A 72,089-nucleotide genomic window follows, 5' to 3' on the forward strand; every position below is an offset into this window, starting at 1 on the left:
ATCCCTGGGTAGCAAGTATAAAAAAAAAAAAAAGGACAGACATACATACAGACATACATAAGATGAATGACACCAAAAGACATACATGAAACATTACCATAAAATGACAAACACCCAAGTAAGGAAACAAAGCATACATGTATAACAGAAAATGACATGAACATACACACAGACAAGGTCTTGGAGACTTGTAACCCTGAATAAATATTGCACTGGATTTACACTAATGTAGCTGGTTTACAGTTTCTCAATTGCTAAAACACAATTTTTGAAAATTGCTCCATTTTCTGAAAAACACAAAACCTCATCTTCAAGCACAATTTACAAAACCTCTGACTCCTCTTGCAAAATTAAACTTCCACCTCAAAACAGTTTTACCTGTGTTCAAAATCAAACACTGCTCTCAAATCATAAACAAAGTGATCAAAATGATACACTATCAAGCAGTCAGTAAATACACCAAAAAATAGAAAACACATTGTTCAAAACATAGTTCTCAGGGAGAAGTAGATTTTTAATCTCAAAACAAATTTCATATTTTTCCGTCATTGTCTTTAGATGAACGAAAACATGTTCTATCATAGTAGCTCTAAAATTGATCAGAAATTACTACTCTGCTTTGCTCTTTGCAATTTTTGTTCTTCCTCCTTGCATCCCTATTTTTACAGTACTGTACCCTGCATCTCACAAACTTGTCCTTTGTCTGTGATACTGTAATTCTTTGATATAAATCTGCAACCAGTCAAAATCTATTGAGCAGTCAGTACTGTTACAGTAACAAATGTAAGGCACAATGTTCAGGGCCATACAATTTGTTCATTGTACAGTATACAGCCTACAATGCACTGTACTACAGTATACAATACTAAAAGGAACAAAAATCAAAGGAGTAAACATGTGATCAGTGTGCTTCTTGTCTTTGGGCTGGGTCAGGCCAGAGCACTTTGACATCACAAGCAATATTGTCCCTCCTGAGGCTATCCAGCCCTGACACCTCGCATACACTCATCCTCTCACATTGTTTCTTCTATCCATTCTCAGACTCCTTCCCAACTTCAACCGGTTTGCTCTCTGAACTGGCTTATATTGGTTGTGTCACATCATTTGAAACAAGTGAAATCAATTTTGAGTGGTTGTGTTCAATCAATGACATGTGTTCTCTTTGTATTTGATTGTTGCCACTTGTGTTTACCAGTATGGATGACATGTGCATTAGAGTGCAGAATGTGTTTTGAGAATGAGAATGTTTAGAGTTTTCCTGAAAAGTCTAAGTGAGATCTGCAAATTGTGTTTTACCATGTGAAATGGTTTAAGGTATTGACAACAGACTGCACAATTAGCTAAATAAGTTCAGGCAACTGAGAACTTTGTTCAGCCAATGGGTTTTAGTGTTTTAGCAATTGAGGAAAACTAAGTCTGATGCGATTGAAAGAATGAACTCTAAAGCGTCCGTTTGAAGGCTGAAGCTGATATTCTTTGCAAAACATGTGAGGAGTCATTTGAAATATATCTTTACTATAGTAAAACTGCGTTCTTACCGTTTTCCAGAAAGTAATGGAGGTGAAAGCAATGGAAACTGTTACGCTGGAGGGAATTAAAGGACCCAAATGCAGGGAGAGGCAGGCAGGCAGGAGGAGGTTTGAGCACGAGGATTTATTAATGAAAACACAACGAAGAACCAAGGGAGTCCTGGGGGGAAGCAGGCAAAAAAACAATTCCAAAAAGAAGACAAAAAGAATAAAAAAAAACAAGGAAGTCCAAAAAACCAGGGAAATACAGGAAGCACAGAGACTGACCAGAACGGACGGGGGAAGACACGACCAGCACAGGTAAACACACAAACTGACAGGGCACGAGCACAAATGGACACAAACCGATCTAACAAGAGACAAAGGGAACACAGAGGTTAAATACATGAGGTAATGAGCAAATGAGGGACAGGTGATACAGCAGGTGAAACACATTAGGAGAGACAGGGTAATCAACAAAGGCGGGAAAACACAGAAAGTAAAACTGGACGTAACAAGACAGAAAACCAGACTATCAAATTAAAACAGGAAACAGAAATACACAGAACACAGTCAAAACAGGGTAAACAGAAACCTACACAATGAACCGGGAAATAAGTAACCAGAAATATACACAACAGGATAAGTACAGAAATCTACAAACAAGACAACGGAAATAGAACAAAATACAAGAGTTTTGCAGGAGATGTGAACTGTTTAGCTCAGGTGACTGTTGGTAGTGCAGACTGTAGTTTGAGTTTTGCACATGTGGCTTCAGTTGTGACCACTGTCGTTTAGCAATAGAAAAAAACTGTAAGTACAGATCTAGAGCCAGAAGTGATTAGCTTGGTTTAAGACTGGAAAAAGGGGAAACAGTGTGGTTCTGTCCAAAGTCCAACAACCTTAAATAGTACAAGTACAATAAATAAATAAATCAATAAAACACTGGTTGTGAAACAACAACTTTTCATTTTTACATTTCTCTTTAAGCACAAATTAACCAAAGGAGATTAAACCTGTTAATTATTGAGTTTTAGATATGTGTGTGTGTGTGTGTGTGTGTGTGTGTGTGTGTGTGTGTGTGTGTGTGTGTGTGTGTGTGTGTGTGTGTGTGTGTGAGAGAGATTGAATCAAAATAAACTGCAATGCCTGTATTAGGAATACATTCAATTAAGGCTTTGGCTGCAAAGACAATACTTGTCAGTATGATTAATTGTTTATTAATTAATTGATGTAAGTCACTTCATTGAAATTGCTGACAATAACAAAAATATAGAAATATCCCACCAGCCTTATCTTTTTAGTGGAGAAAAAAAAAGGATTGTAAATACGAGTCTTGTTGACCAAGAACGATAAAACATTAACCAAAGCCACCTTTGGCCAAATATCATATTCTTGTTATGAGTTTGTTTACCCATCAGGGCGGAAGATAACAGCTTTTGGGTTTCTGGTAAATTTAAGGGTATTGCCTTCTTTGTGTGGTATATAAAGCATAGTGGGGAGAGCTGATCAAGACAAACAGAAGTAAGTTAAAAAGATGAAGACCTCCGTGGCTGTGTTGACTTTATCCCTCTTCTACCTTAGTGTGGCTGAGGTGCAGCAGCTGGAATACCAAGCAGAACAGGGCCCCAGCATAGAGATTCCCAACGTCGAGCGAGCATGTCCCTGTGCTGATGACGTAACAGGGAGCCAGAAAAACCGTTGCCACCTTTTTGACATCTTAAGAGACCTGGAGGCCAAACTGAAGAACACTGAAAAACAATTAGAGGAGCTGAAGAGAGAGGTCCGAGGTAAGAACATACAGTAACTAAGATATAGGTTTTTATTCTGTCTTTGTGTGAGTATACCATTTTCATTGTTTTCCAGTTTAGTTGTTTTTAAACAAAATTTACATTACAATAACTCTGCGTTTTTAATGTAACTTTTTTAAGGTAACGGTGTGGCATTTGGAGCATCTCTCGGCCCCGGTGGAGGTGTTGGACCTTATAATGTTGAGATCACACTGACCTACAAGAATGTGTATTCAAACACAGGCGCATACAACCCTGCAACAGGTAAACTTACTATAATGATGTATAGTCATGGTTATATAGATTCATTTGTTAAATAAATATTTTCTTTAGCTCTAAATGAAATGGAGAGACAGATGTTTCTTTCTGTTGATCATCCCCAGGTATTTTCACTGCTCCAGTCAAAGGAGTCTATTACTTCAGCTTCTCTGGCCATAATTTATCATCTAGATCAATGGGGCTGCGCCTGATGAAGAATGGAGTGCAGATGGTTACTGTGTACAACCATCCAGCTGGAAGCCGCCATGAGACCGCAACCAATGGCATGACTCTACAGCTCGAAGTGGGAGACCAGGTGTACATGAGACTGCGGCCAAACACCTGGATTTTTGATAATGATAATAACCACAGCACCTTCATTGGTCATTTGTTATTCCCTCTGTAAGGGAAAGAGGAGAGTAGGTTGCTTTTTAACTTGACGAACGTGAGTCTAAATATCCCTTTCGTTTTAACTCTGGAATGGCCTGCAACAATTCCAGAGAAAAATATCTGGATCTTTAGCAGCTAGATGCTCTTGAGTGTGTTCACCAGCCACTCTGTTATCTTCTCTGTTAGCTGTTTGGTGCTAAGCAGTTAGTGTAGCGTGGCTTTATCAGAGCTTTATTGTTAGAAAAAGATCTCCTATACTGTAAGTGTTGATAATAGCAACTCAGGAAATTTAAATCAATGTAAATATAAAAAAATAACGCAGGTTAAGAAGAATACTTTTCATAATTGTGTACATTGAAAAGTGTGTATTCATTGACATTATGTTTGCCTTCATAAAGTGTTTTTATTAAAGTTACTCTGACTCCAGTCTGAAAAAATGTTGCAATCACTTTGAAACAAATGCAAACTGCCATTTCCTTCTCTTTTTTTATGTAAGCTAAAATCACGACATAACTGTAATTCAAATGCAACACCCTGGTTTGCACTTTCACTTTAAAGTTCACTTAACCTATTTTGAAACTGTACTTCGGAGTACACTGAAAATCTAATTATATTTTTTTTCATACTGTCAGTTCTGTACTTCCACACCTTTAGCAGACATAAGTTTATTTATTGTGAACTATAGCTGGCTTAAAATAAAAAAGCTCTGGTTCTAGGTCTGCATAGCTTAGCTTAAAGACCTGAAACCTGAAAAAATACAAATACGAGAAACAGTTAAAGCACTTCCTTGTAAAACCACAACTTGTCATTTTTACATTTCTTTTTAAATACAAATTAAACAAAGGAGTTACGTGTTACTTAATGAGTTGTTACACAGTTGTTGCACAGACCCAGGCTAGCTGTTTCCCCGTTTCCAGTCTTTGTGCTAAGCTAAGCTAACCGGATGCTGGCTATAGCCTGATATTTACCAGACAGATTTGAGAGTGGCATCTAACTCTCAGAAAGTGAGTATAAACTATGAGAAGTGATAATGGGCTCATAGTAAGCTAACCATAAAAATGGCTGTAGGCCTATATGTCAACTTTAACTCTGTGAAGTAGCAAGCTTTTTGTCTCTGTACAGCTTCTTACTCTCCCCTCCCCCTGCAGTTACTGACTCTATTATTGCAAAACCCAAGTCCAGTACAAGACATATTATGAAATAAGACTTTCTTCTTACTTCCACATTTTCTCACTCACTTGCTGCTGGGGTCAGACTGAGTGTGTGTGTTGTCAGCTGTCACATTGGTTTGAGTTCATGTGGTTTAACAATAATAAAGGCATGAAAGCTCTTCAATAGTCTCCATGAGAGAAAGTGTTTTAGGAAGAAGTGTCTGCAGTGATTGGAAAGGTGGCAGTGTTTTCAAGGAAAAGATGACGGCTTCGCCTCCAAAATGCTCATAAACAGTGTCATATGATCCGGCTGGCTTCTTTGCTCAAATTAAATCACATGGAGCCATTGCATGCACCCCAGCCACACAAGTGAAACCTATTCATCCTTTTCCCACCGTGTCCCTGTCCTTTATTTTCTATCAGTGTAAGATCAAAGGACATACTTCTCGGAGCATTACAGAACTGGGGTCAGGTCCTGTGTTATGGGCGCCCGAGGGAGGACAGCTTGTGACGATGCAAACCATTTATTTCTCAATGCTTAAGAGGAACTGCATGTCTGTTTCAACATTTCATAGATCTGATGTGAAGTTACACACACAGGAAGCACTCTCTCCTCCACCCTTCCTTTCCTCCATGCAATAAAAAAACAAAAACTTATCAGTAAGCTGTAAAAGACTTACATGCAATGAAATGTTAATGAAGCACATGTTACAGGCAATAAAGGCTTTAGACTAAACAGGATACATGTTGCAGGAGATAAGCTGAAACTTTCAGTTTACATGTATTACACATTTTTCTAATCTGCCAGGCAGATTGTGAAATTCAGGATGGACATTAGGGTTTGTGTAATAATGCAGTAAGCAGAGGATTTTAGGCAAATCTTCAGCTCCAAAAGCATAGTAGCAGTTGTAAAACTGCATTTGTAATATTATATGTGTATAATTATATAATTTGAAAAAAGTTATAAAGGTAACGCCAGAAAACGCCTAAAACAAGGCAACGGATATACGGCCTAAATAAGTGAAATCCAACGGAGTAATTCTGAAACTTGACAAGCGGCGCTTACTAAACACTGCCTTTTTGCATTGTATTTGATAAGCTCATGTTTTTTACATAAGATAAGGAGCCTTTATTGTCATTATGTTACCATGAATACAACAAAATTATAAGTGCCCCTCCCAGCAGTGCTTTAATTTAACTGTAAAGTCTTAGTTTGAAAAGTACCTAGTAAGTGCAGCCAGGTGTACAATATTTCCCTGTGAAATGTAATGGTGTAGAAGTATAACATATAAATACACAAGTAAAGAACAACTACCTCAAAACAGTACACATGTACAGTACTTGAGAAAATGTACTTTTCTCTGTGACAGTAGTCCTGCTTTTGCTCATTCTAGTCATTGAGTTACCTAGTATTTTTCATCTGTGAAGCAAAGTGAACACATTTAACCCATTGCTAGGATAAAAAAAAATCTGTAGCTAAGCAACTAGATAATTTAGTTTGACACATTTATCTGACAGCTCTTTTGTGCTGTGTTGCCTTTTTAACCTGAAAAAATTAAAGTGATCTATAGAAATCTCGTCCTCAAATATTGCAAGACTGTTGCTTTTTGTGAAATGCAAATGTCTGCCAAGTTAGTTCGAGCTTGACATGTGATGTTAATCTACAGCCACCTTTACTGTATGTTCATTTCCTGCTGTGTGCGCACACTTCTGCTGATCTGTGTGCATGATAAGTTTCATTCATTTTAAAGTGCTCATATTATGCTTTTTGGCTTTTTCCCTTTCCTTTATTGTGTTATGTATCTTTTTTGTGCACGTTATAGGTTTACAAAGTGAAAAAGCCCAAAGTCCACCCCAAAGGGACTTACCATCTCCAACAGAAAACACTGTTCACAAACTGCTCCAAACAGCTCTATTGTAGTCCAGCCTTTACTTCCGTGACAAACGCGCGTCATTCTGCGTCACTTTGTAACACACGTTTTAGTGCTTGCTTAGCTGCTAGTGTGGCACGCCCTCAAACCAAAATAGTTAGAGCGGAGGCCCGAGGAATTCAGGTAGTTGTATTGCCATGTCCAGGAGACTAATTTGTTAACATTTAAATAACTTACCACTCTGAAACGTTGTTCTGCCTGTGTTTCGGGATCAGACTCGGGTTCGAACACCAGCCAAAGCCATGGTTACCGGCTGAAGCGGGTTTGTTTTGGATCACACTAGCATGCTTGTCAGGACCCGCCCTACTCTACTTCTGACTAGCTAGTAGTCTTTACATAGGTTCTGTGCATGTGCGACTCAGGTGCGACTCCGAACAAAGATAGAAGTGAGATGCCTCACTCTGTAGCTAAAACAGAGCGCTCAACACACAGGGTGAAAAGAGGAGCTGCAGCAATGTGCAGTACAACAAAAATATGGTGTTTTTTTTAAATTAAACCTTGTAAACCTATTCTGGTACAACCTCTAAATACAATTATGAACCTGAAAATGAGCACAATATGAGGTCTTTAAAAGATAATTCCTTTTTTCCACTAAAATAAAGAAATGAAGCCCATCTGTTCATTCAGTAATAATCATTACGATGGCATGTATTGTATGAAATTGGAGTAATTTGCAGTATTAGCTAGGCGATAGTTCTAGTTCTAGTAAATTCCAGTCATCTCTAATGAAAGTGCTCTGGAGTTGTAGCTGCATGCACTGACAGTTACAGCTACTGCAGATGGTCATTAGGAAAACAAAGTAAGCATTGCTAGACTCATTGAAGCAACCCTTTCTTCACATAGGACCTGAATAGTCCTTAGATTGAATTTGGTAATCTGACCTTGCATCTCTGTGGTTGTAGGGACACTTTAGGCTCATTGGCTGGTCTGAGGAACAGCTTACCAAATACCAGCCTACAGTATGTATGGCTGATTCAGCTTGGCTGCAGACACAAAAAGCCCTCTCTGTCCTCCGCCCCACAGCCTAGAAAACATGCGGCGGGAAGAGGGGAAACAGCTCTCCCCAGCAAAACAAACTTACTGGAAACCCTACCCATTACCTAAACAACTGGACTGAGATGTTTTTTATTCACGTGGGCCATCGTTACTTACTTAACACTACTAACCAGGGTGTTTAAGGCTATCCTTATACGAACAGTAAACATTTAAAACCTGCAACTCTTTTTCGTTTCTTGTAAACAAGTGTCTATGTGTCATCTATGATATCTAGGTTGTCTGACACAGTGGAAGGGCTGCAACTAATTATGTTGATTGTCGATTAGTAGGGCTAGGCAATATATATCGATATTATATTGATATTGTGATATGCGACTAGATTTCGTCTTAGATTTTGGATATCGTGATATGACATAAGCGTTGTCTTTTCCTGGTTTTAAAGGCTGCATTACAGTAAAGTGATGTACTTTTCTGAACTTACCAGACTGTTCTAGCTGTTTTATTATTTGCCTTTTCCCCACTTAGACATTATGTCCACATTACTGATGGTTATTTATCTAAAATCTAAGTGTGAAGATATTTTGTTAAAGCACCAATTGTCAACCCTAGAATATCGCCGCAATATCGATATCGAGGTATTTGGTCAAGAATATCGTGATATCTGATTTTCTCCCTATAGCCCAGCCCTATTGATCAGTCTATGTTTTGTTTTTTAATTAATCGATTTGTGTATAAGATGTCCAAAAGCATTGGAAAGTATGCATCACAAGTGCCAAGAGCCCATGGTGACGTGACAAGTCGTTTAAATGACTTTTTTGTGTGCAAAACCCCCCCAAATATAAAACTAAGAAAAGCAGCAAATCGTCACATTAAGAGAAATGTTTTTGTTGTTCCTTCATATAACTACAGAAACGTCAATTCATTTGTTTTGTTGACTAATCAATTAATGGACTTGTTTCAACATCAAAATTGTTTACAGGGACAATCACAATCAAAGTACCCCAAAAATGTAGACACTTTATGTTATCAGCAGAGACAAGCACAGCACACAGCGTTACGTAAAATGCGTTTTGTATTAAGTATTAAGTCTTTCAAACTGACAGGTGGATGGCAGAAGATTTTGTCCAAAGAGAGAATTACAATTACGGTAAGTCCATTTTTTTTTTTTTTTTTTTAGAAAAGGAAAAAAAAATCTAGATAATACAGACACACATGGCTTGCCATTCACTGAACCACAATCCTAGTAGGCTAAAGTTACTCTGTTGTTCTTGTTGGACTAGTACCTCGAGAAACGGCCTGAGTCGGACCCTGAAACAACAGGTCTGATACAAGCTCGGCTTCCTGACAGTAAGATAGGAAGAGGCTCTTCTCACTTCGACACCAAATTAAACTAGATCGTTTACTGAAAACTGCTAAAAAGTTCTGATTGCCATCAAGACGCACTGCAGAGGAAGTAGGGCTCATCAGTTGGCACAGTCACAGGAGTTTTCTTAGGAAGGCACTTGACATGGGGTCGTGGCGTTCCCCATGCAGCGACAGCAATGCACTAAGGTCCTTGTTTGTGCACACTGAGGAGGGACACCGTCAGCTAAGTGCAAGTTCCATGATAAATCCACTTTCACCAGACCGGAGAGGGGGATAAAAACAAAAACATTTAGTCGTAACACAACTCCACCACAGTCCACAGCTTCAAATACAGTATCTTAGTGGGTGGGGGTCTGGGCCTCTTGGATCACACTTGACCTTTTGGGGAAATAAATTGTGGAGATCTGATTTGAGTAACCTGTGCAAGGCTAGAGTGGTGATTGATACGTTTATGAGCGATTTTAAGCGCTTTCAGGCCCTCTGTTCTCAGCCAAAAAAGACCTTAGAAGTGACCAATCCCAGCTCTGCCTGGATTGAGCATAACCCCACCACTCCTAAAACAGATATGGACCAGGCCTAGAAGATGTAACAGTACAACTCAACAAATAAAACCACAAAAAAAATAAAATAAAAAAAAATAACCAGAAAACAGGTGTCTCTTAGGTTTCACAATAAGACATTCCCATTGAGGCACATTTCCAAAGAAGTGTCATATACAAAGCTATATTAAAAAAAATCCCAAAACATTCAAGTACTTTGTCATGTAAACACTTTTCCAGGCTATAATACACAATGGATTATTGTCGTCGTTGATTTGTGTTTGTGCGCAACAATAAGACAACAGTGTGAGGAGAGAGAATAGCTTCGCAAAAAGCCTGCAGGACAAGTTAGAAGCTCAAATTCAGCCCGGATGCACTGTTTTCTGTAGGTTGTTGTTTTTGCTTTGTTTTTTTTTTGTTTTTTTAGAGCAGGACACATGAGCAGCACTGGTCGCCACCACTGGGAACAGTTGAATAGTTCATCTGTCTGACTATTTCCGCAAACAGTTCGTCGACTGATCCTTTATTTTTGGCTGAAGTTTCCATAAACGGGCAGTTCCACTCCTGGGCCAGCGCCTTGCCTTCCCCGGAAGACACCTCTCTCTCCCCCTCCAGGTCCACCTTGTTTCCCACCAGGATCATGGGCACCCTCTCGTATCTCTTCACCCGGATGATCTGGTCTCTCATCGGCTTGATGTCCTGGAAGCTCTGCTGGTTCACCAGGCTGTAAACCAAAATAAAGCCCTGGCCGTTCTTGATGTACAGGTCTCGCATGGAGGCGAACTGCTCGGTCCCCGCCGTGTCCAGGATCTCCAGCACCGACGGGGACGAGTCCACCTCGATCTCCTTCCGGTAGAAATCCTCTATCGTGGGGTCGTACTTCTCGATGAAGGAGCCCGTCACGAACTGGACCGTCAGCGCGGATTTCCCGACTCCACCCGAGCCCAAAACAACCACTTTGTACTCCCTCATGGCAGACACCTCCTTTTTTTTCCGCGACGAAGCCTGCTCTCTCTCCCTCTCTCTCTCTCCCTCTCTCTCTCTCTCTCTCTCTCTCTCGCCCACCCGCTGACCAGCCCCGATGTTTTCAAAGCGAGCAGGCTGGGAAGGCTGCCCTCTCGCTCGGATAGGAGTCAAATCCTCCTCGCCTGCTCTGTGACGGCCGCGGAGTGCAGATCTGAGGAGAATGGCCGCTCCTGGACATTAGCGTGGCAAATTAAAGCACATTTTGATCGCACTGCATTGTGCAACGGGGCTGGGAAGCGTGATCGCTTCTCCGCTCTTGCATGGCGTTTCCTGCCCACATCCTCAGCAGCGCGTCAAAAGCCGAGGCTCAGTTCCGTTTTCTTAAAGGAGCCGTCACCCGAAACCTCAGCCAGAGCCATCAGATGTTCTCATCAGATGACCAGACAGGCAGACACTGCAGGCTGTGCACGTCTGTGGCCTAGTCCGCATGACCTCTGCCCTCTGCCCTCATGTACACACTGGCATTGCTCTCAACAAGAGGCTCTTCAGCTGTCTGTAATTAGGATTATACATACACATGCGTGTGCTAATAAGGTCATTCATTAGCCATTTTACATATGTCATCTTACTTACCCCCCCCCCCCATGGGCCAGTGGTGGAGGAAGTACGCACATCTTTTACTTGTGTAAAAGCAGCAATACTACAGTGTAAACATACTTTGTTACAAATAAAAGTCCTGCATTCAACATTTTTGTCAAGTTAAGTACAAAAGTATCAGCATCACTCAGTAAATAAAAGTAGCCTACTCATTATGCAGAATGTCTAATTTCAGAATCATATATATATATAATATAATAAATATTATATTAAAATAGCCCCACATCATCACATACCCTTCACCATACCTAGAGACTGGCATGGTTTTATTTCAGTTAGCCTAATAGCTAACTGAGATAAGATCCATATCAATGCAAATCAAACCAGCTATTAGGCTAACTGAAATAAAACCATGCCAATCTCTAGGTATGGTGAAGGGTATGTGATGATGTGGGGCTATTTTAATTCCAAAGGCCAAGGGAACTTTATCAGGATGCATAGTATCCTGGATCCATGAAATAACTGGCCTTTAAAAATAAAAATCTGCCTTCCTCTATGGGAATTTAACATAGGGGTATGTATAATTATGGCCCCTGTATTTTAAGGAAGAACATTTATTTATTTACAATACATTATTAATTCACAAAAAAATCGGTAAAAGGTCGGATTTTTCCTAATTTTTTTAATTAAGGCATTAAGATCAATTTCTAAAAGATGATTTTTTTATTCCTCTTTTTAGTCAACTTGAGCATGGGTATGAATACTTATGAGCAGCACTGTATATATATATATATATATATATATATATATAAATATATATATATATATATATATAAATATAACCTTATCTGAATTATTTGGACCGCATTGTCACTGACATTACGTCACAGGGATTTTCTGAAAGGTCATAAGAGAGAGTACTTTGCTGTGTATGTTTTCTTTCTTTATTCATTCATTTTTATTGTATGTGTGTAGCTGAGCCGATGTTGTATTCTGGTGTTGTGTTTTTGGATGTGTGTGTTTGTTCGAAGTATGGTTACGTGCTAAATGTCATGGATCCATTTTGTACTTATTGTAAAAATGAAAACCAATAAACATATTTAAAAAAGAAAAGAAAAAAAAAAGAAAACCTGTCAATCAATTCAGGATTGAAAGCAGATCCCTGTGTTTTAATTTTTGGGGGTGAGACCTTTGTTCACATCTGGATTACAGCAAACACAAGTCACTGTACGAATAAGATAACCATGCCTTCTGAGCCGTATACACTCTCTCCAAAAGATGGAAAAGAGGGAAAAAAGCCCTCTGATGTCATCAACATGTTACATGTTCAAATACAATACAATGGTAGGCATGTTGTGAGTTCATGTGGCCTTCACCTGTTGTATTATCACGTCTGACCCAGATAAAGCACACAATGTCATGAAAATTGCCCTGAGCACGATTCATTTAATTAAAAATAATATCAGTTTCTGTGGAGCTGCTCCAGTCTTGCTGACATTGAACCCCCAAGGTTGAAGTTCAGAAACAATTTTGAATGCACTCTCCTAGATTATCCCATGCACGTATGTTATGCCAAAATATAATGGGAAAACACCTGCATGTTGATCTGCAGTATATAACAGATAGCAGGTATGTTTTTCAGCAACAGGGCATCAATGTTTACGTGTTAATACATATTAGGTTGAATGTGAGAACTTTAAAGCATTCACTGAAATGTGCCTATGTGTTAACTTGACTCACACACCCAGTACACACAGAGTCAGTGAACACACACCTGTTGCATGAGCAAATCAAATATTGTTTTATTCAGATTTCAGATTCAGAGTCAATTATGGCAACAACAAAATGTTCATCAACAGATCTGAAGACAGAATAGTACATTATTGTGTGGCAACTGTTAGCAAATACATAATTGATGGTTGCACTTACAAGTAAAAAGCAGTCAAAGCGTACACGTGCCCCCAGCAGGGAAGAGAAGCCATGGTTCCAGCCAGGAGACTGAACATCTGGTTTTTGGAGGAAAAAATGGTGCTTTGGTTCTGTAGCAACTAAACTCAGCAGCCTCGAGTCAGACACATGTTGACCAGCGACTGTTACATTCATTTCAAAGACTAATTTGCCAAATAAGCATTTGGTATGGTGAGCCTTCACCTGCTGAGTGCACAGCTATGATAGCAGGAGCAACTTCCTGTGAGTCAGTGTCGACTGTAATTATACGGCTATGAGAACGTTCTGCATCTGGGGTGGATGAGTGCTAATATTTATTCATCATTCTTTAAATAACATGTTTGCTTGGAAAATATTTTTTTAAATCACACAAGAGTAAGATGACTTGTTTTTTTTTGAAGTATTATTTCTCCCCACTGTGGATGTTATCTACTTTGAAAAACAAACAAACATATTACTGTGTATTCTGTAATCTGAATGTGTTATCTGTCTTTACATAACTACGCAGTTTATTTTGTTTACATGTTTGTACTTTTACATGCAGTCAAATCAAACTATTATAGAATACAATTTTTTGAAAGTTTTATGTATCAAGTGTACCATGGGAGCAGCAATACTGCATGACCAAGTCTATAACAAATGATATATGGATATTATTGGATATGTCATCCCACAGGAGGGGTGGAGTTAGCATGACATGGGGAAATCTATTCCCCTTCGACATTCCCTGGCAATACTACCGATAAAATAAGACAAAAAGCGCATAGCTTTCTCTGAATGCGTTGGCCAAGAAACTAGTGCCCTTCTTTGCAAGCAATATTTTTTTTTAGCTGGTCTTCTAATTTAAGAATTTAAATTAATCTAACAAAATTCCTTATAATTATAGATCTTTTTTATTCAAAATAATATCTCAATATGATACACATTTTTTCTCTGTTCATTTGACTATATACAGAAGTGCAAAAAGTCAACCTTCGTCCCTTAGGTTAGAACTCATCATCTGCAGCATTTCTGACCTCTCCAGTCTGGAAAAGTCTTTGCTTTCTCGCCCCTAATCTCACTATCCACCAAACTTCCAGAGACCCGTCAATCTCACTGCTCGTTTTGGCCTGACATTCAGGGCAAACTTAAGAAATATTCAAACATAAGTACATATCTTTTTGAAATGGATACAGTAGAAAATAATTTTTACTCTAAAACATGGACAATCTATTTTTCAATACAATATATTTTCAAACATGATCGCGACATGTTACAAGGAAAATTTAAGTTGGTTAAAAGATTAGTCTTCTTTTTTTCTGTCTGCTCAGAGATGCTGCAGTGGCAGCAAACTAATTGATCTCATTCCTTGTATCAAAAAAGTCTTTCATCAACAAAATTAACTGATAATGTAACATCATCTGAAAAAGGCATCCAGCTATATGGATGAAATGGATATTTAAAACTGACTCAACACATTATCATTTATATGGTTTGAAAAAGTTATGAATGTCATACTATCTCAAAATCTACAACGGCTATATCAATGTTGTCAAGTAATATATAGTAAGGCAAAAAAAAGAAAAAAATCTACAACTACATACCTCAAATAGATTCAAATCCTTAAGTAGTACATAACACAGAAGTTCAATGAAATTTAAGAGAGTAATTGTTACTTTTACATCGAGAGAAAGAACAAAAAAAACGATCATAAGCGACATGTGAGAGAACTATAAAACATCATTGGTGTTCTTTACCTGCATGGTGATTGACATGTGATTGGGCTGGGACCCAGTAATTGTAATCTAAGGCTTTGTTAGGTACATTACAATCGGTAAAGACACACTACACACCTCTGTGAAAACAGAAAAGGGATGTGATCTTAACAATTGACAGATGTGTGGAACATGATGAACATGGTTCCTTAACTAAGCCTCTTGAGAGATGCTTCTGTAACCCTTTGTGAATATGATTGAGAGTAAAACTGTGCTTTGGTGTCTGTAGTCAGATCTACAAGTGACTGAGAACCTTCATGTTTTGTTCGGAAATGCAAACCCATAATGTGTTGTATTTCCTCAACAGCCAAAGTTCACTTAGGATGAGTTGTGACAATTAAAACAGGGCGACCAGACAAACAATCAATCAAGTGCACATGTGGTTTAAATGACCTAATAGACCTCTGGGTCCAGTTGTTTTAAAATTCCCATCAGTACGTGGCTCAACAGTGCTCCTTGGAGAAGCTTTAGAGTCGCCCCTCTTTGAAAGAGGGAGAACAAGGTAACGCAATGTCAATTGAAGCTACACCTTCCATGCTTTAGAGTCAACAATAGACTTGAGCAACAACTTAATCCCAACACACAAAAACAACACTAGTCTAAGAAAAGAGGCATGACCAACTTTGGGAAAAAACCCTACATTTTTGATTTTAAAAGAAAAAAAAACATCAAAATTAGAAACACAAATTTGGCGGGAACCCCACTTCTAAAATGAATTAATTAGAGAAATCAAAAGTAAAAAACAAAACAAAAAAAAACAAAAAAAACAAAACAAAACGAAACAATACAAAAAAGAGCCATACAAAACTTTAACCTTTGGTAAACAAATAACACTGCTGAGATAACACTCTGGTTTTAGCTGTATGGCCTTGATGGCACATGACAAGGTGAGGAAAGCTAGCCTGGCTGTGCTTTCAAGGTACACAGGTATGTTGGTTTACCAAGAACATTCATACGTCCAAGACCCTCATTTACAAGTAGCCGTAAAAACACAATACTGTACATATGCCTAATTCTTTTGGCGAATAAAATTCCTGTTTAAATCATTGTGCCTTTCAGATTTCAATTGAAATTCAAGGTGCATGTTTGCATAACACTTGTAAACTATGAAATATGGCTATCAATTATAAAATAAAAAAATAAAGCAGAAGAAATTAAAAAAAAAAAGGGATGAAAAAACTGGATGTTGCTTTTATGCAACCATGCCTTTGACCTTGTGTGCGCACGGTAATGATATTAGGTAGAACAAATTGAGTGCTATGATTTAGTCAGACGCAGGGGTGTAATGTGAACGTTTCCCACAGAGGGAGAGACGCGCTGACCCCGGCACCAAGATATCCTCTTCTCTCGGCTCGACGTTGAATTTGACAACAAATTCTTCTTGACATTGATATGTGGGAAGATGGCACAGATCATGTGTTGCACCGTTGATGTTTACACGTGCGATGAGACCATCGTCGTGGACCGGCTAAGAGATGGCAGACCCTCCGTGTCCCATTGTTTGACATTCTGAAGGCTATGTACATAAAGGCTGAACTCTTTTGGCTTGGACGGTGCCAGCACACATTCATTTGATCTGTAAGACATGACGGATTTCACTTGAGAAAAAAACTACTGAAAGAGTTGCTAGTCTATGTGCACACATATTCAAGTCAATTCTTAAACCAGAGCTACAATGATTCACTCCAAATAAACAAACTTTGTAATGAACAGAAAGAGTATGAGGATTGAAATAGGAACTCACTGTTCTTGAGAGGAACTACATTTGAGTCAAGTACTTGTGACTACTCAGATGATCTGCAGATATTATTGGAATCTGGGGGGGAGAAAACAGACAGGGATCAAATGAAGCATCCCAAACCGAAAAAAAAACAACCACTCAAAGCAGAACACAGATCAACACATTTTAACCACATCCTCTCGCATTGAGACAAGTTCAAATACTGAAAAAAAAGGACAAAGATAACAAAATAGACAAAGCAATTTGGCTCGAGTTTCAGTTGTGACATGTCAATAACAATCCAGACACTTCTGGACAGCAGGGGTTAAGGGAAGGGAGAGATGAGAGGGGCAGAGGGAAACTGTCAGTGAGGTGGCTCCCCCATGCAAATCTAAGTCCTCCATGTTGTTGACCTGCACACCTCAGTAAAATGCAGAACACTGGTCCTGGATCAAGACTGCTAACATGATGATTCATCCTACATTTTCACTGGTATTATAAAATTGTACAATGTAACTGACTGCTTACACAATGCCTTTAACAGAACTGCAAGCAGAATGTTGCAAATCTTCTTACCGACTGGTTTTTAGAACTTTTCTGACTTTAATAATGAATATGCCCATCTTTTAAACACGAGAAACATGGTAGAGCATTGCTTTACAAGCTGGAAGCAGCAGCGAACCCCCCCCAAAAAAAAAAAAAAGCCAAGCACCAAAGGGCACAGATAGCAACTTTTGCACAAGCTGTGCGAAGGTCGCTCTAAAGAGTTTTAATAAAACCACCTTATACATACCAATTGCATGTATTCGTTGGTAGTCAACTTTGATAAGGAAGAGTCCTCAAAATGGGAAAGGACAAAAATCGAGGTTACAATGAGGACAAACATTAAAATACAATACAGTATGTTTTTTTTTCTCCAGAAAGACAGATAGATCTAAGAAATGTATGAATATTGTGGTTAGAGTTTAAACTTGTCACAGTATGATATGTGTACACATGTTGGACTCTAGTGTAGGCCAACAAGAGGGAGTACCGCCTTTTACCCAACCCACCCCTCGCTGTAAGACACAAGCATCCCCAGATCGAGAGAGAGAGAGAGAGACTGATAGAGAAAGAGAGAGAGACTGATAGAGAGACTGATAGAGAGAGAGAGAGAGACTGATAGAGAAAGAGAGAGAGACTGATAGAGAGATAGAGATCGACTGATAGTGATAGAGAGAGACAGAGAGATAGACTAATAGAGAGAGAGAGAGAGACTGATAGAGAGACTGATAGAGAGAGAGACTGATAGAGAGATATAGACTGATAGTGATAGAGAGAGACAGAGAGATAGACTGATAGAGAGATAGAGATAGACTGATAGTGATAGAGAGAGACAGAGAGAGATAGACTGATAGAGAGAGAGAGAGCAAGAGAGAGAGATAGACTGATAGATAGAGAGAGAGAGTGAGAGAGAGAGAGAGAGAGAGACTGATAGTGATAGAGAGAGAGAGAGAGAGAGAGAGATAGACTGAGGTGGTAGAGGTGCAAACCTGATTGGTGGAGGCAGTTGCGAAGGGGTTTGTGGCAGATGTGTTGGCTGCAGTGGCTGGAGTACCACCGTGCATCATGGGAACTTTTTTTGGAGGAAAAATCATGTAAGCAAAAATACATAGAGGAGCAGTGTAGCCACATACACACCAGGCAAATGAGGGTAAGAGAAGGAGAGAGAGGGGGAGTCAGAAGAGAGGGTTTCGATTTAACTGGTTCCCTTTCTTCCCTCTGCCAATGCTGATAAGAGGCCTTGTGATTTGAGAACTTGATGTGACACAGTGTAGCTGCAGCAGCGGTGACTTACTTCTGGATTTGTGTGTATTATTAGTCATAAAATGCTGTACTTTAATAATACTGTACTTTCTTGGTAAACACCAGATGAGAGCACACTTTTAAACAGTTCTACAAGGAAATAACACGAGTCTTTAAGGCAGAGGAGATAAGGGGAAGGTTGTAATTGAACTCCCTCTGTTTTTTTAATTAATTTAAAAAAAAAGAGAATTTCAATATGTGTCAGGTCAGACCAGCCAAAAGCCAAGTTTAGAGCGGGCATGATAACGAGAGTGGCCAAGCAATATATATTGGGTGTACGCATGAAATTAACAAAATAGAGGTCAGTGAAATTGATTATGAACAACAACAGCTGACATAGAGGTAATAAACAACATTCAAATGTCACAATATTTGTCTTTCCTTATGTGGACTCTTGCTTATGCTTCAAATCAACTAAAACAGTGACTCTCAGGTCACCAAAATCTCATCACAAAGTGGCCATAGATTCAATACAGTAGATTTCACAGGATGGTTTCATTTTGATGACGTGCGAGTCACAGACTGACATGAGGTTACAGACAACTGAAGAAGGAAAGCTGGAACCTACCAACGCCGCCTGTAGGTGTCATGCACAATATTGAGCCTGCCCATCATGCAGTGCAACAGGAAGTGGATTGGATAGGGAAGAGAAATCAAAACAGCCCATCACAAGGTTTGTTAGAGTGAGGGGAGAGATAAGGTGGGGGAAAAAAAGGTTAATATCTCTTGGACACAGTCATCAGCGATTGGAATAGGCAAAGTGGTGACAGCATCACATCTTTTTCTTAATCAAATTAGAGTGTGAATCTAAACATTTTGTCTACAGTGCATTGAATGTGTAATACAACAAGAGTGATAGTGCGGTTATGATTGTAACTATCGAGTATTAAACATTACATACACACTCTAGACAGGAGTGAGGAGAACAGCAGATGTGTACAGAAGCCAGACTCTGTGGCCTGCTGTTTGTTACCATTAACCAACCCATCCAGCCCCGTCCTTACCAGCCCCAGCCAAAGCCCCGGCAATGGTTTCTCATCAAAACATGAGTAAATCCCACCATGGACACTACAATGTAACAAACTAGTAAACCAAGTTATGTCCTTTCTCCTACAAACATCCATGCCTTCCTCATTCAGCCTACATGTACTAGGAGGAGCAGATAGCTACTGTATGTGTTTTATTAAAGCAATTAGTAGGCAGAAAGACATTCTAACCCATTCTTAACAACTAGTGGCCATGCAATGCCATACAAAGCATAATGCACACATTTGTTAAAGCATTCTTAGCTTTTCAATTGCACTTTGAGAAATGTTCAACCCTTTCTGGCCTCTAATGAAATCTAGAGTTTTTTTTATATTATGCTATGTGTACGACTTTCTTTGTAAGTTCCCTCTATCTGAAGACATAAAAGTTAATATATAGTCCACAACCAGTCTGCTCTGTCCTGCAATCTACTACCTTTCCCAACCCCAGACAAACAGGAGCCAGGTTAGACCGATCCAGGCCTCATCTGGGTGGTCAGAGCATTAGTGGAGGTTGCTTTGGGAGCCATACCTGATGGGAGGAAAGCAGCCTGCTGCTGAAACTGCATGCTGGCCAGGGCCTGTTGGTACTGGAGCATGCTGGTGTTAAACATGGCAGTGGCCCCGTTGGCCTTCTCCAGGGCTGCCCGCTTGGGCATTTGAGCCATGACATTAGGGGCGATGCCCTGCCCAGCCAGATGGAGGTCAGTGAAAATTGAAATAAAAATAAGATATAGAAAGAGAGAGAGAGAGAGAGGTGCGTGGAAAAGAGAGAGAGAGAGAGAGAGAGAGAGAGAGAGAGAGAGAGAGAGAGAGAGGGTGTGTTGAAGAGAGGCCAAAACGGGAAAGAAAACAAAAAAGGTACATACGTTAGAGGACATCATATAAACAGCATCACAACATCCTTGTGTGTACAACAACAACAAAGACAATATCATCATATCATCAGTAGCAAGCAAGCAGCAGTCTGACACAAGTACTACACAAGCAGGAGCATGGTGCTTACTGGAGCTACTGGCTAACAGGCATATTTATTATATTTCATCAAAAAGCTTACTTGGATTATTAACTTTGTACTCCTAGGGCTGACTAAATGCAACATGAGCAAGCAATAACAATTAAAACAATAAGGCTGCTAACAGGAGGTGGAACAGGTAGGAAGCACAGAGAGAGGGAGGCTGCACTGCTAGCTCCATGATAAACTGTGTAAGCCATGTTTAAGTGATGGTTCACTCTCAGACAAATGTCAAAAATGGTCTCAGGCCAAGGGACACGAGTCGGCTGTTTAAAGCTACTTTTCTGGTGTGACTATTTACACCAGAAAATGCTCTGAATGTGGATTTTGTCTTGGCATGAGGCCATCCTTGAGATCTGAATATCTGTGACAAGATTTGATGAAGGAGTGAACTATCATTTGAACCGTAATCATCTGTTATGGTGTTCCTCTTAGCCCCACCCTTATCCATCTGACATGCACTAGTAACACAGACATGCACACATTTAATTGAGCTGCTCCACACAACACTGACCACTGACTTGGACATAAGTCTGAAGCCATGCCACCATTTACAGAAGCTCTACTTCCCTAGCCCTTGCTAACTTTTGTTAAACAGGCGACAGGTGATAAATTGATTGTGGCTCCTTATCACAAATTCCACATCTGAATTTGTGTTTGAGGTGATTTCTACACGAAAGAAGATAGTTGTTTAGTGTTGGATGCAACCTGAACCCAGAAAGCCACAATCATTTTATCACAGGCAATAATGACAGATCAACAGGAGGAAAAGACAGACATTGCACTGAGACGACAACACAAATAGCTAGGTATATTTGGTTAAAAACACTGCTCTACAACAAAGCCACATGCCAAGCTAAAAGGTGAAAGGTCATAGTACCAGGTCAAAGGTTGCGTCGAGGGGTCGCTTCAGTGATTTGACAGCCGACTGAGTCTTAATTAGCAGGCAGCGAGCACATGATGGCAATGGGCCAATGGGGTTCAAGCGCATTAACATAAACCAGCAAGCAGAGGTGCATCATGGGGGCAGCAGTGCAGTTTGGGTATAGGTGAGAAAAAAACAAATAAAAAAACAAATCATTGGAATGCAATATACAAGGGGATAACAGGACTAAGGCATGCACAGTGTGGACACTAGCTCTACTGCTCAACCGTTAAATTATCATCAATAATCTATGACAGCTACCAATCTACATTAGTTATTGTCACACAAAGATAGATGAATATAGCGATGAGAATATTATTCAGTCATTTCTTTAGGGTGGGTCTCTGAGGTATCGTATTGGACAGAAAATTACATTTAAGCACAATTCACAGGTTTCTGTTTCACTGTGCACATCGTAGTCAGTGTCACATTCGGCCCAAAGCTCTCAGCCTCGCTACGTCAATAAGAGCATGTACAGTAGAAAACACTGTGGCTGTACTATTATTCACAGGTGCTGTTACTGTGAGACAGCACAATATTTCCTTTTTGATAATGTCAAGAGGAAGAGAAGTAATAGATAGGAAGTACAGAAGATGGTGTCACAAATAAGACCAGGCCATCAGAGAGAGAGAGAGAGAGAGAGAGAGAGAGAGAGGAACACGCTCTCTGCTTGTGGTACGGGATGAAATGAACAAGGAACTAGACAATCTTTTTTATTAAATCAGGAAGGAAAAAAGCTTAATGCACTCATTGAGAATAGTGTACCATTGTCCGATCCTTCTTCATATCATCCCGTTCTGAGCAGATTTTACCCAAACCAGCTGACACCTACACATTTGACCTGGCGAAAGCAGAACTCAAAAAGCTACAGGAAGGTGAGACACTTTCAAAAACATGAATGTGAATATGAGCCACAGAACAAATTCCCCCGCTGGGTAATTGAACTTCTAGTAAAATAGCCCTGCTGTAAAATTAAAGAAATTCCCCAAAATTGCACCTGTAAGCCTGTTACTGTATGTAGGTGTGAATGAGTGTGACCACGCTTGTACAGACTGCTCACCATGGCCGCGGCGGCTGTGGCCTGGTTCACCTGGTGCTGGGCAGCTTTAATTTTGGCCTGCAGATGGGCCGGCGGGTGGAAGTACTTGCACTTTTCCCGAGAGCAGCGACCCTTGATGTAGTCCATGCACACGGTGACGGTGTTGTCGTTGGTGTCGATCATGGTGCTGTCTGAGGGGTGGGCGAAGCGACAGTCGGTTTCCCCCCGAGAGCAGTTGCCCCTCTGATATTCCCGACACACCTGAAAAAACAAAGAGAGGACAGAGATCATGAGAAGACGTGAAGTTACCTAGAAATTCATGTGGGTACAACACAAAGAACAGTCCCAAAGAACATTTCCTGCTCGGTGCATTTGTGTCTTTATGTAGAATATATCAAGTATGACTCGCCATCCTTTACTCTGTCATTATAGAGAGTGTGCAGTTACATTTAGCTTAAAAATGCGTGAGACCTGCAGTTCAATAAATAGATTAAAATGCTTTGCAAGGTAATATTCCTCCTGCTGTGTCAAGTCATTTTCTAGGCCTTCCTCTGTACAATATCCTTTCACACCAAACACAAGATCTGTACAGATTATGCAGCGTACTTCCTGTTTAACTGGAACCGTTAGATGTCGAGTTCCTGTCCTTGTTAGTGAATAAGTATTACACAGAGGAAGGTGCTGAAGCTTTAGCACAATAAACCTAGAATGTTAACGGTTTTCTTTATGAAGAACTGTATTGTGTTTGTTGGAGCATGAGTCTCTGCCATTTTTTAAAGTCTATATGTGAGACACCAGAGGGCAGCACTTTCTTGTGTGTGTCATGAATGAACACATGGGTATTACTTATCTTCAACTCACTCTGCTTTACTGCAGTGTGTCAGCAGTGTATGTTTGAACTTAGATAAATGAGTGCTCCGGAAAGACAATAAAGGTAACAGTTGCATTTCTACTTGACTTTTTAATTTCACTGACGCGACTGAAAAGAGGAAACGCATTGTACAACATATATGCTCCACTAAACACACAAAACTGCTTTTGGATGACCTTGCATTTCTAGGCCTATTGTGTGCTTTTGCGATTCCTTTTTCTCTCAAAATCATTAGGCTTATTTCTAGACTCAACAATCACACCACCAGCCGCGCTAGAGGAAGAAGACACAGTAGCCTCGATAGACCAGAATGCAACGCTGCAGCAAAACCTGGTATGATTTTTAAAAGGGGTTAAAATTCAGAGTTTTCCTGACTTTGCTGTTTGCTATGCTATAACTGGTGCTGTGGAAACCATTACTGCTCTTTCTACTCAAGTTAATATTCAACAGTCACATCTCTGGTGCTTGTCTAATGGTATTTTGTGAATTACAAAGCAACTCTTGGAATGCACTCGGCATCAGAAGCTGATGAAAAACTACGCTTTATGATTTTTGATAAATGATTTTTATTTTCATCAAACTTCTCTTTTGCATAATGGAGCCTGCTTATAATATCACAATTCAGTTTTAGGAACAGTTAATGCAAGTCCAATAAAGGGGGCCGTTACTCTTACAGTATGCTTGTTAAACCACTTGTTAAAAATACGTGTCTTGTTTACAAGCTCATTATCATACTGGGAGACTCCACTCCGACTAAGAAACACACATCATGAAGTAGAGTTTTCCTGGTACTCTTAGGGAGGAGTGGGTTGATTCTATGCTCCATATAATCTGGAGAAAAAACAGGTTCTAATCATCAGTGTGTCTGTTACCTCAAGTCTATCTGTTCTCAGCAGTTTCTGGGCTGCAGCAGCGGCAGAGTTGGGGCCTTGGTTGACGTTGGGGTTGGAGGCCATCAGGACAGGGGTGCTGGACATTATCTCTTGGGGCATCAGGCCTGGTGACATAGGGCTCAGGTAGGGATTAAAGGCTGCGGCTGCAGCTGCTGCTGCACTGGCGTTGGAGGCCATGCCTGGCGACATCGAGAACATGGGCTGGAAGAGAGCCAAATAAAAGCAGGAGAATGAAATGACTGTGGAGAAAATGTACACATAAACCACAACTGTGGGTTTTTTGTATGGGGAAAGAGAGGGACTGACGGAAAGACAAATCAAAAGACTGAAAAAGCCACGCAGACAGTGAAGGAGCTGTATATGTGTGAGCTTTTACATGTATGTGGTCTCACCGTGGGCAGCAGCTGTGGTGTGTTCATACGTGTGTGTCCTCTCACCATAGGTGGTAGCTGCGTGGCAGGCATCATGGCGTTGGCGAGCTGCATCTGTTGGGCGAGCATGGCCATGTTCTTCTGCTGGATCAAGTTGTTCCTGCCATTGATCTCCAGCTGGGTCTTTAGGTGGGCAGGAGGGTGCAGGTATTTGCAGTTCTCCCTGGAACAACGGCCCTAAAGGAGGCACGCAGAGGTGACAAAATGGAACAACAGAGTCAGAATGACCTATTTACTGCAGGTTTGGCTGCATTCACATCGGAAATATGGTAACCGTACACTTTATGGGCATGTTGAAACTACCAGTGCTAAGTTCTTGTGGGAGTATCTTGGATTCAAACTGATGATGTTTGTAAGTTTGTAAAGTTTACTTGTGGCTTTGTGCTTGTGGCATGGCTCTATGGATGGCAACGCTGGTCTGTATTTCAGTCCAACATTCATGATTCTTAGACGATGAATCCTAATCCGATCCCCTGACTTTTCCTCTGGTGCGACCATGAGGTTGACATTCGTGGTTAATGTCTCAACAACTATTGGATAGATTGCTACAGACATTCATGTTTCCCTCAGTATGAACTGTAATAACTTTGGTGAACCACTGACCTTTCATTTCATACCATTATCTGGCCAAAATTTCAAGTTGTCCAATACCTTGGTTTAAATAGCAGCAAAACGAATGGCATTCCCATCAGTCTCAGTATTTTGTGTTTTTGGCAACATGCTAAACTAAGATGGTATGATTTTAAACATACAGTACTTGCTATACATCAGCATGTTACCATAGTGACAGTGAACATGTTGCCATGCTGACGTTAGCATTTAGCTCAAGGCACCGTTGTTCCAAAGTACATTACATGGCATGGCTGTAGACTCTTAGTCTTGTTATGATCTTTTGTACTCCCAATAGTCTGTGCTTCCCCTCAATGCAGACTAATTAAAATAGTACACTGAGCATTAACAAATCACAATGTGAATATGGCAGATAACAAGCAAGTTTGTTTTTGGTTACGTGCAACATCATCACATCAAAAAGGGTGTAAATGCTCAATGTCAGACACTCAAATTGTCATTAGGTCTGGGCTAAGTTCAGCACTAATTGTTAACGGCTTGCTATTTCTGCAGGGACATGTGTACGTGTGTGTGTGTGTGTGTGTGTGTGTGTGTGTGTGTGTGTGTGTTAGCCCCAGGAGGTAATGACGGACACTGTGGTGCTGCTCTCCAGAGGTCCATCTTAGCTACATGTCTAACTAATGCTATAAATACTGTCCACTCATATGATCCGTATATATTGTATCAGCAGTCATCCGGAGGTCACACATCAAAGTCTTCAAATCAGACAAGGATCCCTTTTTGTTGCCTGCTGTGAGTATCCAATTATACCTTTAGTCTGGAGAGGAGTCTAAGAAAAAGTCTGACACACGCACATTCTCATGCAAGCAAGAATGCAAACACATCAATGCATGCACGTCAGGGTCATGTTCGGATAACAGGTGGCAGATACACGTCACGCAAACATAAGACAAACGCACGCACAAACACGTCCACAGTTTAAGAAAGCTGTGTATTTACTTTCAGTCCTGCGGCACAGCTGAGCTGACTGTGGCAGCTTGTGCTGACAGAGCTGTCCCCAATGGGATTCATCTCTATACCCCGTCATGACTTCATTCCTCTTTCTCTCATCTCCTTCCCTTTCGCTGACACTGGAGCACCGGACAGGTGCGAGGGAAAGGGGTGGGGGATAAGGAGCAGAGAGGGGGACACTTAAATAGCAGGGGGGCCTCTTTAAGATTTTTTGTTTAGTCCACTTGTCTGAGGTTGTTATCTCAAGTTCTCATTGGATCTCCTTTTAAAGGGATTTCTTAAAGATTGTGTTGCATCAATACAGAATGCATGGAGTGGGACTACAGCCACGTCTCTTCTATTCTGTGTCCCTGTTCTCTTTGTTACTGCCTCAGTAACAGAAGGGAGCACATGGATTATGGTCCATATAATAAAATCTTGAGTGAAGAGCTAACTGATGCAACATATTATATATGATATTTGTCTTACTTTTAAAATAAGTTAAGATTGGCTGAAATACTGTAGATGAAAAAGTGCATAAAGTCAAGCATGAGATATTTTTCTTTTGACGTAAAGACAAAAGCACACACAAACACATAGAGCCATAAAAACAGCATTTGTAATGGATTTAATAACCTCTCACAATATGTGTGATACACCTTCAGTGCATCAAAGATACAAGCAAAAAAGGAATATGTCACAGTTTTTGTATAGTATGGAATAAAAATTGTTAGAGCAGTTAGTTAGTTAGCAGTTAGGGACAATGTTGATTGATTGATTGATTAATTAATTAATTAAAGGAAATTTGAACAAAAGCATGACTTTCCATGCCGAGGGGTGAAGGTTTCCTGTCCAGGTTATGTACACATAGGTTGAGCTGGCATTCAGAAGAATTCTGACACTGTCAACACTCAGAGGTGTGTGTGTGTGTGTGTGTGTGCGCTTGTGTGTGGAAAGTGAGCGAGTGTGTCTTGCATGTGTGAAAGAAGAGGAGATGAAAACAGGTTCTAATAGCACTTATCCAGAAAGTGACAACGGCATGCAGCAAGGGGAGAGAGTGAGAGTGTGTGTGGAGAGATAGTGTGTGTTACGTGAGTTGGCATGTGTGTGGGAGTTGCAAAGGCATGAAGGATCATATTGCGTTCACCCCATATAACCCTGTCTGTCGAGCGCAGGATTCACACCTGCAGTGGTTTATGCGTGGGTTAAGGTGGTACGGTAATGTTTAACAAAGAAACACGTGGCTCTGACTTGAGCTAACATTTGCCATTCTGCCAAATCACACAAAGAGAAACGGCATCAACCAACACAGGCAGCCATTTTGAACAAAAAGAATCAGGTCCCAGAAGAGGAAACGTCAGGCTGCATAAGTGGAAGAGAGAGAGAGTCATAGTGACTCTATAGCGAGAGAGAGCGCCGGGCTGCGTCAGGGAAATTTTAGAACTTGCAGAAGAAGTGATTAGTATGGGTCATCACATGCAGGGAGGAGAGAAGGAGGAGAGAGAGAGAAAGAAAATGGAGATGCAGACTGAGAGAAGGAGAAGAAAGACGCCGCCCCTCTCACATCATGTTTGTGGCTGTTATCATGACATCAGCGGCCTTGAGGAGCAGTGAGAGACGGTGTCCACGGCAACAGAGCAGCCGGACCCACTGCTCTAACAACACAGTTATTCCTGGAATCTTCCTGATCGCTGGCAGATACAGTACAGGAAAGAAAGTACTAGAGATACCACCAACCCTGAAGCCACAACTATTCTGAGAGTAGAGGGCATCCAATCACCACACCTCTCTGTCCTGTGTCCTGGCCTTTTTATGTGTATGTGCTGCTAATACAACCATCATGAAAAAGCTGATACTCACTGCCGATGAATGTTAAAAGATATCATCTTCAACGTTTCAAATCGCTCGAGGGATTCAAATTTCGGAACAGAGAATTATATTATCTCATTATACCAACACAATTTAAAGGTAATTATGCAAATAAAAAAAATTGGATGTGTTATGGAGACCCATAGAAGGTTTCAAATCACATTTTCCATGGCCCAGTGAGAAAATACCTGATGAGAATGGTATTAGTGAATGAAGTGATTTGTCATTTACTCCATGCTTATGCCAGAAATTATGAAAACAATGAAGCAAGCCGCTTCAGAGCGATTTATCCACATTATTAGTTGATTCCCCAGTGTCGGTTCAGGTTGATGAGCAGAGAGTAGTTACATATGTGTCTTCGTCATCCAAAATGTGTTTCAGGAATGTTTTTTCCACTTCAGGTTATCCAGTTTTACAGCTGCATATTATGACAATATCATAGCCCCTTACACACTGCACTTAGCCCCAGGCTAAGGGAGCTGTTAGCCTAAAGCTAAGAAAGCGTTCACACTGGCACAATCCTGGCACATTGCAAGTGGGCTAACCCCAACTTTAGCCTAGGGTTTGTTGGCCCTGCTCTGGGGCAAGGTTAGCCCCGAGATTGTAGGGTTAACCTCACCCTCAAAAAAATGCTAAACCTGGGGCTAACAGTTGCCAGTGTGAAACAAGGCTTTTGGAATTTATACTGTTGCTTGCTGTTAAAGGAACACTGCTACTTCTGCTACTTGGGCGGAGTAATATGCTTGCAGCACATGAGAAGCACCGGACAAAGAGTAGAAATGCTTTGCTTTTCTGAGAATATAGTTCCCAGTTTATATACGGTTAGAAGATGGCTGTGTCTCATGTGACCTTGTTATTTGTACACGCTGTGACTATAAAAATCACAACATGTAAATAGGAACATGTTGGCGTTATTTTGTCACTTATTCGGAGCAGTAGGCTAGTTGGAACCGATTACCTACAGGATCCGTGCTAGGCTAAGCTACCGTTGAGAGTTACAACACGCACGGAAATGAGAAGGGTATGTATGGACTTATCTAACTCTGGGGGTTACGGTGAATAAGCTAAAGTCCCAATAAGTCGGCGTGTTCCTTCAACAGAAGAAGTTGTAGAATGTTAACATTAGGTATGTGTTTTAACTGACACTTAACCCAGGGCTAGAGAGTGTGAATTGTATAGCCCTGGGCTCAGGCCAACCCTGAGAATACAGTGTGAAAAGCCCTCATATTGTTTTATCAAGGGCCACAATACCAAAATGACAAAACCTAAAGATATATAATAATATTAAATTAGAATATTTCAAAGAAATTGTCTTTCAATGTATAAAAATGACTTCTTATATGTACAAATTGCAAAATGACTACTACTAGAAGAAATTTATAACTGGTTTAAACTTATGTACAGTACAATACAGATTGCAGGTTACATTACAGAATCAATAAGCAAATATCCAATTAATTCAGATCTCATTTTGTAAAATATTTTACATTTGCTTGTCATCATTACTTTATATAACGATGACTTGTGGATCACAAACAATAACTTAATATAAAAACAATAATAACAACTGAATTCAATAACAACTGAACTTCCCGTGCCTTCTTTAGGTTCCGTCCAGACTGTGTTTTGTATTAGTAGTGGGGGTCTGTGTTTCTCCTGGTGAGATCAGACTTGCCAAACTCCAGGCCAAAGAGGGAACAATAATCCCACTGGCTACCGTGCAGTCTGATTGATGATAAATTGGAATAACATGTCCCACCCTGATCGCTCTCTCTCTTTTCTAACTCTGCCTCTCACCCGTTGACACACACACACACACACACCCTGCTTTTGTGACTGTGTAGGATTTAAACAAACAATGAACCAATGTGTAAAGAATGCTGGGTGTGGCTGCATCCCAACTCTTTGGAAAAGAAGAAGTGAAGCATGCGGCAAGATGTTTTAAATGCGCCTGTGTGTGTGTGTGTGTGTGTGTGTGTGTGTGTGTGTGTGTGTGTGTTTTTATGTGAGAAAAAGTGAGTGAAACAGTGGCAAGGTGAAGAAACACTGGCTTTAACTTAAGGGTTAGAGTAAAAATATATCCAATACACCAGTGGTTCACAACCTTTTTTAATTACAACCCCTCACTACAGGTGGTTAATAATATGCTGAATGGTTTAGGGCCACAATACAGCTCTAATCTGCAGCTACGTTATGAACCGTCCATACCTCTCAAGTCATCTGGGGCAGTCTGTTGACTGTCCTCAGTATTGCGGCTGTAAGCAGTCCAACAAAGTGCTGCCGCGAGGGACTAAACACTGAGAGATGCATAAACACACTGTGACACGCTCAAGATTGTACTGCAATGATTTATTCCTCCACATGTAAAATACAACTAGCACGGCAGTTACCAAATGTAAAGTTACTTTGTGAGTCGAAATAAGTGCGTTAGTGCGGCGGTCAACAGAAAGTGTTTGCGCCCATGCTCACCCCCTCTCTGTCAAAGCCCAAAAAACTCAGGTGAACAGGTGAAGCAAACAAATATAATCAACAAACAATACAAACGAGACCATAAACAACATACAATATGTGGCTCCTACACTCAGGGTTAAAACCAAACATGAGAAGAAATATGAGAATGTTTTATTTGAATAATTTATAGAGGCCTGAGGTGGTAAAACTCTCGTAATTCATAAAAAAAGACTAAATAAAAATTAGAAGTAAAACAATTTTGTATAGCAGAAATATGTTATCTTGCTTTCCTTTCCCTTTGAACATCTCATGAAACCTCAGATCTTTCTCACGACCCGTTCGGGAACCATTGCAACAAACCATCAATCTAAATTCCCTCTGGGCTTTAAACTGTGGCAAGAACATTTACTAAAATTCTAAGGAATTAAAAGCTTGGAAAATCATTTTTGTTACACTAATTAACAGCTAGTGTATGTCTGTTTTACATCGGGGGGGCAGTAGCTCAGTCAGAAGGGAGTTGGGCTCGGAGGGTCGCTGGTTCAAGTCCCCATACGGACCAAAGTATGGTGGTGGACTGGTAACTGGAGAGGTGCCAGTTCACCTCCTGGGTACTGCCAAAATGCTCTTGAGCAAGGCACCGAACCCCCAACTGCTCTGGGCGCCATGCCATTTTTATTTTTTTTTTAACCTTTATTTGTTCAGGGAAGGTTCACTGAGAGGAAGCCTCTCTTTTGCAGGAACGCCCTGATCACATTCACACAGTTACACATTCATACCTGGAAGCTGCCCAGTACAACCACAGTGTCATCTGCTGGCCACTGAGCAGCTCCACTGGAGCGGTTGGGATTAAGTGCCTTGCTCGAGGGCACCTCAGTGATGGTAATGAGGGAGGGACAAGCGCTAATTCTTTCACTTTCCCCACCCAGATTTTATCCTGTCGGTCTGGGGATTGAACCGACGACCTCCCGGTCACAAGCTCTAGCGTCTCTAACCTTTAGGCCACCACTGCCATGGGCAGCTCCCTCACTCTGACATCTCTCCATTAGTGCATGTATAGGTACTGAGCATGTGTGTGTGTAATTCAGGCCTGTGTGTAATGTGTGTAATAACGACAAAGTGAAAAACATTGTAATTTCCCCTTGCGGGATTAATAAAGTATACATTATTATATATTATTATCATTTCACTCATTTGCAGCATTGCCTATGCATACATATGTATTCTTATGTTTCTTTGATGTTCCAGTGTTGTGGTGTGAGACTCACACTGTTCTCTGCCCTGCGTTCCAGTGACTTCTGTCCAAAACATACGCAGAGATGAAAGCCCTTTCTCCTCACACACACTGTGAATAAAGCTTTGTTTTGCTGGAAAAGCAGCAGAGACTCAAAGGGCCAGGCCCGGTGGTTGGTCTTTTTGTCTACTGTGTGCTCAAATATGGCTCAAAATATAAAACATATCAACTCAGTCAAAATTCTGACTACTAGCAGATCATCTTACATGACAAGGCAAACTGGAATTTCCTGATAGTCAGTGAAGAGCCATTCAAATTACTGGAAGCATAGCAGACCAAGAATATTCAGATGTGCTTGTGTGGTCTTATTGTTGCTATATTTGCAAGTATTGAGCCACCAAAAGCAATGAGAAATGCACAATCAATAATACCCTTTTACAGTAAAGTACAATTGATTTTCTTTTTGGTTTTAGCCACTTAATTTTGCATTAAATTATCAGTAAAGTTTATAAGGAGGGCAAGGAGGACATAAGAGATCTACGCAGTGATACTTGATGCAGGGTTGTTTCGCGCTGTGGCTGGCATTTCTATATCAGACCATGAACGCACACTCATACCCTTGTGATTATGTCTATATCTCCCTGTTGGGACTCAGTGTACACTGTGATCCACGCTGGAGCTTATTGGGATACGGAGGAGGGAGGGAGTGTTAATCTATGATAATAGTTGCAGTATGCCCCCGGTGACGCATTACCACCCTCACCAAACAACGACGATGAGAAAAGGATTACAGGCTACAACACAGACCACACAGAGAGTGATGAGGTAAGCTAGATAAAAACATGTTTGTGTGGTCAGAAAATGTTGGTGGATTTACAAAGTTTTAGGTAATCATTTAAAGTAATACTGTGCAAACTTAAGTTGACAGCAGTCTCACTTGATGCTTCAAACATAAACACACCTATGGATTAGACACAGTGGCAGCTACACAAACCTCACTATGTATAGACACACACACACACACACACACACACACACACACACACACACACACACACACACACAGAGCAATGAGTTATTCACACTTGAGAGGGTGTTGGTTCTCAGAAATGCCTCAGGTCAGATGTCACGTACACAGGAGCCCTGGATCCAAACTTAGACCTCTCTGTTTTTCCCCTGACTCCCCCCCCCTTATCTCTTTTCACACAAACATACTTTCATGTGACTTTATTTACGCCAGTTTTTTCTCTACAGACTGTTCTATGCAGTGCTGCTTTCTTCTCCTTTAAAAGGCTAACAAGGTTAGTTCGGGACTTTTCATTATCAGTAATAACAGAGCAATCTCGCAGGTATCGATTTGAGCAGCAGCACTTTATGAAAGCCATCCAATACTCGAAGTGTAAGTACGTGAGGTGGCCTGGGCACGTTCATTAAATCATCTCGGAGCTCCGCTTCCCAGTGGGAGACAGAAAGAAGAGTCATTGCGCAGAACTCACAAGGTCCAGGCAGCAGCGAGGCGTCAATAACAACGCTATTGTTTCTCAAACGACTGAGGTGTGCTCTTTTCTCACTGTCTGTAGGCCTCACAGGCTCAGAATCAAAGTCGGCCATGTATCTTAATCAGCCAGCCTTTCAAAACTATAAAGATGAGTAATCTGGTGACATGCGAAACCAATGGTTAGACTTTGCTTCTAGTGTCTTAGCAGAGCATCTACATTAATAGCAAAAGTACTTTTATCATTTATTTTACCACCATAGAGATGGATTTATGTTCATGGGTTTTAAATCATTAAACTGTTTACTGAAGTGTTATGCTTTAATGTGTGGATTCAACTACCATAACAGTCCTGAATAGCAATAAGAACCACATGAACTTTCTCACAGACAGATAAGATAAAAGGGGACAGAAGGGAAAGTGATCATATAAGGCAGAAGTAACTCCTTTGACCAAGATAAGAAAAGCCTACTGTATGCCTTCCCCATCTTTTTTATGCAGACTACATCCCTGCTTCTACCTCGTCAGAGTGGCAGCTTTACGATGCATCAAAAAACACTTCAAAAGCTCAAAGAAAGTTTAGAGGCATGCCACTGCTCCTTTTTCTCTTTTATATGCCGTTCTTTGATCCCCGTTGTCTGTTCTCCCTTTCTCACCCACACCACTACCACCATTATCAGCACAGGGTTCATTTCCTTCTCTGGTTTGTGACACCTGGGTTGTGGAAACACGCAGAACAAGTCCCTTCTATCAATGGGCAAGTAATAACCACCGGGCAGATGATTCATTTAGTTTGCAGCACTAACAGATTCAATCTGGCATGTATTGTGCTAATCTGATCTCACAGACTGTAATCCTATCCACAGCTCTAATCCCACTGTCAACTGGCCTAATCCTGTTTCCTGTGTGCGATTATCTCCTTCGAATTTCGCACTAGTAAAAGCGGGATGCTTTCACACTCCCCTCTCTCTAATTGCATTTGAAGAAGGATTTTTTTTGTATCACATTAACTCTTCAAATTGTTTCTCTCTTGAAAGGTGAGGAAAAAAAAAACTGACAGTGGAGTGGGAATTCAATTAGTTTCTGGGGCTACTTGACTTGTATCACAAATTCTGTACGTACGTGTTGTCCTATAATAAGCATCACAAGGAATTATTCTAGTTTATTCTTTTCTATTCTATTAGGGTTACTGCAAGTTTCTAAACAACTCAAATTAACTCTACTTGCAGTTTTCAATAGTCTAAATCCCATATAAGTGAAATGAGAGTAGCTACAGCAGTCAATGACATCTATTCAACAAATCAGCCCAAAGTCCAGTCCAGACGTATTAACTGGCAGTGTGCAAATGCAAGTAATGCTAAATGCTACGACTACTCATGATATATAAAGCAATATATTATGTACCTGGCGCCAGTATGAGTAATGGACAATGTAGAGGATGCAGTGCACTGTGCAGTATGACTCCTGCAGTCTGTGTGTGTGTGACACAAAACTAATCAGGGCTAACACTAATTGGACCTCAGGTGGTGCCACTGTTTCAGGTCAAAAAACAAGGACACATGATGGATCATGACAAGCCAAAATGGAGATGTGACATAATTTGTGAGAAAGTGGGTGATGATGAAGTGCGTTTACTGCTGACTTGCTTCACCTCTCAGAGTTTTCGCTCAATGTCACATACTAATGTTTGGTAACACTTTGCTTGAAGGCAACTACATAAGAGTGACATGACACTGTCATGAACACATGACACTGTCATGAACACATGAACCCTAACCCTAACTCTAACCCTAACCCTAACTTGTCATGACAATAACCGAATGACACTTAATGACAGAAGCGTTATGTCATAAACGTTTATGACTTGTTTATAATGTTTATGACACGTTCATGACAGTGTCATGTCACTCTTATGTAGATACCTTCAAGTAAAGTGTAACCTAATGTTTTTATAAAATGGGTACATTTTGCAATTTTAGAATTAGGGTTGGATAATAATAATGGATATGAATTTGAGTATGTAGATACTACATGGATATGTATTATTGTAATGGATACAGAATGTGTATATATATATATATATATATATACACACATTCTGTATCCATTGGCATGGTTTTATTTCAGTTAGCCTAATAGCTAACTGAGATAAGATCCATATCAGTGCAAATCAAACCAGCTATTAGGCTAACTGAAATAAAACCATGCCAATCTCTAGGTATGGTGAAGGGTATGTGATGATGTGGGGCTATTTTAATTCCAAAGGCCAAGGGAACTTTATCAGGATGCATAGTATCCTGGATCTATGAAATAACTGGCCTTTAAAAATAAAAATCTGCCTTCCTCTATGGGAATTTAACATAGGGGTATGTATAATTATGGCCCCTGTATTTTAAGGAAGAACATTTATTTATTTACAATACATTATTAATTCACAAAAAAATTGGTGTCCTTAAAAGGTCGGATTTTTCCTAATTTTTTTAATTAAGGCATTAAGATCAATTTCCAAAAGATGATTTTTTTATTCCTCTTTTTAGTCAACTTGACCATGGGTATGAATACTTATGAGCAGCACTGTATATATATATATATATATATATATATATATGTGTATGTATTTGCACTCATGTAAGAAACGCTGTGAATATAAATATTTTTAAAGGCTAAGTGGCATCAAGTTAAAATTGTGGAGTCACTATGTATTCCTGAAATGGATGAGAAACTGAAATGTGTAGTATTGCAATTAAATTAAGATATGTATTACTTGTATGAATGTGAAATTTTGCACAAATGACAGGTGTGTTTATTGAAAGACACTCCCATCGATAAATGATTGTCAATTGTCTCACACCTGGGGGCCCAGAATGGGAGGATCAGAACGTATTTAAAACCACGGTTGTGTGTATTGTTGAAAATACTCTTGATGAAGGTCCAGAGGGACCGCAACGTTAGTTTTCTTTAATAAATGGTGATGCTGCAGCAAGAGCAGAGTGCTGGATTTTCCTTCTTTCCAAAAGTTAGGGTTGGAATCAGAGAAAAGGAGAAAGTAATTAAGACCAATCCCATGGGTTTGACAGGCCCAGACACCATGATTTTGAGAAGGAATGCACTTAAAAAAAACAAAAACAAGATTGACACAGAGAGAGAGCAATTGAGCGAGTGAAAAACAGATGGACAGCTATCCTTGTTGTCTCACATTCTTGTGCCTTGCACCACCAGCGGGCATCTCACCGTGTAGATTCTCTTTCACGTTTTGGCATCAACATAGAGATAAGGGGCCGGGTAAAATTGACTAATAGACCTAACAGCTGGCGAGGGGGAGGAGCAGCTTGAAAAGGTGTTGAGAGAGTTGAGTCTAAGTGAGTTGCTGTGCCCTCAAGCTCCTCTCCTCCTCTCTCATCTGTCTAATGGGAGGATAATGGCAGAGCTGACAGACTGAAAAAGCCAACAAGAAAAAGAGAGAAACCGGAAGTTATTGACGGAGATGGATAGGGATAATTAGGAAAAGCCAGATCAGTTAAAAGGCTGAAGGTATGTTAAGATTAAAACAATTTCACCCCTTATCATCCAGTTTTCCTTTTTATTTCCCCTTAAGTAGCTTTAAAGTCCCTTAGATTACCTTGAAATCAAACTCCATTTTTGAAAGTATTTATGCTCGCCATTATTTCTGCATAGCATTTAAATGTATTCACATTCAGTAACGATCTCTTAATTTAGTAGTGGCGGAGTCCGCCATTCTTGTGCTGATTTGAGATGGCCTCACTAAACATGAGGGATTCACAGGAAAATTATGCATCTATGCAATCCGGGGAAAAGTGAAGTGTTTGTCAGTGCGGTTAGCCACAAACCACGAACACGACAACGGCTGTTTTCGGCATTTTTGTTCTCTGTTAAAACAATGTGAGTTTGTATAGCTGCGACACACCATTTACCCTTCTGTTGTGTTAGGTAGCTGCTCAACGAGCGTTTGCTGAAGTATCAAACTGCCCTTTTATACTAAAGTCTTATTCCACATTTGTCTGACAATATTACATATATTCTGTGGTGGCTTGTTCCAGTTTTTATTGAAGCTATATGATGTTTTCATCGAGTCAAATATTTAAATCCAAGACTCATGGCAGCGCCATGTCTGCAAATGAAAATACATGTATTCTAGATGTAAATGGATGCATTTACATATTATTAGATGCGATACATGCATTGCAGAGCATCATTTTAGACACATTTTTCCTCAATTTAGCCTGATGTATTAAAATAAGGTTCTTGGGGTTAAAAGTGATGAAGATAGAAATGTTTTCATGCTAAAGTCTGAAGGATGGAGCCAACGATAACGTCTATCTTGATGTTCATGTCACAAGCATTGAATAGTTGAAACCTAGGCCAATGCAAAGCTGGTTTGTATGAAGCTTTCATAAAAATAAAGCATGATGAGGGCTGATTCCTTTCCACAGTATGTGTGGATATAAAAAAGCCTTACCTTTATAGTGTCTGAGTTAAAATAAATGTAAATGTTTGCTCTGATTCATTTAATAGTTGCTTGGAAATCTATACATTTTAACCAATAAAAACGCATGAACATAAATCCACTAACAACAGCATGACTGGAATAATAACACTTCGTCAATATTGATTAATTGGTGAAGCAAACAAACCCTCAAGCTATGTGAGGTTGTATGGTATGTCTGTGTGTTAGAGAGACAGAGAGAGAGAGGCTAGAGAAGTAATCATTGTATCAGTGGTGTTATAAAGGGGCCCAGTGTGATGGAGGGATAGGGACGACTGACACTGAGAAGAAAAGACAGGCTGTTGTCGCTGATCTTCCGTCACATAAGCTCACAGAGAAGACGCACAGCCAAACTGATCTGACAAGGATGGACACACCATAGAATGAGCAGACCAAAGAATGTCTCCGTGTGTGTGTGTGTGTAGGTCTGGATTAGACTGGTTTAAACACAAATCTCTCTAGCCTGACAGTGAGAAAGACGTAAGAATAAACCCCTCAACACTAGGAGAAAGAGACGTAAAAGGTCTTACTTACCAAAATAAAAGCCCCTGCAATGTGACTCAGCTCTTATCTAGTGAAACCTGCTTGTTATAATCAGAGAAGACCGAGCACAGCCAAACAGACGACACTGCAATATGAATAGCTCTCTTCTAGTAAAAGCTGAATGTTATGGATGACTGAATCCTGGCCTTGTTAATTCGAGAGACATTTTCATTGTGGATGCACCCACAGATATCCCATTAAAAATCTAATTAGGAGGGAGATCCCATGTGCTGACTGCAGAGGAGAGAAACCCATACGGATCCAGGAACCAGTGTCTGTCTGAAACTATAGCTTCACGGCAGCACCCTGACTTGAGATTAGCACAGTGCTGCTGAAAACAAACCATGCCGATCACAGGTGTGACTAAACCTTAATATCGAAACACATTTGTCTTGGTCAGCTATTGACACTGCGCACAGGTGTCCTATTTCCTTTTCTTTGGGCTTGTAACTTTTGGCGAGAAGCCAGTGAAGCAAGCAATGTGAGGATCACACGGCTATGAGTGGCTTTGGATTCCACATGCCTAGCCGTGGCTGTTGTGCAGATAAACAGCGCATTTGGATTGTGTCCGAATGCGGCACAGATCTTTTTAGACAACATCCAAGGAGAACGTTTGATCTGTTTTATGTCAAATACTGTAGACAGTCTAACATGTCAGATACTATATATATATATATATATATATATAGTATCTCAATTAGCTTAGTATAGTTTTATTTTAATCCTATATAAACTACAATATGTTGTTTTTGCTCTGGTTTTTATTCTTTCATTACTGGCCACATGAATTACAACTGTTGCCTACACATGGCTATGTGCAGTGTGTCTTTTAATGCAGTGTGTGACAGCAGTGTCAAATACACATTAGCCTTCTGAACTCATAACTTATAACCATCTGCTTATTGCTCACACACACACACACACACACACACACACACACACACACACACACACACACACACAGTGTTGATTTTACTGCCCAGAGATTGGCTGGATAATTTGTTTGAAATCATAAAAAACACTGTCGACTAGCAACGTGGCTAATATTTACCCCACATGTCTGTCTGGCCAACCATCTCAGTGCGTGTGTGTGTGTGACTGTTCCTTTTAACCACTGAACATAAACATGCTGTCAAAAAATGGTCAGCAAAATGAGAGGAAAGACAGATAGAGACACAGACAGCAGGAGAGAGAGACAGAGAGAGATAAATAAGAGGTATTTACCCGCCCTCTGCTCTGTAGGAATGTAATCTTGGCTCAGAACAGTGTGGTAACACACAGAAACCCACTGCAACAGCATTACTAATACAGATGCAACAGACACGCACACGCACACTTGGCCTCTTTTTCTCAGGACACAGACATGATGACAGTGGGTGTGTCAGGCTGGCAGGTAGACAAAGTACAAGGTCTATGCTGTGTTTCAAACTGTTCCCCATGGTGGACAGTTACCACTCCTTTTTTTATGGCATGGACAGCAGTGTCGGGGGTAAACAAGGACCTGCTGCTGCTCTTGGGTTCACAAGAGGTTGCTTGTTGATGTCACATCAGCCCATAAGCTCACGCTACATAGGTTTCTCTGTGTGTGTGTGTGTGTGTGTGTGTGTGTGTGTGTGTGTGTGCGTGTGTGTGTGTGCGTGCGTGTGCGTCTACCTGGGTGTAATGTGAACCACCCTGTCCAGGGATGGGCGTGGCCTGAAGTAAATGAGGCAAAAAAACAGACTGAGCGGGAAATGAAGTAGAAGGAGCTACCAAGATGGGAGGAGAATGAAAACAAGCGACGGTGGACTAGAATAGGCTTGCATCAAATTAAAGTGGGATGGTACAGCACTTGAATTAAACTGGCAGTTTACCTCTGTGTGGGGTGGAGCTGCAGTGTAACAGTTCATTCACTGTAGAGAGTAACCTATATTATTTCAGACTCATTTTATAAACTAATGAGGCAGGCATTATCTCGCTCTGCAACCTGAGCTGACTATTATACTCTGACATTATACAACCTGATTAGGAATGCTTTAGTGAGGCAAGCAGAGAACTCAAGTAATCAGATCGAAATAGTAGACATATTTAGCTGTAAATAGGAATCTTTTATACAAATTTAGAATCAGCGTCTGCTTAAAAGTTAATCATTAACAGTAACAAAGTTACAAAGCTGACTTTAAATCAGGGAGTTCTGGCAGCCACAATCTTTCTCCAAATATTTACCTCGCTTCGACATAGCTGAGCCGTCTGGGTTGCACCAACCAGATACACAGGCAACGGAAAGGGCTGCACTCTTAGGTCTAAGTCTAAGGCCAGTGAACACCCACACATGCATACATATACAGTATATTGTAAGTGCACAGACGCACGCATGCATGCACACACGCACACCTTAGTTTCAATTCTGTGGCCTAGATGAAAACTTAGTTCTGATTGGTTATCTTGCTTGGGGGTATATCATCCACATCTGATTACTGCCATGAACATCTTCCCATGAAAAAATATTAAGTCTTTTTTGCTATTTCTGGTACAAATACATTCCCTGCTCTAATTCCCTCAGCGTTGACTCTACAAGTGTGGTTTAGTGCAGGACTTTTTTTTTTTGTGGGTGATCTCTGTATGTGCACGCATGTGTTCTTGTGCACTATGTAAAAAGGAGGCCAGAGAGAACGCGAGAGAGAGAGAGAGAGAGAGAGAGAGAGAGAGAGAGAGAGAGAGAGAGAGAGAGAGAGAGAGAGAGGCAGGCTGTTGGGGAAATGACTGGGTTTGGGTGTGACCTGCTCAGCTATGCACTGGTGATCATGTGAGACCCATTCTAATTATAGACTTCTCAAGAAGAAGGCCGATCCTCTCTCATGGGCAGAAAGTGTGTGAGGGTGCAGGGTGTGTGTGTGCGTGCGTGTGTGTGTGTGTGTGTGTGTGTGTGTGTGTGTGTGTGTGTGTGTGTAGGGGGTGCAAGACTAGTAATGGGGAGCAATGTGGCTTCATGTAACAAAACTAAATTGAGAATTTGTCCTATTTCAACCACTGAACCTGTGTGAAAGTAGAGTAGGACATGTACTTTTTCAGGTTGTGGGTTTGTGGGTCTATGTAAGAGGAAAACCTTAACAATGTGGTGAATGTGTCCGTGCCTATATGTTTGTATTTTAGGTCTTATCTTGTGGTTTATACTTATACGTGCAACTAATAGCCTTTGCTTCTGATTTCCTCCATCTTATTTTGCTCTCACTCTCTCTTGCTCTTTCGCTTTCTCCTGCTGTTTCCACTGTGGGTTATAGAAACCTGCTCTGTTTTTCATTACCAGTGGAAAAAATGGGGCACACAGTTAAAAAAAGAATCACCCATCCCCATTAATACACAAGTCCTAGTGGAAAATTAGTCCAAACTACTAAAATAGGCCCCTTGGTGCCCACAAATAGCCTCTATACTGTATATCTGCCAGCTACTCCTTTCCAGTGGCTGGCCTTTATCTCAGCGTGAATGACAATTTAAACATACGTTCATGTATCGAGAGCCTTTCGCCTGTAGATAAAAGCTCCACTGTGTTGTCAGTGAATGTCTACATGTGGTCACTGTATTGAACTGAGGGGTCACTGACATCCAGGTAGTCAGAAGAACATTTGTGTCTTACTTCTTGGGACTTGACTTTGTAATTTTGGCCACCATTTCCATTGGTTATTATAACTTTTAAATTCACTATTGACATCTGGGAACACAGCGATATGACTTTAATGAAGTTCGACTGGGAAATAAATGACCATTCAAGCTCTCAGGTCAGATCACAGGTTGTAAACAAGCCACCAGTTCAGCCAGATTATGTACTTCTGAGCGAATCAGAAATGTTGGCCGTAATCAATCGTTGCGTCAGAAAATTGTGGTAAGTATAAACATCAAAGTTGAACCAGGAAGTGGGTCTATAAACTGTGATGGATGGTTACAACTGACCCGAACAGACGGTTCTGGGAAATCATTTTACAGTCTTTGTTTTCTCTTAATAATATGTTTGGCAAAATTGCTTGTGTTTCTTGAAATATCTCACGAGATAGGGAGAATGATGGTGGCGGCAATCTCCACAACATGAATGATGGCCAGAACTATGAAAATAAGACTCAAGATGTAATAAACAACTATGACTTAATGTGGCTTGTAATTTTGACAATCACACACACACACAGACACACACGCATGTACGCATGTACGCATGTACGCATGAACGCATAAACGCATGCACTGGCGTTAGCACATTGTGAGGAAACTTGGGGAGAGTTCAGCCTGGGCTTGACAATGCTCCTCTGTCCACATCTGGCATTAAACACTGTTCTCTGAGTCGACTCACACACACTGTCCTCATCCTAACCCTGCCCTGTTCACACACTGCCAATGACCACGAGTCACCAGTGTCTGCAGGGGCAAAATACAAACAGAAGTGAAAAACACACATAGCCAAATCTCTGTGTGTGTGTGTGTGTGTGTGTGTGTGTGTCAATGCTGGAAACTTTGGGTTGAGGTCCGCCCATCTCTAGAGATCTTGTGCTCCGATAAAAAGACAGATTGTGAAAGAGAGAGAGAGAGAGAGAGAGAAAAAGAGAGAGAGAAAGAAAAAAAGAGTTGTTTGCTTTTCTCTTTTCCTGCTACTGCCTAAAAATGGAAAATGACTGCATACAGTGCCCCAAATCTGCCCCTAACTTCGCTCTTTAACACACACACACACACACACACACACACGTACACACAAACCCCCTCTTAATGCCACTAGGCCTCTGCACAGGAAGTGGTTTGACTGAGCGAGATCTACATGATGACGCTATCACCTCGTTCCACTCTAGCTGTTGAAACATGTTGTGCTTAGGGCATCCATATGAGTTTGTACATGTGACAGCCTATTCATCTGTGTTTTCCTGTTCAAACACTGGCACACAGCCATGTTTTTCACGTTTAGACGGACTGTGCTGGTTTAGTAAATTCATGCAACAGTGTTTATGTGCAGTGTAATCAGTCGGAAATGTGACCGAATCATCAGTGACTGCCAAACAACCCGCAAAAACTCTTCAGCCTGTCCTAGAAAATCCACAGTGCAGTGTTACAAACGCCTGACTTCTGCTTCCTGAATGTAAAAAGCTACCCCTCCCCCTTCCCTCCTCTCTTTACCCTTGATCACATGTTCCAGTCACCTGACCAGAAATAGGTGGGACCAAGGAGAGCACATGCCGTAGCCAGATGGTGCACTCTAGATGTAGGCTGCTATTTCCAGTTTGTAACCCCACATATTTACCCAGACTGAGCACGCTCAATCTCTTATCTGTGGCTAATGTGTCTGGCTGAGATCTGACCTTCAGACTTCCTTTTCACCACTTCTCCTTTCTTACCTTGAGTGAGTCGAAGCAAGCGATGACCCGTCCGTTGTCCACCTGACAGCTCTTGGCCGGATGAGCGAACTTGCACTCCTGGTCCGAGCGTGAGCACGTGCCCCTCTGGAACTCCCTACATACCTCAAGTGTCAGCCACTTTGTGTCACGCATGTGTGCCATGTTCATCGCCATGGCAAAACGCTGGCAAAAAGTTATTCCGAGCTGAAATCTGTTCAAGCGTAAATAAAGTACCTCTCGTGTTTTAATTCACAAGTTTTAAGTATTTTTTTTGTGTGTGTATTTGTTGTTAAAGTCTGTGATACGTGTGTGTGACGTTGAAATGAAACATTCAAAATAAAGTTCCTATCGATTGAGAGGGCTCCTTTTCCAATGCGAAATGTTGCAGTGCGAATGTGATTGGATAATCGTTTGGCTCAACCAACCACAGAAGAAGAGTTTATATCCAGGAGACGACTAGCAATGAAGTTGCCGCTCTCTGCCTGACTTTTCTCTCTCAGTGTTTCTTGCTGAATGGTCTCACTTACAACATTCACAAGCCAAGGAGGCAAACAGATGAGCGGGCCAAACAGAGAGCCCTTTGGTTAGGTGCAGTGAAGCAGGCAACAGAGGTGATAGTCTGGGTGTAGCCTGCTACAGGAAGGTTAAGGACACTGAGGACCGAGTGGAGGCTTAGAGGGCTGAAGGCGAACGTCAAAGGCAAGGTGGGTGAGATGCTGCGTGGGCCTGGTGGTGTGTTGGGCTGCTGTGGTAAGGCTGTTCGGCTGGTGGAGGGCCGTCCGGTGAGGAGAGCTAAGGCTGGAGCCCGGCTGTGAGGAGTGGATGGTGATGGATGAGCAGGTCGGAGCGTAGGCTGCGAGGTGGGTGTGGCCGCTGTCCTTGTACTCGTGTTACTGTGGCAGCAAGCGAGCGAGGCGGGGCGGAGGGTGGAGCTTCAGCTGTAGAAGCAGGTCGAAGCTGCAGCAGACATCAGAGAAGGCACTTCCTCTGGGGAGAGAGAAAGGAGGGAAAGAAAGATTAGGCTAATGATACACATCCAAAGAAAACATTTAAGGTTTATTTCTCTTTCATTTATCTCTCATACAAGGATCTGACCTGCAGCATTTTTTTTTTTTAAATCTGCTGCTAAGCTATGCAGCTGTGGACATGAAGAATATGTAAAAATGCCAGAAATGCAGTTGTGTCAGCTGAAACAAATACAACTTTCACCCGCTTTGCAGACTAAACACGCATGGTGCACAATCACGCTCATCACACCACACCATAAACACACACACACACACACACACACACACACACACACACACACACACACACACACACACACAGCAGCCATTTACAACCTTCCAACTCTTCTGGTCAACGCAGGAAAATCTGATCAAATCCTGTATCACTTACAGTTGAGTACAGCAAAGCCGGCCATTGCAAATGTGTTTAGAGGTGAAAGAAAGGGAAGAGAGTGAAAGCAGAGGGGAAGTCGAGGCAGGGCAGGAGGTTAGTCATTTCCCTTCTTGCGAAGCGGTGTAAGAGTGGGGACCAATGAGTTTGCAGAGTTGCAGCAACATTCTGGGCTGAGCGCCAGGTGAGAGCTGGGGGAGGAGCAAAGAGGAGGCTGACCTGCCTGCTGCTAGAGGAAGAGAAATAGAGAGACAGGCTAAACTAATCACTATGCTCACTAGTTCTACTGATTGCTCGCGAAACAAATGATATATTTTTCTAACAAACACCTTTGATTAAAGACCCTAGATAATATTATTCTCCATGAAATCAAGCATTTCTAAAAAAAAAAAAACAGTACCATTACGATCACAGCAAGACTGCGAGGATCTCACACAGATATGAACTTGCCTGCTGTGATAATATCATGTGTATTTCACTCATAAACCAAACTTATCATTTATCAAACGCAGACCCAAAGTGTTTTTTTTTTTGTTTTTTTTTATGTATTTATTTTATCATATTTGCAGTGGTTTCTATTTTTGGTGAATGCACTGTACGGGGTTTGCTAGGGGAATTTGAATGATTGGGCTCCCGTGGGCCTAGTGTGCGCTTATCACACAGGCGGGGTAACTCACCACACCCTGTGTAGAGAAGTGGCTTTTCCCAGAACAGCATGCGCACCTTCAGCAATGCTACCAACCGCTTCTAACTTTACAGCACTGCAACACTGCAACACGCTATATCAGAGCTCTGCAGCAGTACCACCCAGGTCATGATGACCCAGCAACATGGATATATGTTACAGAGTGAAGGGAGGGGAAACTGCTTCGTTTCACCTTGGATAACCCCTATGCTAGCAAAAGTAGCTTTACAGCTACAAATGACCTTTGGAGTGCAAGCATAATCATAACACAAACACTACAACTGCCCTACCCCTGCAATACACAGGCTCACACACATCGTCCATATCATGCACTTTAGAGGCTAAAACCAATGAACTTTTCAATAACATTTTCAAAACAACAGAAAAGATGTATCACCTTACTGCTAAATATTTTCAAATGACAGATAATAACATTTTATTTGATGATAGGCAGTAATCTTTACATGTCAGTTTTATAGTATTTTCATGCCAAAAAAGAAACATTTTGAAGTGCGGCAAGATTGAATGTCTTGTTTTGGAATGAGACTTCATCATTTTATCTTCATCGCTGTGAAAATGTCAAGTCAGCCAAGTCTAATCTCTCTGTGAAACCCTGTATGCACTAGCACCCGCGTTTTTAATATCATATAATGTTGATATTACAAGTATGTATTGCTACAGCTCAGTCTGATAGGGCTGATGGCAACACACTTTTACTATCCAAATATACATTGTAATAACTTGAAGTTCAGGTGAGCGCGGATCATCTCAGAACTCATCAGACTCAACTCTAGCCACAGCTGGACACAAAGTAATGAGGTGGAATAGAGATATCTATTATAACATGTTTTAAATTGAAGGTGCCAGGGGCTTCAATCAAATGAGAGAATGTGATGACTTGATGCATGAAAACGTGCCCCCCTGCATTGTCTGGCTGCCTAATCTGTTTCTATGGCTGATGAGCACATACTGTATCTATGAGAGAGAGACAATGTAGTATGGTGTAAGACAGTGCCAGAGTGATAATGAGCGCTCATTATGATCCATCATGTCTGGACATGGGTGTCCTTCCCCTATTGATTTCATCATCTCTATGGTCTTTCTTGTCAGTATGCCACTCCCTCTATCTAATTCCTATTTAACTGTTCTATGTCTCCAAGGCATCCATTTCAAATGACTGTTTAATATGATTTACTTCTCTTCTCTAACAACAGAATGTATACTGTTTTTACCAGTGGATCCTACTCTACTTTGGTCTTGCTGTTTTTTCCCATCCTCTCCAACTCCATCCATGCCTCTGCCTTTGTGCCCTCAATGTGACTGTCTGGCCTGTGTTCTCGTCCAACATCCTCCAGCAGCACTCCCTCTTGCAAGCTGGTGCAAGGTCAACCACACTGGAGGAAGGAAAGACTGCGTGGTGTTTGTGCACCATGTTAAAAGGAGGCCAGAGAGAGAGAGAGAGAGAGAGAGAGAAAAAGAGAGACCGTATGCTTCCTATCACCCTTTAGGACACGTGGCAGAAACATTACATGACTGCAAGAAGAGGAAGTGTGTGTCTTCAATATCAGCACATCACCATCAGCTCACAGTCATGTGACAACAGCATATGCCTCAACGGCCCAAACCGTCTGACTCAAAAAAGCAAGTCTGACCGTCTTCTATTTTGTCTTGGTTTATGCTGTCGAAATACACTCTTCACCACCACTGAAAGCGCAAACTTTGCATAACTGCAAAGTTGGCGGTGACTTGCACTGTGCACTGTGATGGATGGCCCTCAGACATTATGAGGTTTTCTTGAACACAGAGAGCTGTATTGTTACTAAGGCATGTCTCAACTGATTGAAAAGTTAGAGCAATCAAAACAACATGCGTTTTGTTAATCTGGGCTGGTCTTCAAGTTGTCAATGTGACTAACTGCTAGAGACAAGAGGGAGTGGTTCACAGTTATGGTAAGACTTCCTGAAAAATGGCCAAGTGACACAATAGTTGTCTAGTTTAGCATAGTCTCACATCACCAGACCTATCTATACAGCGCTGTGGAGTAAGGTCTGGCTACAACACACATTATAGAACAGGAGAAAAAAAAACGCTCGGGGTTGTTTGCATTTCTTTAAACCAATCACAATTGTCTTGGGCGGCGCTAAACTCTGGACGCAGCGACGGTGGCTCTGCGAAATAGTCTCGGGAAGGAACTTGTTCTGGTGGAACATTTGCACCCCGCAAAAGAAAACGCCACATACAATATTAAATGAAGTTAACTGTTAACATGAAACAGTAACGTGAGCTATTTAAATTAGCTGGATACATAGTTAAACGTCATTTGCTTTTACCAGTGTACAGCAATCCCCACCAATTGGTCCCAAAACGTCCCAGTTAGATTGTAAATGCTGTAAACATATTCTTTTTAAATCTTTACAATCATTCCCCGTAAGAACAAAGCAGGTCTGCCTTGTTGCACGTCCCAAATTTTCTTCAAAACTTTTTTAGTGTGTAGCTTGGTAGCTCAAAGTTTGTTTTTGTTTCCGGAAGCGAAGGGATTTTGAGAACGGCAACACACAGAGAGCAGAAGGTGAGGGACATCTGGCGTGTGTCTCATGCGCCGGATGTCCCTCCGTCAGGCAATAATACTGGAAATGTACTTGGATTGATCCAGACTAAGTTTAGCATAGCTTAACACCAAAGGGCATGAGTTACTGGAGGCTCTATTCTGCGTAATTGCATATGAAATAACACACTGGGGTTAACTGATGCAGTATGAGGGGAGATGCTACTTGTTATATTGCAACATATGCTATGGCAGCCTAACCAACAAACCACAGATTCTAGCTTGGAGTTCCTATTTTCAACATGGACTGCAGAAAGAGGCGTCCTCTTTTGGTTTGCTGCTGTTGAGTAAAAGGAGTTGTTTCAGCATATTGACAGAGCTGGAGTCAGGGTGACAGTGTGCTGAGACAGGTCATCTCAGTGGAGGACACTGGAGGAAATGCAACACCCCAAGCACCACTCCTGCTGCTCCATGTGCTCAGAATATAGCATGTCAATATTGCCCTCACTGACCTTTACATACACACATACACACAAGCGCATATTTGGACACGTGAGCATGTTCTCCTCGCCGTCTCTTGATCTTTTTCGCTCAAACACACATATACTCAGAGGCTGAGGGCTGCTACTCTATCCACCATAGCTCTTCTACATCACATGCATCCCTGAGTTGGCTGCATTTCTTTTGGCTGAGTAAACTGCTTTTCTTTTGGTGATGTGACCTTTCATGTTGGTTGAGAGAACGCACCCAGTGAGGTCTGCATAAAATGAGTGTAAGGGCTAGGAATGCATAGTAGATCCAAATACCATTGTAGGCAGGTGCTGGACCAATAAAGACAGCAATGAAAACATTAGGGAAACGTTTGCACACTGTAGCTCAACTGTGCTGCTATGTTTTTGTATAAGGGCTAGGGCAACAGCACGTTGCATTAAAATGAAATGATGAATACACTATGTATCTATACGATATATTTCTACGTTTTTGAGTGGAGGATATAGATGGAAAGAGCTCACATGGACAGCCATGCTCCACAGGGTAAAATCTCCGTCATTTCTTGCTAATTTGAGTATAACCATTGTTGGTATTGTCATCGACCTACTAATCATAGCAAGTCGTCATCTCCTCTCAACTATTAGTTTAACACTAGAAGTGCCGTAATTCCATAACTACTAGAACTGCCGTGAGCGGTCATTTTGACCGCCAGATTCCAAACTCTATAATCTCTCATGATAAATACCTAATTGCGATATTGTATTATGTATTGTGTTAGGATATCTTTAGAAAAACGTAATAACACCGAAATGTAAATTTTTACGAGTTTAATTATACATTTGAGTAGTAATACGTGTTTCAATTATTCATATCATAGTAAACCGTAATTATTTCATACATTCATATCCCGAAAAATATGGTGTGGAAATTCATTCAACTTAACTCATAACAGCCTAATAACAATTATAAGTATCTTATTTGAACATTTAGCTATAACCTAACCTGGCACTGCCTCCGTTTTGGCGTCTGCTGTGGTGCGCAGCGCTGTTCGGGCCGTGCGCTGCTGCTCTTTTTTCCTCCATAAACTCCGCTCTCAGCTCCTCTGCCAGTTGCTGCATGAACTTCCTCCGGACAATTTTACTGCTGGTGCACTCCTTGGAGAGGATGTGTGCAATGATTCCAGCCAGTTCGAGGTTGTATAAAGTTATATGAACATGTAAACAGCCACCGGCCATCTACGTGTTCCGCGCCTTTCACAGAGCGAGCGCCCGGTGTTTGCCTTCTGATTCAGAACAGAGTCCCTCCACGCCGTAGTAGCCTACGTTACCGACTCTGGCTTTTCCTTCGGCCCATCGGTGATGCCCACACTTGTTACTCGAGACCGCTAGTTACGTTTCTCTGACAGAGACTATGGTAGTTACTAAGCAACCAAGATGCATCTTCAACCGCGCGAAAAATTAAAAACAATACCGTGAAAATCCGAGTGGTCAATATGACCGTGTATGGCCGAAATAGGTAAAAGTGACTGTATTTTCTTTGCCTTTTGTGTAATGTATATAAAAACAATTTTAAATTAAAATACAGACTCTTTTAGGAAAAGTCAGGCAGCAGCAGGATTGTATTTTTTTATTCAGCAAAGTTATTACACATATAAATTTCAAAATGGTCAAAATGACCGTCATGGCCGTTCTAGTGTTAACTGACTTATTTGTCATCGGATTAAATAACATGGTTCTGAAAGTGAGTCTTCGGCTAGGAACGCACAACAAACAATGCCTATTGACTCCTCCGAGAGCAAACCTCTGGAGACAATTAGATCTCTTGTTTAGCATAAATGGACAGAGGTATGCACACACACGCACACACGCACACACACACACACACACACGCACACACACACACACACACACACACACACACACACCTATACAAACACACAAACCTCTGTGGTTAATATCTCTGTGCAACACTGCATCTTTCTGTGTGTATATGTATAATGATGTGGTAAAGTCAACAGGCAGTGAGGATAATGGCTGGCCTTATGGTTTAAAGTGACTATATGTAACTTTAAACTGTTTCTGAAACTGTGTAATGTTCCATCTGATGATCATAAATGACCTGTAACAGCAAACGAGTTTTCTCTTATTGTAAATAAATGATTTTCTGTCTGAGCAAAATATTCATTGCGACTATATGACCTGGTAACGCTAACGCAGTAATCTACAGCGGGCAATACAGCACTGTCAAGAAAAGACCTTTACGACAGCAGGTGTGGTAAAAACACCACCGCTTTTGTCCAAAGCAGCCGCTAGAATCAACACAAACTGAAAGTTACATTCAGCCACTTTAATGAGTGGCTTATTGGCTCACATTTATGTTGTCTGTGTCAGTGTGTTGGGACAAAGTCAGGCTGGTTTCCACATATACAGACATGTTTCACGTTTAAGTAAAACTTGAAAAAATTAGAGGAAAAACATGGCAAATGCAAAGGATGAATGGTTTGATGAGGACTTTTTTTTTTTAATTATGTGAGTTGTATGCCATGACCTTAGCCGTCACCAATTGAACACCTGTGGGAGATTTTGGACAGGTTTATTAGAGACGAGTAAAATCTATGCCTTGGCAATTCCCATCTATGTTTTATTAAAGCTGTTATGGCAGATCATGGTGGACAAACACCTTACTATGAAGCTTTTCATGTTATTTTTCCCCCCTTTAATTTGCACCCATCTGTGTATATATACAGGTATTGCCTAACCTAGTTGTTATCCCATATACAGACATAAGTATAAACAGTAGGCCAATGAAATAATTATATTTTTGACCTAATTGTTGCTGTGACTTTTCCAAACACATCATAGCAGTTTTGTGTAACTAAAATTGGCTGAAAAGTAGCACAAACTATTAGTCTCAAACCACACACTTGCTGATGTCTTAAAATGTTTTATTTTTATGACATCTTTGCACATATCTTAGCCTGGTTGACACCAGACCCTTCTCAGTTGTAACTGAGAAGGGTCTGGGGAAGGTTCCTTCACATCTCATTTCCCAAGGGGCGTCACCAACGGACGCTGCTCAAATGCCTCTTGGCGCAATTGGATAGTCCATAAATCAATCAGACCAACGATCCAGGTGATGTAGCAGTGACAGCGGCATCAACGGGTTGCTGCGCTTCAGTGGCCGTCATGTTGAACGTAAACAAAAAGCTGCTGTCATCGTGTAAAGCCCGCCTCAACGGTTGTGATTGGTGCCTAGATTTGGGAAAATTGGAAATGGGCTTGAATGGGCTCTTGGCCAGACGGACTTGCGGAAGTTCGTCAGGGTTTTCCCAGGCTACACATATCTATCTATCTATCTATCTATCTATCTATCTATCATACATTTAGAACAGAATATTTTTCATTTCTGAGCATACAACATGGTGTCTTTTCATGTATGTAGGCTGTGTGCCTTCTGGTAATGGCTTTACCACATGTAAGACATTTGCTTCTTTATCAGTATATTACATGCAAACATACTTCACCAGTGACCAATTTCATCTTCTGCACTAGTTATCTGTATCATTTTAATTTAGTCAATCATTTTCATGGAGGACAGGCCATGCTAATGTACCCACATCCACTGGCTGGTGTTGGGGCCTGCTTCTAATATACCGAGGAAAACAGAACCAGTGCAGTCCCAATCATAGAAACAAAGGCTAGAAGAGACTGTGAGTGAGAGAATGTGACTATTGGGGCAGGATTGTGTTATTAAATGTTATAGCCTTCTATCTCTGCTTCAGAGATGGAGAGGTTTAAAGACATCAAGGCTGTAAGCAGGAGCTGATTCAACTGGGCTGAAGAAGAACAAGGGCAGGCTTGTGTAGACACGTGTACTTCTGGACAGAACAGCAAAGAAATAACGAGACACTTATTACTGACTGCACAAATGGCAGCTTCGACATGCTGCTCGCCCTGCTTATTATTACTGTTGTGTGGTTCAGATACAGGTGGACACTGACTTTGCTTCCTCTCTACTGCATTATCTGATAAATAATTATTACTCACTACCTGAAAAGAATAGAAATAGGTACATATTATGGCAAGTTAACGACTCCATCGTGTTTCTTACAGTGGCTGAAGTCAATTAATTTATAGCTTGGCTTGAAATAACGTCAAGTGGAAGGTGTCTTACTCATCCAAAGCTGTGTCAAAGTGTTGCTCAGAGGGGTTGAAATGTGGTCACAACACAGTAGGAACATACAGTGAAGCCCTCGTGTAATAAAGGCTTAACCTGTCAGCGCAGATTCAGCCATGCACGTAATCCTGTCTGTAGGGCAGATCCTAGCTTATAGGCAACACACATAAATGCAGAGCAATTTGTACCCAAGTTCACATACAACAAACCACAGAGAGAGCTATATCACCTTTGACATTATTGGCCATAATATTCACATTGACAATAACAACAGCACGCTCCTCAGGCTTAAGAAAATTGATAGTCTACCAGCAGCAGAGCTACCATGAGGATTTTAGAAAGTCTCAACAATGCAATCTGCCACACATCTGTCTGTGTTGCGCTTGCTTGCATATGTGTACTTGTGTGTGAGTGCTACTGTCTGAGCCACCCTGAATTCCTCCAAGTCACAACAACAACAACATTCCTCATCATTGCCCCAACCACGGACACACCACCAAGAGGAAACCCAGAGAGGCGAGGGGGAGGAGGGCAGAGGTGGCGAGGAGAGGGACAAAGAGGGGAGAGAAAGAAAGGCTAAAGTTTAAAGCTCTGAAGATCCTCTGGCTTTCACATACCATATGTATTTTACCAGAATCATGTACTGCTGTTATTATTTTTAGACTCTCCGAAATTAAGAATGGCAGTAAAAAAACTTTTACATTATTGTTTCTAACAAATAGCAGGTTATTATCGCACGTAAGAAAACACTTTGAGTCTGTTTACCTTGGCACGATCCACACAGACAAACTTAACTCAACTCCTGAAAGAAAGAAAACCATCACAGGGCAATCTCACGTTATCTCCCAAAGCCTTAATAAAGTACGAAGGTACTTACTTTCACTCCAGTTTAAACACAGACAAGTAAAATCCCTCCATTTACTGGGTCTCCTTCTCCTTGTCTTTCTCGTTCCTGCCCCTCTTTCCTTCTGCCTTCAACTTTCTTCCTCTCTCTCAGCTACTCCCCCTCTGTCAGACGCATGAAAACACTCACTTAGTCACACACACACACACACACACACACAGACAGAGTCACCCTCTCACACACTCTCTCCTCCCGCGACCCGGAATGTTTGGCAAGATCCGACTGTACTGAAATACTGTGCTCACCATATAAGGTAGCAGCAGCTCCACATGTCACACGTAATTTACATGCAGCCAGGCGGGAGTTTTGCCTTACACAGCACACACACACACGTAGACATACACAAACACACATGCTAAACCATGCTTCCCCCTTTAGGCTGACGCAGCAAAGCAGGGAAGAGGTACAAGAGAATCAAATTTACCATTCTCCTTGTTAACCAAGCCCTGCAGGATAACTCCCAACATGTCCAATGTTGAGTCAGACGGAGGGAATGAAAGCTGAGTGGGTGATCTATTGATTCTCTCTACTGCTTCCTGGAACAACCATGGCCCTCCAAACACACACACACACACACACACGCGCGTGCACACACATCAGCAAATTTTCTTGCTAACTAGCGCTACCCTCAGGAAGTAGCTATTGTGTGACTGTCTGCTTTGAGCCAAGAATGTGTCTTACTGTGTGTCTGTCTGTGTGTGTATGTGCATGTTTGTTTGCCTATATCTATAAAACAAGCAGGAACAGATCAATGTTAACCCTGTGGCCCACATACTGAACACACACACACGCGCACACACACACACACACACACGCACGCACGCACGCACACACACACACACACACACACTAAGGCAAGCAATCCCCATATCTCTACCTATGTTTCAGTACAGGCGCTTACTTTGGAAAGTAAAGACTGCAGCACACACAGGAGGAAAGATCTAGATAAATCAATGAGACAAGGAGGTAGGTTATGAACCAAGCTCTTACCTCTCACATAGCTCTCCAGTTTGTGTGTGTATGTGTGTTTGCTTCCGTGTGTCGATTGACTCTGTGTTTATGCGTGTGTTCAGACAGGCCGCGACAGCAGACCCCCAGGCACCGGCTGGACCATTCTCAGGCAGGCAGGCAGAGCGCAGCTAGGCAGAGCGACTGGCAGAAGACAGGCAAGCGAGTGAATCAGCAGCGAATGAGTAGAGGAGCTGTGCGGAGCCGAGCACCAGAGTGTGAGAGAGAGAGAGAGAGAGAGAGAGAGAGAGAGAGAGAGAGAGAGCGATAGAGGGAGGGAGGAAGAGAGTTAGCAGGAGTGTTTGTCTGTGTAATTGTGTGTGTGTGCGTGTGTGTGTGTGTGTGTGTGTGTGTGTGTGACTACGTTGCAGCGTTCGCTGTGTGCGCTAGTTTCTCCCCTCCCCTGCCTCTTGAAGTGGCTCTGAGCTGTGCTGAGATGGGCTGGGCTGTGTCTCTACTGACTACACAGCCTCTGGATCGTCTGTCTGCTGCCCGAGGAAAGTGGTGCTCGCTGGGTGGCAGTAGCAACAGCTGTGGAGGAGGAGGAGGAGGAGGAGGAAGAAGAGGAGGAGTGACTGCACTGAGCATACAGATCCTGCAGTCCCTTCTCCCTCCCTCTCTTTCTTGCTGAAGGCTGGCCACGCCCCCCCTTAAACAACACCAGGAAGTGCTGGTTCAGTTACAGCAACACTGCCCTTGCCTATCCAGTGAAGCTGAGGAAAGAGAGAGGGAAGAGGAAGGGAGGAAGGAAACATTGGGCAAGGACAGCAAGACGATAAAGAAGGATAAAAGAAGGGAAATCAGTCACAGAAAAAGCGAGAGCGACAAAGGGCATTAAAAATGAAAGCTGGGATAGTGATGAGGAAAGAGTGAGACAGAAACGAGTGAAAGAAGGGATTTAATGAGGTCAGGACGAATAAGGAGAAAAACAGCAGTTGGAATAAAAAGAACAGATTAAGGGGTGTGGCGGAAAGAAACATAGAAAGAAACTGACAGGGAGTTTGCGACAGATTAGGTCTGGCTTGTGTCAGGATCCCCTCTTCTGCTGTGGCATGCAACCCTCTAACACCTCAGCTCAGCCTCACACTCACAGCTCTTGCCCACACTAAAAAAGCAGGACACACTGAACTGCACCAAATCACATTGGACTATGCTAGTAAGTGGTTACACATTCAGGGTAACACAGAGTGTGTAAATACTCGGGAAATGGCTATTCAAAAAGATGCAGACTAGTGCAGTTTGGTTGCAGGTCAGCAACAGCAACATACTATAAAAACTGGGACAACACTGAGGCAACTGCTGCTGCCAACTTTCCTGGATTGTTGTTGACGCAAGGCTTCTGCCACCAGAACCCATGCATCCAGGGGAAAGCCAGAGAGGCTAAAAGAGCCTCCAAGAATTTGATTTGGACCTAATGCTGCAATATCCGGTAGCCATGGAGATAGTGGCCTTGGCATCTGCAGGAATCTTTACAGATTTTGAGCTGTGTTCTGGCGCCAAGTTTTCTGTCTGATCCTGCATATTGTCCATGACTCACTTATTGTGATCAAGGAGAAAGTATATTCATAATGCTGCCTGAACTGACATTAGCTTTGCAATGTATTTTCATTTTGAAAAAAACAAACAAAAACAAATTCCACACACTGCAGCTGAATTCAGTTGGACTGAGATCACACCTGCATCCATATTCGCAGAGAGATGTAAGAACCCTTACTTTCTTTGGTGTATTTAACATGTATAATACTGCGAACAACACCCCAATGCTTCTCCTATGTAAAACTGTAACACCTGACTTTCTGTTCCACCCCTTCTTTCTCTCTCTGGACCAGTTTCTATAGCTGCACAGCTCTGTTTAATACAACGCTGGTGATAAGTCATCTCTAATTTACACAGCAGGCCCTTAAACCCCCAGTGACAATTTGTGGTAGAGCCCCAGCAGCAGTGCTAACCTTTTACCTAGCCAATATTCGGGTGCAATGTGCCTGTGTACTCAGGGAGAACAGGACAGATGTTGTATAGTCCAGATAAAGGGAAGATGTCATAGGATGCCATAGTACTGTTTTTCTGAGTTGATCAAATTTAGATAGACAGTGCCATTGTTAGCTACAACAGCAAAGTGCATGCCTTAATCTATTTCCAACCGTCATTCATTAGTGAAGGAAGGAGATCCATTTCCAACTATGGAAACGGCCCTGCTAGAACACATACAGTATGTCTTTTAGATTAGCAGAGCAATCTGTTTGACTGCTGATCAATGGAAGCAGCAGGTCACTCGAACCTCCGAATGGAGTTTTCCTTGACCCATAATGAAGAACCGTGGTGATTGATGTTGTTCTGGCTCAATAGGAGACACATTAGCAACGCCTCCAAAGATCTGGGCGTTCTGCGAAACTCAGCCACTGACGTGGAATTTCCCCTCTTCTACTGCAGCTGAGTGTATGCCAGTGCTTCTGCTCCTTTCGGTCTCTGCGTCTCTCTTTTACTCGTCTGACCTGCTGCTCCATATTTCCTATTCATAATCATTCTTTATATGTTCTCTATGAGTCTGTGTTTTCGTCACTTTGTCTCACTCATGACTACATCTTAATTCAACTAAATTTCCGCACAAACAACCACAAGCACTTGTCTATTTCTCCCAACCCGCAGATCCATATTCCCCTAGTCTAATCAGACGTACAAAATGAATATAGAGCCAAACTTTGCAGTTACCAGAAGGTTTGCTCATTCAGTTCTACAAGTTTATTCAACATATAATCTTAGGAGCCCATTTCTCCTTTTCTAGTTCTTTTTTCTTTATCTGAAGTGAAGTCATTTTTTGTAACTTCCTGCTCATGTTTCTTGTGTGTCTTACAGATAAGAGGATGATCAATGAGGCCGTGGAGCTGTTTAGGTATGAGCAAAGAGCGACAGGCATCAACATCCTGGGGTTGAGCAAACTGTTAACCAACTGAAAACAGGAAGAGGTGTGTGTATGTGGTGTAGTTGAAGGGGAATTCCACCGATTTACACATTGAGATCAGTGAACTAGTCATGGGGAGAGAGTCACCCTGAAGTAACCCTAAAAATGTCATTATCAAGTTGCATTAATTGTGAGATTTTCTGTTGCATCAGTGTTGTTCATTCTTTTTTATTATCTGTATTTTGCGAGTCCTACAAATATATGAAAGTAAAGTCCTAAATTGCAGAGTAAAAGAGTATTTTAATAAGGAAAGAACCCCCTCACACTCTATTCTTCACACAAACATTAACCCTAAACCAAGACAGTCTGGAATGGGTGACCCTTCTGCCTCTGTCAAGCCATCAAATCCTAACCCTTCACATTCGTCCACCCTTATTTTCTCTCCCTCCTCCCTGATGAATGCAACTTTCCACCTTAAGCTTCCCTATCATCTCAGCGCTCTGCTATTTCCCAGCACTCTGTAAATGACATTGGCTGGCTGATGTGAACTCTCACTCCACTGAGGAAATGTCCTAGAGCTCTTGTGTGCCAAAATCTGACGGCTCATCTATCACTAAGGCCGCAAATACACATTACACTCCCATTACAGACCATCACAGCAACAACTGTAACGGTACACGGTCTTGCGGAAAGGCCCACAGCAGGGAGCTGCATTCAATGTCAGCCATTTCACTCTAGCTTATTTTGGAGGCCGCATAATGAGAAAACAAAACATTGCTTTGAAGAAATATCTACACCTCAAACAACTTTTGTTATATGTGACTTTAGAATACGTGGGGAGTATCCTACCTAAACAAAGATGTTAAAAATAGGCTACACATTACTAAAAATGTACATAACAGTGCGACAAATTGTAAATGCGTGTAAGATGAAATTGCAGTCCACTTCCTCTGCTGCATAATTGTGGTTTTCTCTTAACTTTGCTCCACAGCAGGTGCGATTCAAGCTGTCAGGTTTGAAATACAGAGAGGAAATAGCACACTGTCTTGTCCCCATCTGAGACCATTGTGTGTGTGTGTGTGTGTGTGTGTGTGTGTATACGTGCGTGCGTGTGTATGTGCACCATTTAAGCTTGAAGCTTATCTTGAAGATAAAATAAAAACGAATGGAAACACCCTTTGCAAAGAGGTCTTTAACTCCAGCTTCCAGCTATTTTTCTGTCTAAATGTAGCCTGCAGATACACTGCTGCGAATATCAAATAAACTCTACTTACATCCCAATCTTCTTACAAACTTTATATCGCCATACAAAGTTGTATAAAGAGACAAATACTGCAAATGTTGGCTTTCCCACAGCTGACAAACTTAACGTCTTTGCAAAGTATCAGAGAAAAAAAACTTTGTTTGTTGAAAAAAAGGAATCTTTATCAACTACAATTATGAAATTGTATAAAACGAATCAATTAAAAACACTAAATAATACCAAAAGCCATTTAAAGTGGTCAACAGACATGAATACTACAGAAAGTGATTTTATAGCCAGTGAGCTTACCTGTGTGTCTGTCTAGCGCTGACGTGCCACTGGGATAGACAAAGTCATTTCAATACAGGTCACGCTGACGCAATGCACTATGGGACGGACTAACATCTTCATTTCGCTCTTCCTCTACTTCTCTCACTCTCATCTCTCTCGCTCTCATAATAGCACCTTCTGCTTGGCAACGGCCATACCACAAATGTGGTCAGGTTTACAGCGAACCATCACTGCGCAACATCAAGTCTCCATGACAACCACTCCTTATCTAATTTGCATCTTCTGCTTGCATTATCTACTGATGCCAAATATGGTCACCTTGTTATTTCCCCCCGCCTCTCTCTGCATCCCCTTTTTTTTTTTTTTTTTACTTCCCCTTTGCCTCACATTGTGACAACTGTGTGTACTTTGTGTCTAATGTATATGCGCACACAGACATGTACGCATGCTTGCAGCCTGTGAGTGTGTGAAAAGAGGAAGTGCCTGTGACATTAGACCAGTTTGCAGCCTGAGAGATAAGCAGTGAAACAGCGTTTTAAATCAGGAAGTGGAGTGTTGTAAAGGCTGCTGTTGAGGGAATTGAAAAAGAAAGGGCACTTGGAGTATGTTATCACAATTCACCCATGGCAGGTACATCGTCACAGGATTTCACTTACCCCCTCGGTTCTTCTGTGAAGTTGGTGAGAGCATTTGGCCACCTCCTCTTCCTCCCCCAAGGACTGTGTCTATCAAGCTATCACTGGAATGTTGAACCAGGCCCCTGGAGCCCACACATACAGCAACACTCAGCAGCACTCAGCACCTTTCTCCGACTGCCAGCACAGAGAACGAGACGTGGTCAATCACACTGGACAGCAAAGCAAAGAGGAAAGAGCAGCGGAGAGTGGGAGGCAGACAAGCATTTTATCAACAGAAAAAGACATACTGACCAGGTTGAATGTCATGTGCAACCCATCACATGATGGCTAAAGCACATCATTTGTTGAACGTAACACATCATTATTAAAACAATTGTGAAATCTTGGCATATTTACTATAAACAAAAAAAGGTCAGGACGCATTGCAGCCTCTCTCTCTCTCTCTCATGTCAGTGTTATTGTGTTTTTCAAATGTGATGAAAATTCTAGACGTTGCTTCATGTTGCAAACATAATGTTGCTATCATACTACAACCTTGAAGCTAGTACACACTGGATATAAAGAGCGTATCAGAGCAAACTAGGATGAAGATGAATTTGACAATTTCAGAGACCTTATTTCTGGCATATTGGTGACTTTTTTAAGACAAATAAAAATGTAGCTATGACAGTGCATCTGCACTATTTAGCGACATTTCACAATTACATTTGATACCATAAAGCAGTTCTGTACCCCTTTTGGAGTCCAGATATAAATCTAAGGGGTCACAAGATGATTCAAAGATTTTAAAAAAAGAACATTTCTGTTAAATAAAATTATGTTTAGTTTTTACAACGTTTCTCTAATTTGTGCTAATTATACCCCTTCAGGCATCTCATAATCCCCAAGAGAAAGCTATCTGAGAAAAAAATTATGTATCTTTAGTGGATTGGCTAATAACGTGCGTTATCCTTATTTTAAGGGGTCACAAGCAAAAAACATCGAGACCCCCTGCCTTACAGCAATATAGCCGTTTTAGTTCTTGCAAAAACCAACAGAGCATGTTGTGTTGTTTGTTGACAATAATAATACTATCACTAAAGTTGATCTGGTAATGATGATGATGATGATTACAGTTTTTCTTGATTGCTTTGATCTGCTTAAAGAAAGTGGGATCCACTTGGTTTTCATCATCACTGTCTCAGCAGAGCAGAAGACACCTCTTGCAAATGTGTTAACCCTTTCTCATTGGATTGACACATTTCCCCCACCCTTTTGCAGAACAGTTAACACGGCTGTCATTCAAGCAGTCCAAACACCATTGTTTTAGCTATGGTAACCAAACAGAAACCATCTGTTCCTAACTATAAGAAACTACCTACATCAGTATGAAATCACTGACGCACCTGTTTGACACTCCTTTACACAGATAGTCAGTCTGCAGGGTTAGGCCATGTGGCCCCATCGTCAAGACAGAAGAGACTGAGTATCAATAGTGGCTATTTCTTATACTCTACAGTAATAGATGTTTATACTTTACTGTAATAGATTTTATTTTTATTTTCTTAATTTCTTATACTCTAATAGATTTTATTTTGGTTTACATGTATTATGTGTAATATTTACAGTATTTCAGTTTTCAGCCACAGTTTGAAATAAGAATCAATGGAATCAATAAAATTTGCAGCAACGCATTTCTGATTCTGGATCCAATTCTCTGCGGGAAGGCAAATTTGACAACAAATGGCATGAAAGCTACGTACAGTAATAGACTACAGTGACAAGCAATGGTGCACTGATTCGCACTGAGTGCTGTATTTTGTATTTTGTTGTCCACTGTGTAATGGTTGATTGGAAGAGCTCATAGACTTGGTTGCAAGTTGTGTTGTTTGAAGGCAAAATTAGCTTTTGTTGCATATTTTAAATGTTTTGGCACGGTTAGAGCCTTTTGCAAACAAAATGTGTCATTAAGACCATGAGTGCCACTGTTTCGGCCTGTGTGTTAACTGTTTTGAAAATGTGGAGTTTGAGTTAACTGCTGCATCAAAGCAATCAAGAACTGTAATGTTATAATGCCAAACATCACAGAACCTTTAATGTTATTCATGTTTTCTTCCCCATTTTCTCAAATATTATCAGGAGATGCAACCTCTCATCTCAAGCTCTTTAGACATATCATCTCTCCGTCTGACACTTTAACTTACCCAGGCGGTGTCTGGAGAAGCTCTGAGGAAGCATCAGAGGGCCTGAGCACCAGCCGGCCTCTCCTCCTCTGGGCTGCAGGGCTGCTGATACTCTGGGGATTGGAAGTCAATAAAACCAGGCCTAATTTAGCCTCCAATGCTCCACAAGCTGCCAGGAATCAGAGTGAGACTCCTTCCCTTTTTAGGGCTCCCTGGATACTTGCAGTCTGCAAGTGGCACTACAGCACTCCTAGCTCCACTAAGGACCTGGACAGAGAGAGAGGTGACAGTCAAAATGTGTTAAATGGAAGCGCCGTTTTAATTATTATCTAGGTCTAAAAGTCCAAAACTTGCACTGTGGGAACTATGTCATTTTTTTTTTAACCATAGCTATTTATTGGCTCACACTGTAAGCATATATAATCTGCCAATTTTGGACACTTTTACAATCATCTTATCTTGACACCACATTCAATATATGGACAGCTTGGTCCTGTAAATGGCCGAGACACATTGCCCACTGCCACGACAGCTTGCCATCAAAACATACCAGTAATTAGGTGTGAAAAGGGGGACTAATCAGAGAAACTGTACTTACACAATCCACTCAGCCAGGTCCTGACACTGTGTCATGTAATCTTTAATAACCTCGGTCGGCTCTGAAACTGGTTGCCGCCTGCCAGGAAGTGTATTTTTTTACCCATCGTGATCTGGCTGATTCTTAATGTGTGAGAGAAAAAAATTATAAAAAAATAAATAATTCATTTCCTCCCAATTTGTGTGGTAAAAATAAACCTGTAGAAAAGAGAATGCGATTTATTACGTGAACTGATTAAATTACCCTGACATGCAATCATTTCCTAGAAAACACAGATTAAATTGTGATTGTAGATGTGTGTTTTCTTAAAAAAACTAAAAAGTAAAAAAAAAACAGGGCAAGGCAGCGGTACTCATGAAAATGATAGACACATCGCTATTTATTAACCGTGGCAGCCAGTGTATTTCAAATCAATGGATGAAATGAGGATTACTCATTGAGCCTCCACTCCCTTCCCATCCTTGTGTTTTCCACTTGTGATATGACTACGTCATGTATTATAAAAGACAGTGATCACATAAGCCACGGTATGGAATACACAACAGGATTATCTATGGTGGAGAGACTAAGTCTCATCTTCACCTGCCACCTCCTATGGGGAGCAAACAAATACAAGGCTGTCGTTTTACCGCAAGTGTGTGGATAAACCCCAGCAAAGACCGATTCAAACTGACACAATCCCATTAGTCTATTCAAGGTCCCTGTCTGAACACCCTGCATAATGAGGAGATAAAGGCTACTTGGGCTATATCCATTAGTAACTGTTCTTAGATAATTGTTCATGCCTCGTGTCATGGATAACTAATCATTTAATTAACCCCCCCTCGCAAGAATTGTATATTACCATTTTTAAAGAAACTTTAGTGTTTTAGTAAGTCTCTGGTCAACCCCTTCACTAACTGTTGCGATGGTTGTTGAGAGACCTGTTTCTCTTGCCTCTTGCATATCTGACTCCTGCTTTCTCACCTCCACATATAGCGCAGTTCACTGGAAATCTTTGCAGCTCCTTGGAAATCCTTCTGACATACTTTATGTCAACGATGAGCTCAGTAAACGTCATCTCCTCAACATGCAATTTGATCACAACTAGAGGCTATTAAGTGACATCAATAAAACGTGAAATTACAGTCTTTCGTTGGTATTTAAGTTGGACGTCTGTCAGGCACCAGTACGTTCAGATAACAGTCAGCTGTACAGAAGTGAATTAATAATAAACAACAAATCAGGAATCTGAGCGGGTAGTTCTAAACCGTGTCATCCAACTGCTCTGGTAAATATTGATTATTTTAATAGTTAAGGCTCACACATGTCTTTTTACGATTACTTTAGATGCAAACCTAAGTTTGTTTTTGTCTGCTATTGAAGTAGTGAAATATCAAATACACACTTTTGATCACATATCAGTCAAACTGCTATATACTGAAAATGTGACAATATTTAGAGGATGAATGTTGGTGCTAGAGTAGAATAAGTAGAATAAATGTATACACAAATTTTGAGATATGATCAATTACAGCTATTGTACACTGCAGGTCATTTAATTCACCTGTAACTCTGGTGTAATACACCCTCTGGGGTAAAAGAACAATGTTCATGCTCTATTAAGATATTAAAGGGATAGCTGAAATATTTTGAAGTGGGGTTGTATGAGGTACTAATCCATAGTCAGTGTATTCCCTATAAAATATGGCGGTCGGCACACCCCCAGTTTGGAGAAGCAGACAGGAGACGGACACAGAAGCTAAGCAATGTCCTGCTGTGGATGGGGACAAAACACATTATAGCCACGTAAAAAAATCTGTTTAAGTGTACGCTATATTTAGAATATTTTCACCGCTTTACTTTGCCATCAGACAGCCCTTTCCAACAGGGAACTTCATACTGGCCTTTAAGAGATCCCTTCCTGAAGTGCTTCTGATGTAAGTGATGGGGGAACACAATTCACAGTCCTCGTGCAAAATTGTGAACCTTGAACACAAACAAAATCGCAGACAGTATCTTGTCTCATACAAATCAGTAATGAATTATCACATTTCCCAGTGTCAAGTAACTAGGCCTCATTATGTAGGTAAACGTTCAACCACCAGACATAGGTCTATATCAAAAACATTTTCTATACAGCACAAGACCCTCCACTTAGTATCATAGCAACCATGAACTCAACATGGCACCTATTATAATTCTAAAACTAGCTAAGCTGAGCGCCAAACATAATTATATCTCCGCTCAACCAATCACAGAAACCGTGCCATAAATAACAGACTGCTCCGCTACAGAGCACCAGCCTGTGCCGAAAAGTCAACAACCACTTTCTCCAGCGCGGCTCTTGCTCACAACTGGATCCGTCGTGCTCAGAGGAGGACAAACACACTGGGACAGAGAGAGAGAGGCCGATAGGTTTACAGAAAGAAAGAGCAAGAGAGATACAGGGAGTAGAGAGGAAAAGAAAAACAAATGTAGCCTATGATTACTGAGTCATAATGAAGGCTGTTGGATGGGACTGTGGCTATGAGCTATGTCATTAAAGACAGTGCAGAGTGGCTGGAAAACCTACAGGTCTCTATTTGAAACACTGGCATGCTGGAAAACATAGCACAGGACAGCATAGCACAAAGGTCCTTTCAAACAGCTTCTTCAAAGTCATTACAACATTTCACAGATATTACACTAATAATCTCAATAGCAGAAGCTTTCTTGTAAGTGGTAAGGGCTCCACTTTCAAGCCTTATTACCCTGTGTGTTTCTGCCAGACAGCTACCGCAGCGCTCTGTGAAACAGCTTAGTCCCTGGGGCCTTATATTTAGATTTTACGACCAATATTGAATTCTGACCTATGATATTTCCAACGGGGTGATGTAAGTGGTCACCTCGACAGTGCACACAGACACTGCAATTACGTTTAGATCACATCACAAGGCTGGAAGTGGTACATTTGGTCCCTCTGGGTGATGAGAGATGGGATTGTGTCTGCACATAAGACGTGTTACAAAGTAACAGAATCCTTGTTTCACTTAAGGGATTTTAGAGTTGCTCTAACCTCTTAATGTCATATCATCATTGTAATTGTGGTGACAAGTCACAATGACAAAATGGCTGCATGGACACAAAATGACCAAGCATTTTCTGAAAGATCAGTTAATGGCTCATTCTTTAACTTTCTGCAAGGCTTTTCGAAACACGCTCAATTTTTAAGGAACGTGATCTAATCAACAGAGATGCCAATGCATCAAAAATATCACGTCACATATCACCTGAGTTATGTAAACAGGACAAGATAGAAGTACCAAAAGACATCCTTGGCATATGTATCACATAATAAAAGCAGATGTGTCCCACATTTCTCCTGCCCTCCTATGCTATTTGTTTTATCTAGCGCCTCTCATACAGGGAGGTGATACTTTCTAGACTTCAGTGTGACATAGTGAGTCATAATTGTATTCTTGTGTGTGGCATATAAAGCTTACGTAGGTGCACTTATTGGCTAGAATTAGGTCACATTGGCTTTTTTGTTTCGGCCAGTCACATCATATGATGCCATGATGGAGTTAACTCCCCAACAACTACAGTTCTTTTCCACTTTGAGGGGGGTAACATTTTTGGGGAAGCACTGCATACTTGTAATTTTTCTTATTTTATGGCATGAGAAGGGCCAGATTTGGAGCACAGTATTAGCCTTTAAAATGTTAGCCTTGACTGGGATTTTAAGATTTCTATCATTATGATGTTATTATTATTAAATGGTTATGATGGTATACACAGGATCTGCAGACGACAATTACAGTTGGTGAACCTATAGTTAAGTAATTGATTGGTAACATCACCTTATCTGTCACAGTACCCTGATACCTTTAAAAATATACTATTTATGCAAACCTGAAGGACAAAAGTATTCCTGTAGAGCTAAGGAGACTGTGTGAGATGCTACAGGCAACACAGCCTGACCCCTCTCTCAGCTCCCAGGACGTTTTCTTCAAGCCTCCCTATTGGGATTCTGGTAGCCTACATTCCCTGCTTCAAGGTCGGCAGCAGTGGCAAATTAAATTACTTGTCCTGTTTTGTGGTGTTGGCGCCGGGTCAAAAGCAACTTGGCTAAAATGATGAGTGCGGGATTCTGAAGGGAGCCACATTTGTCCTGAGCCTCTGGTGTCATGTTTGCAATAAAAAGAGCTGAAATCAAAAGCAGTGTATTAAATTCTGCTTCTGTAATCACTTGCAAAAAAAAAAAGTCAATTACCTCCGCTTTCAATGCACCACTTTATACTGCTGTCCTTTGGGTTTACCCTGCTGCTGGATGAAGTCAGGTGTTTTTACATGGAGCGAAGCTTGACTACATTAGGCCCAATTTGTTAAACTCACGCTACAGCACACGCCACCTGCTGGCCACCCTGGGTATGTTGTGTATGTGGCAAACAAAAGTAAACGTCAAAAACATTTTTTTTATTAATGCTATTGTTACTGGGGTTGAAAGTGATTACTTTGTGTGTGCCCAAGCACATACATATAGCAGTCAATTTAACATCACATAGACGCCTTTCACTTAGCAGAGTCTTCATTTCCACAGCCACAATACATTTCTGCCGTGTGGGCTGTCAGCATCTTATGTTAGCTGTCTCTACAGCAGCATGCAGTTTATCTCTCAGTTACTAAGGGGGTTGTTATCAGCAGACAAACAGCTTACACACCACACTGTGGAATGGGAGGAACTCAGAGTATGTAATGTGATGTCAAAACATGACACAAGCAAACAGACAACTTGATATTATGCTACACACGGTCTGTTTGCAATGTCACCAAGTGACGTTATAGGACAATTCAATTTGGGATTCACACCTCACTCAATATTAGATAAAAGTGTATTTTATCTTTTCTCTGTAGGATGAAGTAATGTGTATTCAGTAATGAGTAAGTAATTTGCCCACGATATAAAATTAACTCACCTCTACAATAAGAGTAACATGACCTCTGAACACATGCACTGGGATTGTAGCTGTCACACTTCCTGTGCCAGAACCGCAGTTCACATGACAGCATACTTGTTGTCAATATCAGTGAGGATGTTACTTGATGAAAGGAATTTTTTTATTTTTTATCTGATATATACGCAATACTGTAAGTCATTTTCTATAATGTATCATTGTTACATGAACAATGGCTAGGCTGAGAACAAACACTGTGATCAAGCTTCACCTCCTAAGTATTCTAAAGAGGAAGAGAGCCAAACATGAAGACTAAGTGGACAAGTCAAGTACTGCAGGCATGGTAGCATCATGCAATATGTGTGGCCATTAAGGTACCGGATGCAGCAAAGGGTTTATTAGCATGTCTACATAGTCCCATAGTCATGTCAGACTTTTTACAACCCCACAGTAGTTGTTGAAGGCCTCTCGGTACTAAGTGTAAGCTGTCATGGTTGTGGTTTTCAGGTTTTGTTATTTCCTGTGTATATTTTGGTAAGTAATTCCGTGTGTTTAGCTTGCTGCGTGATACCCTATAAGTTGTTCACAGTTTTGTTTTCCTAGATCCTATTTGTGTATGTTTGCGTGCTTTACTTCCTGCGTTATTTTGTAGTGTTCAGTTCCATGTGTCTGTCTAGCTTTGTTTCCTGTTTGAGTGTGATTAGTCCCTAATATGTTTCACTTGTTCGCTCCCTCCCTGCTCGTTTGCCCCTGTATAAAACGTCCTCTGTTCTGTTCAGTCTTTTGTCAGGTCCTCGTCCTAGGTTCAGAGTTTCTGCTTGTTTCCTGTTTACTTGTTTTGTATTTTTGGACTCTTTTAGCTGTTTTGGACTTATCTTTATTTGGTTTTCCACTCTTGTTTGGTGTCTTGCTCAGCATCTACACGTAAGCCTGGATTTTCTTTTCTAATAAATTCTACACCTGCATCTGCTCCTGGTTGTGTTGTGCATTTGGGTCCAGAACCCTGTTTTCGCGCCTCAGCACTCAGTCAGTCGTGACAAGCTGTACACAAAGATTTGGTGATAAGACAGATTCACTGCAGCAAAGTTGAAAACACTGATACCGACAATCAGAAACACCCATTGGTGATATGTATAATTACATCAGAAGGTGCATTAAGTTCAAGTGTCAGCAGCATATAAAACTACAAAGCCTCCTGGTTGGATTCAGATTAACGAGTGTGTGATACTATCCATCTGCCCAAAAGATCTGGCATAAAAAACTCCTTGCAATATGATGATTCTTGTCAGTAAATATGTACAGTACTACCTTTAAGAGCCCATCCCCTCAATGAATCAACTATTTTTAAAGTTGTTATGTGTCCATGACACATAAGGCAATCTAAAGTGGATCTAGTGATATGAAAGGTGTGATATAGAAGTGTAATCAGAGTGTTCAGTGAACACTGACGTCACTGTTAGTTGTAGTCAGAGTAGAGGTCCTACAGACTTGACAATTGCAACCAGAAGAGGTCAGTAAAACAATGCTTTTCTGCTTGCTGTTAGGTGCTAGGACTACGAGACACTAGAGAGCAGCAGAGCAGCACCAGACAGACACTCACTGACTCATACTTTCTCCTCTAAACAGTGCACATATGATGCATATATGTTCTTACTATAAAGCCTCATACATTAAATATGTATAAGTACGTACAAATAAACTTGGGCTGGGCAATATGGAAAAAATCAAATATCATGATATTTTTGACCAAATACCTCGATATCGATACCGCAACGATACTGTAGTGTTGACTATTGGTGCTTTCACAAAATAATTACACAATGAGATTTTTGATAAATAATCATCAGTAATGTGGATATAATGACTAAGTGGGTAAACACTTATTATGATATTATGATATCCAAAATCTAAGACGATATCTAGTCTCATATCACGACATCGATATAATATCGATATATTGCCCAGCTCTAAAACAAACACAATCACACAGCAGTTATCTGGTTATTCATTACACTTATTTTCACTGTGTTATGGGTTTAACTGTGTGTACAGTTTTAAATTTGTGTGAATGCAGTAAGCGTGAGCGTGAGCCCTAAAATGAGGATACTGGGGTGGAAACTGAGAGGTCTGTTTTGATATACCTCACATACTATTCCCATTTTGGGGCTTCTTTGTCCATTTTAGCCAAACTGAGTTTAAAGGAGAAGCAGCTCACCCTTGACACAGACTGTGAGACCAAAGGCTATGCCTCTCCCAAGTTCCTATTGTGGCTTTACGTTGACAGAGTAGATGAATATTTAACAGGAGGAAGGAAAGTGGTAGGCATCAGATCACTAAGAAGAAAATAACTCTCTCCATATCACGTGAGTAGACTATCAATGGTCTGATGACAGACTAGATTGCTGCTTTTGATGTGTTGGGGCTTCTACACATATAGCCAATGTGTAGACTGTGTGTTTGCAGGTCAGATGGGGTCAAGTCGTGTGTTGTATGCAGATGCAGGCAGGGTGGAAATGTGTGCAGTTAGCACAATGGACAGCGAAAAAAGGCTTATACAGGTGATCAGCGCCATGCAGATGGAAATCAGAAAACTGGAGCTGGAGAACATAGGCCTGAGAAGGACAGCTGGAGCTAATCTCCGAAAGAATGCAACAGTTCCCATCATGACACCAGAAAGCAGAGGTAGACTTTTTTTTTGTTCTTCTAGACTTTCTTTTTATTAGCACTATGTAAGCTAAGACTGTAACATGTGAGTAGGCTGTGGTAATTAACTTTGTGGCTTTACTGTACTCTAATGTAGGTTCTTGGTTTAACATTCTGATAGTCCCATTTTGCTTTAAAAAATATATATAGGCTATCCTTAAGTGTCTTGCTTTTCTATGGACTCACCTATTTGCTGTTATTAATATTTTTCTTTATCTCATTCAGAGAGCGTCGTCATGAAAGTGAGAAGATATTCCATCTTCCAGCCGTTGGTCAATCATCGGAATTTGCAGTTGGGCAATTCTAAAAGTGAGCGATGGACTGGAAAACAGAAAAGATGAAAATTAGCAGGGTGTTGAACTGTATCTGACAGCGGCACAGAGAGTGGTCGTGTAACGTAGGTTCTGTTAAAACATACCAGCTCTTGGGGTGGTGGCCTGGTCTAAAACTCTATTTTGGGACATAATTGTGTACACTGTCACCAAATAAAATGTTGTTCTGCCCTCGGTGCGTTTTTTTCAATGCAACTTCTTAAGTTGAACCAGTTAGTTTGTTGTTCTTCTTCTTCTTCTTCTTCTTTGAGTTTTAACACAGCTTGCATCCTTAATGTTGCACTACTGCCATCTTCTGAAGTTAATTACCTCCTACAGTCCAGTATGTGAAATTTTCCTCCTGTTCTCAAAGCTGACCGAGGATGTTCTGTCTTGTCCACTTTCACCACCTTTCACTACGTTCTTTACTCCTACGCGTCCTTACTCCTCCTACATGTCCTTATGTCCTGCAACTAACAAGCACATGATGCTCTACAGTTTCTGGTACCTCATAATGATAACACAAACCACGTGGACGCTTCCCTGTAAAGATGTCTGTTGTTAAATGTTGCTGTGTAGCCAGTTATTTTGTCGCTGTACTGTTACACAAATATAAAATGTATCAGTTAGCTAATGCCAATATAACCGCTATGATATGAGTGAGCAGTTATTATCAACCTGTGGAATGCACCTGACAGTAGTGACTTTATTCTCGCGAGATTTTGGCGTTGCGCAGTGGAGTACAGCCGTCCGCCATCACTGCATACAAGCTAACATTAGCCAAAATCCACTGAGAAGAGAGCGAGTGACAACAACATAACAGACCGACCTAATTCCTGAAGGGGAGGTCACTGAGTTTCCCTGCCGCTTTCCTTGCGTAGAAAACAAACTAGCAACTGCCTTTCATGTAGTCTTTAAGTCAACTTAGAAACGAAAGTCGTTCTAACTAATCATGTCCAACCTCAAAGGCGGCACCAAGAAGGACACCAAGATGAGGATACGAGCCTTTCCTGTAAGTGTTTTCGTGCTCTGTGAGAACTGAGACGCTAACTATGGGTCTCGAGTGCCGGGGTCGGGGATGACAGGTCTCTATGCTAGCAGCTGCCTGCTAGCTAGCTGGTCAAACGAGAAAAACATGTCATTGTCAGGTGAAAATTGCTATT

At 41.1% G+C, this 72,089-nt stretch overlaps 4 protein-coding genes across 18 annotated transcripts in view; 2 read left to right on the forward strand and 2 right to left on the reverse strand.

Annotated features, from left to right (window-relative positions):
* The first annotated feature begins 2,930 nt into the window (after nucleotides 1-2,930).
* Nucleotides 2,931-4,687, forward strand: LOC116037207 (complement C1q-like protein 4). 2 transcript variants are annotated; one of them, XM_036005751.1, is made up of 4 exons: nucleotides 2,931-3,298; nucleotides 3,440-3,562; nucleotides 3,682-3,963; nucleotides 4,407-4,687. In XM_036005751.1, exons 1-3 carry the CDS (start codon nucleotides 3,046-3,048, stop codon nucleotides 3,960-3,962), a joined length of 657 nt encoding a protein of 218 aa, XP_035861644.1. In that variant the 5' UTR covers nucleotides 2,931-3,045; the 3' UTR covers nucleotide 3,963; nucleotides 4,407-4,687. The 2 variants fall into 2 exon arrangements, with proteins under 2 accessions (XP_035861644.1, XP_031136844.2); XM_031280984.2 differs by lacking the exon at nucleotides 4,407-4,687 and having other exon boundaries at nucleotides 3,682-4,363.
* Nucleotides 4,688-8,979: 4,292 nt separating this feature from the next.
* Nucleotides 8,980-11,301, reverse strand: LOC116037385 (ras-related protein Rap-2b-like). Its single transcript, XM_031281269.2, has one exon. It carries the CDS (start codon nucleotides 10,898-10,900, stop codon nucleotides 10,352-10,354), a length of 549 nt encoding a protein of 182 aa, XP_031137129.1. The 5' UTR covers nucleotides 10,901-11,301; the 3' UTR covers nucleotides 8,980-10,351.
* Nucleotides 11,302-13,268: 1,967 nt separating this feature from the next.
* On the reverse strand, nucleotides 13,269-59,756 carry LOC116037427 (muscleblind-like protein 1). 14 transcript variants are annotated; one of them, XM_031281324.2, is made up of 12 exons: nucleotides 59,617-59,756; nucleotides 43,958-44,944; nucleotides 24,918-25,133; nucleotides 24,505-24,726; nucleotides 22,783-23,022; nucleotides 21,678-21,731; nucleotides 20,315-20,468; nucleotides 19,326-19,361; nucleotides 18,445-18,527; nucleotides 17,706-17,750; nucleotides 16,937-17,008; nucleotides 13,269-16,768 (listed from the first exon to the last, which is right to left on the reverse strand). In XM_031281324.2, exons 2-11 carry the CDS (start codon nucleotides 44,129-44,131, stop codon nucleotides 16,952-16,954), a joined length of 1,281 nt encoding a protein of 426 aa, XP_031137184.1. In that variant the 5' UTR covers nucleotides 44,132-44,944; nucleotides 59,617-59,756; the 3' UTR covers nucleotides 13,269-16,768; nucleotides 16,937-16,951. The 14 variants fall into 14 exon arrangements, with proteins under 14 accessions (XP_031137184.1, XP_031137182.1, XP_035861655.1 ...); XM_031281322.2 differs by lacking the exon at nucleotides 59,617-59,756 and adding an exon at nucleotides 55,148-55,433; XM_036005762.1 differs by lacking the exon at nucleotides 59,617-59,756 and adding an exon at nucleotides 55,148-55,431 and having other exon boundaries at nucleotides 17,706-17,732.
* Nucleotides 59,757-71,637: 11,881 nt separating this feature from the next.
* The window catches only part of LOC118495927 (cullin-3-like), a 7,394-nt gene continuing 6,942 nt past the window's right edge, over nucleotides 71,638-72,089 (forward strand). The window contains exon 1 of the mRNA XM_036005482.1: nucleotides 71,638-71,938. Coding sequence (XP_035861375.1) covers nucleotides 71,879-71,938 — 60 coding nt within the window. The 5' untranslated portion in view covers nucleotides 71,638-71,878. The remainder of the gene's footprint in view (nucleotides 71,939-72,089) is intronic.

This window comes from Sander lucioperca, chromosome 9, assembly GCF_008315115.2.
Source record: "Sander lucioperca isolate FBNREF2018 chromosome 9, SLUC_FBN_1.2, whole genome shotgun sequence".
NCBI lineage: Eukaryota > Metazoa > Chordata > Actinopteri > Perciformes > Percidae > Sander > Sander lucioperca.

What these genes read in the sequence shown, in the direction of transcription:
- LOC116037385 (XM_031281269.2), bottom strand. Translation starts at nt 10,900, where the DNA reads ATGAGGGAGTACAAAGTGGTTGTTTTGGGCTCGGGTGGAGTCGGGAAA.
- LOC116037427 (XM_031281324.2), bottom strand. Translation starts at nt 44,131, where the DNA reads ATGGCGATGAACATGGCACACATGCGTGACACAAAGTGGCTGACACTT. An exon ending in TGAGAACAGATAGACTTGAG is followed by an intron (nt 23,023 to 24,504) that starts GTAACAGACACA and finishes TTGTTTTTTCAG; the next exon opens with GTGTGTCGGGAATATCAGAG. An exon ending in GGCTGCTTTCCTCCCATCAG is followed by an intron (nt 19,362 to 20,314) that starts GTATGGCTCCCA and finishes CATGATGGGCAG; the next exon opens with GCTCAATATTGTGCATGACA.
- LOC116037207 (XM_036005751.1), top strand. Translation starts at nt 3,046, where the DNA reads ATGAAGACCTCCGTGGCTGTGTTGACTTTATCCCTCTTCTACCTTAGT. An exon ending in GCTGAAGAGAGAGGTCCGAG is followed by an intron (nt 3,299 to 3,439) that starts GTAAGAACATAC and finishes AACTTTTTTAAG; the next exon opens with GTAACGGTGTGGCATTTGGA. An exon ending in CGCATACAACCCTGCAACAG is followed by an intron (nt 3,563 to 3,681) that starts GTAAACTTACTA and finishes GATCATCCCCAG; the next exon opens with GTATTTTCACTGCTCCAGTC.